This window comes from Hyalella azteca, unplaced genomic scaffold (assembly GCF_000764305.2).
Source record: "Hyalella azteca isolate HAZT.00-mixed unplaced genomic scaffold, Hazt_2.0.2 contig8982, whole genome shotgun sequence".
Lineage (NCBI taxonomy): Eukaryota > Metazoa > Arthropoda > Malacostraca > Amphipoda > Hyalellidae > Hyalella > Hyalella azteca.
Window position 1 is genome coordinate 49,545 of NW_025939063.1, and position 72,089 is coordinate 121,633.

The following is a 72,089-nucleotide window of genomic DNA, read 5'->3' on the forward strand; positions in this document are numbered from 1 at the left end:
ATTTTAAAGCTCTCATATTTCTTGTGTTATTTTATTAGATATGCGTCCTCCTTGTGCAGGTGAATTTTCATGCGTTAAGTAGAAAAAGTATAGATATCCATTTATTCAATTTATTTTGAGCGTGACAAGTGTCTGGAAGATGAAAAAGAAACAAGGTTACAATGAATTTTATAGCCAGTACACAAATAAAGAGTACCGGCAAAACTAAGCCTCATGTAACTGGACTGACTCATTATTTTTACATAAATGAAGCCATCATGAGTGACCTGCAATCTGAGTCTCAAAATTATTCCATCAGTTGCGGTTAACATGCTTAACACTTTTTACTTCGACGACAGTGTGCAACACATTCAATTTCCTACTCAATAAGACCAATGACAGTAAAACAACGTTGATCAAATTATGCTACCGCCAGCTGATTAACTTTCCTTACAAAAATAATTTCCAATTGTTAATAGGTATTAATTATCTGATTTAAACTGAAACAAATTATTACGTTGAGCCGCAGGCTTCCTCGCAATATAAATTTTTCAACTTTATATAATTGGAATTTCGGCCCATTTATTCTTGTGAAAAATGCGAATTTTTTTCACATTTTTAACCGAAATTTCATGAGATAAATTTATCGAAGGAAAGAGAAAATTTCAATCATACGAAAATTTGATGATAATTTCATTAAGTACATTTTAGTTGTCAGACACCCCCGAATTGCTGAAAATTTGTTAAAAAAGATATAAACACTTCTTTGTTCAGAAAAAAGCCCGAAATTTTCGTCATACAAAATATAATTTCGTGAAGAAATTTTTCACCGATGAACAGTTTGAATGAGAGAATTTGATTGAATTCTCTTCCAACCAAAATTTAATGAATGAGATAGATTTAAACAAAAATCAGTAAAGTAAAATGTATTATTGTACAGATTTGATCAGTAATTCAACTTCTGCGAGAAGGTGAAGGTTTCGAATATATTATTTATTCATAAATGATTAAAATTTAGAGCACTAAATTACTGAAAATTATTATCATTTAGAGCAGTAAATTATTACTGCTCTAACACAGCAGTAGCATCGTATCCGTGACCGGCGAATTTTGTTCTTTGTCCTCGGTATTCTTGATACAAGTGATGCGCCAGACGGCGAGTTGTCACAGGTGCGGCGTCCAGAACAGAATGCCATTTCTTATTGGCTGAAAATTATTACAGCTTTATACGACAAACCCTGCTAGTTGGTCGACCATTGATTCAGAGGCTGACTCATCGCTAGAAAAATAGCTGAAAAATCACGAACCAAAAACCTGGGATGTGAGACCCAGAAGATAGGAACATTTATTCTCTAAGGGATACTCGATGTGAAGTTCAGGAGAAAAGCTTTCTTCCGCTACAAAAAAAAAATCGTTCTCGAAATTAAGGTGAAAATAAAATTCGGCAAATTATCTTTAATTGTGAAAATGTTGAAAAGCCAATGTACATGTATGGTGGTCTACGGTTGCAACTATGATTTGTTCGAACAAGCAATTGACGTGATTGATTGCTTATTGTTTAAACTTTTTTTTCGTTGAAATATTGAATAATCACTATTTGGGGGTTACTAAAGGGCGAAAGGAGTTTTCTCAAAATATTCTGGAAAACACCTTTTCATATGAATTATTCCGAAATATCACTTTCGAAAAGAGACATAAATATTTTGTTAGCATATGTACGTACTTAGCCATCTCTACATGTATAGGGAGCAGCGAGCCCACTGCGGGTCATGGGCCCATAGCGGGTTTCTCGCTAAGTATGGCAGATATTGGTCCGTGTTCTCTACCGCCGGTCGACAGTTTCAATGGGATTAAGTGTACGGATTTACGTTTTGCTAAGTGTTTGCGTTATTAAGTTATTTGTGAATAACTGTTTTAGCCCAGATAAAAGTTTTTTTTTCCGCTAAATAAAACTGTTTTCGATTACTGTAGATGAAGCTTTTGAAATTACTGTGAATTATATTTTGAAAGTAATATTTATAGGGATAATTTTGAGATCAAGTTTAGACTATTAGCTTTTAAAATGAAATGTTGACACGATAAAATTTAAATGATACCAAGTGGGGCAACGGACCCACGCGTTTCACGGGGCAATGCGCCCATGGTGAAGTCTTGTGTTATACATAATTAGATTTGTCTCAATGACCTTTTCAAAGCTATGAATAGCTTTTTGAATTAAAAAATACCATTCATATTGCATGATTTTTTTTATTTGCCGCCTCAAGGCAGCAGGTTTAGTTTCTAGTTATACGTATTTATGACCTCTTATCGAGTTATTGACTCTTGCCTTGCCAAAAGTTGATTTCAGTCAACACCAATGAGCCAAAAGTTGATGAGTTTTTATGGTGTTAGCTGAAATTACGATTAGGTACGAATTCTCTGCACATAATATCTGGATTATGGACGAAACTGGAGCGAAGTTTTTCTGATCAACTAAATATATTTTTTTCTAGTCAAGGATACATTTTTTCATGTCAAGGACGAATTTTTTATCGCAAGGATATATTTTTCAAGTCAAGGATATATATTTTTATGTCAATGAAATATTTTTCTTCACGTCAGTGATAGATTTTTTAGGCCAAGAGTATATTTTTTTCAAGTTAAGGATATGATTTTTTGATTTGTTAATGAATGAATGTCATATTTTTTATTAAATTTTTCTTATTTTTAACTGTAAAGTCTTGTTTTATCATTTTTAAACGAAAAATATACAATTGTGGTAAAGGGACCAAGGGTGAGCGCCTTGCCCCAAGCCCATGGGCCCATTGCCCCAGAGGTGGGGAAATGGGCCCATTTTGACACTTTCTACAAAATTGTGTTTCATTCAAAATTTAATAACTCTATAGACGTCTAATTCACATCATAAATTCCTCATTAATTGCTTGTACCTTTAAACAAAACAAAGAACCACCTCGTATCAATTAAAACTTCATCAAAAATTTAGTTAAAAAAAGGGGGGGCTCGATGCCCCATGTTGCCCTATCTTGTATAGTCACTGAGTGAACAATTTCCTGATATTAATTTTTAGTATTAAAAGTATTAATTTAGCATAAATTTTTTATTAAACATTTTAGTATCTCCTTCCATTGTCTTTAATTCGATAAATTTTTTATCTCTGAATATTTTAGGACGAAAATCTGTTAAGTGACGCCTCATGCATGCTTTTCACTAACCTATCTGTTTTAATGCCTGAAAATTTCATGGATAAATTCACCGTTTTTACGAGCTATTGTGTCCTATGCTTTATGCCCCATGTTGCCCTATCTTGTATCGTCACTGAGTGAGCAATTTCATGATATTAATTTTTAGCATTAAAATTATTAATTTAGCATAAATTTTTTATTAAACATTTTAGTATCTCCTTCCATTGTCTTTAATTCGATACATTTTTTATGTCTGAATATTTTTAAGACGAAAATCTGTTTAGTGACGCCTCATGCATGCTTGTCACTAACCTATCTGATTTTAATGCCTGAAATTTTCATGGATAAATTCACCGTTTTTACGAGCTATTGTGTCCTATGCTTTTATCCTGCTTGATATAAATCCACATTATAGATTCCACAATGAAATTTGCTCCTCTTCCTTTTCTCCACTGATAGCGTTGCTGATCTACAAAACATTCATTGAAAGTATGGTGAACTTTAAGATGATTCCGTCTAGGATAAAAGTTGGATAAATTCTGAGTGACTCAATCAGCTTCCATTTCCAATGTTGTCGACGAGGTGAGTTATGGTGTCGCATCTTTACACCGGACGACACCAGTTCGTTTCCTACAGAGATAATACGTTGAATCATATTGTACTCGTGTCTAAGTAATCGCAACTTCCAATATGAAACAGGGTGAATATTTTGAAAGGTGGTATTTACAGAGATCATCAATAGAAGACACCCGATCGGCACAAAAATCGACACAAGACTGCCAACCGACCAGCCAAAAATATTTGTGAATACTTTCAACAAACTCGACGCTCCACTAATTACACAGGGTGGGCGAATAGTCACTGACCCTTTTTATTTTTTAATATCTATTTTATTTCTTATTATTTTTTATTTTTAAATATTTTTTTTCAGATCCTAGAAATTAATTATGGAAGAATTCAGTAACGTCAAACGTACACAAATTTTAAAATTTTGCTTTAAAAATTAAGGCTCAATAATTCAAACCTAGAGAGACTATCGAATGCATTTTAATGAGAGAGACAACAACAACAACAAGCAACCACAATATTGTGCTGACAAGCCGCATTCTTTAAATGAAGCTAAAGGAAAACATCGCTAGAGAATTAAATATGAGTTAATAAGCCCAGAAACTTTTTAAATGGTATGGCGCAGGTAAGAGCTGTAATTTGTGAAGCAGAAAATGGAAGGTATATGCAGATGTTATTTTTCACGTATAAAGTTTCTAAAGCTTACTAAAAGTAAATTTGTGGTAAGAATAAAATTAAATTTGTGATAGAAAATCAATTTCCATTGCCTTGACTTTATAATACTAAAATTTCATGCATATAATTGTTAAAAAAAGTTATTTAAAATTGAAATTATTCATTGACTTATGACCTGCCCTGTACTTACTGATACTGCCACAGGACGACGCAACTTCTATCTACAAGCTGAGATATAAGAAAGTGACAGAGGCTTCCAACAAAATTATCTTGAATCTCATTATACACCTGACCTAAATGCAAAACGAACAATTTTTATCAGACAGCTCGAAAAAGACTTAAGAAGCCACACGACCGATGAAATGAAACGTGAAACAAAAATAAATTTCAGTAATGACAATGCTAAACATGAAAGAAAATAAAGATACCACGAATTAAGGTTGTAAGGGATTTTCTGCTAGTCCATTAGGAACTTTGCTAAGCTATTCCAAGGTGCGAAATCATGGCAGGATAAGAAACGAATATTCCATGAAGTACGGTTTCTAGAAAGAAAATTACAAGAAAAGTATAATAAAAATAAAGAAGGAATGATTCATGATATATACATGAAATGACAATGTATGAACCAAGACAAATCAATAACAATGAAACGGGATAATCAATAGTTTAACTAATCAAGGAAATCTAACTGACCGAATAGCTTGGTTCCTCGGGTACTGCAGGCATCTAGGGTCTATCACTGAATTAATGCTGTGGTGCATTTCGCAGTTATATAACTGCGTCTAGTATATAGGCTAATTCTATTGCTGCAAACTCCAGTTAACATAGAAAATGGGGGCTACAATTTGTCTCAACTATAAGGCAGGGTATGAAGTTCTACTATAATTATGAAAGCTTTACAACATTTGTCTTTCATAACTCACGAGTTAATCTTAAAGTTAACACCTTAATCGAAAATACCACACAATACAAATTACTCCCATTAAACTTTAAATGGAAATTTTACAGAAATGTCTGCTTAGATTCTCCGCAAAAGTGTTTTCATCTTGATCATACACCAATAATATATCTATTTTATGTGTAAATTCTTTCGAATTATATAAGAAACTAGGTTTCGTAAATATTTCTAAACATGTAGATAGGCGATGGCTCCATGTAATAGTGTATCAATTTAATAAGACTTAGTTTGCATAATATTCTGCATGTATAATAACCCGTGAACTTGAATGAGGATAAATTATTCATTCAGATATTTCAGAACTAATTCCATTATTTTCTTGGCGAAATTATTTGTTACCTCCATTCTTATTTTATCTATTGTATTTAATGATATCACGTGAACTTTGTTTTTCAGGATGACCTAATTAAGTTAATAGTGAATGTTACGAATCCATTCAAACATTTATTTGATATTATTAGCGAAATAATTGGCATTTTGCATATTTATTCCTGCGAATGTTTGCACAAGGTGTCGTTTTTAAATCTATTAACTGCGTGCTAAATGATACTAACTAATTTTCTAGAAGTTATTCTTCCAAATAGTTTGCAGCAATTGTTGGTACAGTTTCCATGCAGTACAACGCATGCAGTACAACACAAGTGTGCAGTAGGTACAGTTTCCATGCAATTTGTACAATTGTGTGATTGGTATAATTTTCTTACAATTTGTAAAATTATGTAGTGGGTTTAATTTTCGTATAATATGTACAATTGTGTAGTAGGCACAATTTTCGTACAATTTGCACAATTGTGTAGTAGATACAATTATCGTACAATTTGCACAACTGTGTAGCAGATACAGTTATCGTACAATTTGTACAATTGTGTAGTAGGCACAATTTTCGAGAGAACCTTATGTTGCTGTGAGTCATCGTCGAAACATAAGTGTCGAAGACGTGCGTGATTTGTCTCGCTTGTTCAGTTCAAAAAGACGACTGCCTCATGTTGGCTATGAAAATATTCCAACGTTTTAAAACAAACCCAGCAGAAGAGTTATCTTGCACCGAGACGGCGAAATGTTGTAGGAATCTTCACAAATTGTAAACCAATATTTAGGGGCTGACGATAAGTTAGATTGATCGTGATACGCGAACACATGCCGGTGCTGGTCAGACAATGACTCAGCCAAGAAATCACAGAATGTAGCTTTGACGAATGTTCTCGATTTTTATTCACAAATGCAATTTGTTGTGATGGTAATACGACTCACTCATAATGAAATAACAGAATTTTGAAAAATTCTTAACTCGCACAACCGGATAATATACTTATGCGTATAACGTTCTAAGAACATTCAAGATTCAAATAATTTTTGTCTTGTTTTTCTTACTAAATTATCATAGAATGACGGATTTTTATAACCCGGAGCTTCAGAACTCAATGCTTCATGGTAAATTTTGAAAATTCAGCATAAATAATTCAGAAATACGATATTTCCTAATTTTTCTACGTATATCATTGCGGCCTCTCTGAAGCTGGTTTGTTCAGAAAATATTTAAAATCCGTCGCCCTTGAAGGGGATTCATTAGAATCCCCGTCAAATCCTTTAAGCTGTCCATGCAGAAAAATTATGATAGTACATTATGTATAAATTATTAAAAATTATGATAGTGTATAAAGAATTTTCAAGAAATGGTTATTTACTCCGCCCTCAATTGTAAATGATGCGATGCTTAATTGTGTTTTTTAGAGAGTTTTTAGTAATTTTTCTTTCGATTATTTGTTTGATATCGAGCGGGTGGATTAAGGTGGATTTTATTCTCGATTTTTACCATTATGACTGGTCTAGATGAACTTTTGTTGGAATGATTATATTATATTATCAATTGCAAAATCCGATAACAAAATTAGGAATTTGTTTCAACTTTTTTTAATATATTGTGAATGTTAAATAAAAGTTTAAGTCATTATCATTTTTTATATTCCAAGGTAATTGATATACACTTAAGTTTTTGTTAATACTAAAAATACAGAAAATCATGCGGCCATCAGTTAGCAATAAATTTTTCAGTTTGGCCTCCGAAGAAGTTTCCTCCTCCTTGTACTGCAAAATTATTGAAGTGACGCAATAAAATTTTCGGCACATTTGTGTAGTTCATCCGGCGCAATTAATTATTCAATATAATATAATATAATATAATATAATATAATATAATACAATATAATATTATATTATATTATATTATATGACTGGCATCCAGATCAGAATTGTCGCAACTAGTTGCAGGTTTCGAACCCCAACTTGCTGCTGCAATTTTGATGATCTCAATCACTTAGCCATTCCGGCCCTGCTAAACCTAAATGCTAAATTACCTCATTCTAACCTCATAATCAAACAGATTAAAATTGAAAACGCATGAAAGTCTTTAAATAACATTGATTATTACTCAGCTTCAGATTTTTGTTTATCCCAGATTGTGAGGTTGTAGATGATCTTCGTCTTCACCATTTATAGAGAATCCAAACTAATCGTACAGAACATACAATTGAATCATCAATACTCATCTCGCTCTGCAAGTGATGCAGGCTTGCTCATAGAGCACGAAACCCTAGGCAGAATGTTAATTTTTTCATTTGGTAAATCTCCGCATGAGGAGGCAAATGTTTATTATATAATCAATTAGTTAGCCCATTGTTTACCCATGCATTATTGTTGGGATATTTGAGCTAAAGAACTCAAGTTATTTGACAGCGTGTAACGTCGATGTGAAATAATGGAAAAATTTGGAGTCAGAAGACTGAAGCAACGCGAAATAGGAATGATTCATGAGTTCGATTCCGGATCGAAATGCTTGTAGGTTCTTTTGGTTGACCGGATTTTCCATGCTCGAAATTTTGTAGATCATGGAAGGAATTTGGTCGATCGAAATTTTGTCAAGAAATAAAAAACTTCGTGGCTCTTCAGAAATATTTCCGCAAGAAGAATTGTTAATAATTAACAGGTCAAATCAAGCTATATAGTATCCTAATTTTCTAATTTTAGGAACCTACTCAGTGTATATATATATATAAATCTTGTATATCTCCGGATATAAATCTTGTCATCAAATTATTATGACGTAGAAGTATTAGAGATTTAGAAACTGTATTGTTAATATAATTGTTTTGAATTGATTTTTGCTTAACTATTTATTGAAGTTTGAATCTGAATGTTAGAGCATAATGTTTAACAGAAAAGAATATAACATATGTTTATGATTAATACATCTGATTTTTTATCACTCAAAAAGGGGGAAATAAAGATGACTCACGATCGTGTTGTTCTGATGTTTTCCACGCACGAGTCATAAGCGAGCCAACACTTGTTGAACGGCGACATATTATTTCTGAGGGGCCAATTTCTACTGAATTCACAAGAAATTCTGCCTCGATTGTATTTAAAAAAACACGCATAAGAAACACGGTCTTATAATACAATGATCATCAATTTAAAAAAAAACAAACATCATGGTCTACAGGAAATTTTTGAGTCAGCTAGACCCGATTTGCTAGAAAATTTTTAACAAAAATTCAGACAAGATGCAATAAGCCTGGAGATAAGAATAGATCAACAGAATAAAAAATATAACTCAGTACTCACTGCAGTGAGTGACAGAGAGCGCATTTTCTTGTCGACGAAAACATGAAGTCACGGACGGACAAGTCACGGACGGACATGACGACCGAGTCACGGACGTACCGACATGACGAGCACGAGAGCGCCTTTTTTCCATACATGAGAGAACGCGCTAAAAAGAGAAATAAAGTAGGACAGGTTTTTCCTTGAAAATTTTCTTTATGGCATGCTTTTGAAAACAAAATGAGGAATTTTAAATCGACATGTATAATAATGTATTAGCTTAGCATTAGATGACAGAATTTTCTTGCTGAAACTCATACGAAAAATGTAATGACCAGAGAATGCATTATATTCCAATTTACAGGGAATCAAAACTTTTCAGATGACTTTAACAGATCAAAAGGCAGGTATCAGCAAGGATGTATAATATATTTAACGACGTTTCGAATGTATCAACATTCATTTTCAAGTTAATAGAAACACCGACGAATGAAACTTTATGTGGAAATAACGTCATCTGAAAAGTTTTGAGTCCTTGCAAATTGGAATGTATATTAGCGTGCATTTTAAGCTTGTTGGTATAAGAATAATAAATATAACATTTCATCTGATAACTNGTGTATTTTAAGCTTGTTGGTATAAGAATAATAAATATAACATTTCATCTGATAACTTTAACATTTTATGGTTACCTGAATAATGCAATAAGCAGATGACTTGCTTAGAAATGATTAAAGATAAGAATATGAGAACTATTCTATAAGATCTTTAAGAGAACTTTTATCGAAGCTATTTTTTTTTATTTTATGAAATATTGAGCTTCATTACAGATTCGACTGGGTATTTCCTTTTCTTTAAAAAGAAATTCATTTATAAATTATTGTCAAAGAAGTGCGAACTTTGTGAAGAAAAAATCGTTCAAATGGTGAAATTTTTTGGAGAGATCATCCAAATAAAGCCTTTAATAACTCACAAATATTTCAACGAAACTAACTAGAAGTTACCTGAGTTTAACATGCACGGTAAACATATAAAAAAGGAGCTTTCTCAATTGAATTTTTTGCAAACAAGCATTGATCTTTAAGAGCACGAGCAATAATATTTTATAAAAATCTGACAATTAATCGGTTAAAATCAAATGAACAAATGTGAACTATTTGCATTGCTGTTCCATGTTAATTTGCGCACGTTGCGAATTTGTTGAGATATTCAGCGTACACATAAATTAATTAATATAACGATTAACATTCAATAGTAGTAACTGTTTTAGTACGACACTTTTCAAACAGATTTTTAAAATTATTTTTAAATGTCGTGATGGATCATACAGTTATTATAGTGTTATTATGCAGCAAATATACTTTTGATCGCCGTCTTTTTGAATTATTGATGTGTAAAAGTTCAACAAATATCTGCGAATAAAAGTTAGTTTACTGCTGAAATATTTTATGCTACTAAAATTAAAAGAAATTAATGATGACTTAATAATTGTTAATCCTAATTAAGATGAATTTTTAGATAATCTAAAAATACAACAAAGTTTATCGGCGAATCGTATTCTAGTCGACGACAAATTCTATACAAATTGCAGAGTATAAGAGTGTGCAGATATTGATATGGTCCAGAGAAGTTAAACGGTTCAGCAACAAATCCTTGCATGGGTTTCTATAAGACGGCTTTCATTTTGATAACCAAAAACTGATTTGAGATTTTAGTTAATACTTGGATATTTTCTGTACGGACAAAACTTAAGGAACTTATATATCGTGGTTAGTCAATTCTAAGAGTCAAAATCAATTTCACTTCGGGTCTGTGTATAATATAAATTAAATTTTCTGTCCTTTGAATATGAAAAGTGCACGCAATTTTTACGTGAAAATTGTAACTGTTCGAAATTTCAAGGATATAAAATTGGTAATAATAATAATAATATATAAATAATAATTTAGGTCTCCCGGGTTTGGAAGTGTAGAAAATGACTCGAAATTCTTGTCAATGTCAGGCCTCAGTAAATGAATGTGATGTCTTATAGCATATGATGCGCGATTATAGAGTATAACGATTGGTTGTTTTATGCATCTTGAAGTTCTCAGTCCTATTTTCAGGACTTCGATGATTAAAATATCATTTCTTTAAGTAGAAGATGAGCTTTATTTACATTTAACTTTATTTAAGGTGACAATTCACCTCAGCAAGGCTAAGGTGGATTTCAATAAAGGGAAAACTGTTGTCTGAAGTTAAAATGGAAATAATTATAAAAAATTGCTTCTATATGAATTTTTTCATCATTTAAATTTTTGAGTTCCAGTTTTGAAGCCGTTTTGGTTGGAAAGGTTTGAAATTAAGCGTTCAGTTAAGCCTAGCTATACAGATATCCTTAACAACTCTGTATCCTTGCCACGGTTTTCTTCTTTGTAGTCTCCTCAATACACGTGTTGCTCACGATAGTGATATGTGTTGTGATCAAATACACTGCACTTACAATGTTGGTTAAGAAAATATTCCAGCAATATGAAACAAACCCGGCCAGAAAATTGGACCAGCACTGTGAGGATTTTTCTTCTTTGTAGTCTCCTCAATACACGTGCTGCTCACGATAGTGATATGTGTTGTGATCAAATACACTGCACTTACAATGTTGATTGTGAAGATATTCCAGCGATACGAAACGAACCCGGCCAAAAAATTGGACCAGCACTGTGAGGACAAGTAATCGCAGATCAACAGTCTTGATCATAAATCAGTAGCAGAACAAATGAGATCCAAATGATATATCGATTTCTTTCAACAAAGAATTGACAGGGAAGCAAATAGCGAGGTTCGATGTGAAAAATTCTGTCTTCAAAAACATGTACGATTATGTGGACTTCAATCGTAGTTTTCAGCTTCAAACTCCCAGTCTTTATTGTTAAAGCATTGTTCTATCCATGAGAATTTCTCGCATTAGCTTTACTACGAAAGCTACAATATTCGTTTCATTAGATGGTTATGAAGGCGTAAACGATTCGTTGCGACGTTGAAAACGTTATGAATTGAACAAACAATATAAAGAAACAAAGAATTTCAACTCATGTGCAAAAGAATGTAATTTATGTGAAATATATAATATATGTATATGATTAATGCAAGCGGCAGTGTCATGCAATTGAAAGTAAATTACAAAAATAATAAAAAGGACTAGAATTATTGTTTTTTAACAGAAGGTTATTTTCCAGTTTCCACTACGATTGTTGTTTCAATTCTATTTTCCTTTATTTCTCGTATCCATTATTATCAGTCTCATTCCAATACATCTCCATACATATGTTGGTAAAAATTTTTACACTTTGCAGTTTTTTCCGTTGCATATTCCTAATCATGTCAATCACTTCTTCCTATTTGTTCATTCCATCATAGCCTGTCTGTTCCAAATCCACATCCCATTTCTAACCCAGCGTATAAATGGAGCGCGTGACCAGATCCGCCTTCAGAAGTTGGTTTTATCTTCTACCAGCAAGTCAAGGTGAGCGGCAAAGTCTGAGTGGTATACTTCTAGATCTTTTAGTAGAGATCTTACTTCTAGATCTTTTAGTAAAGATCTTCTAGATCTTTAGTACAGACAGTAACGATGAAATTTTTCTCCAATGTGAGTTTTTTGAAGACCAGAGAGTGTGTTTTATTAACTTTTGTGTGATGTTTTGTTAATTTTTTTTAAATTTAGATATTTAGTTCGATTTAAAAGTTCACAGATAAGGCTTGCAAGGGACATTTTATTAGAATTTGTAATTATTATTATACCACTGTTTGAAGAAACTATGTTCATTGAAATGAAGGTTTTCAGCGCTTAAATTTATAAAATGGAACAAAATGGTCACTGATTCTCCCGTTTCAATTTACAAATCATTAAATCTATCAAGATATCGAAATTATTTTCAGAGAAGATCATGGTTCTAACAAAATATTTTTTTATCTGTTGCAAACTGGTAATTTTAACTGATAATGGCTAATGCTTATTTGAAACAACGAACAAATGAAATAAATTCTAGCCTGGAAACCTAAATTCTGAACGTACAAGTGAAAATAAAAGTCAAGTTTGCAAAATAAAAAAAATGCATAAATAGTAAATGAAACTTGCACTCTGGTCTTCAAATAATATACTTTTAAAAATTACTTTTTAAAGACAACACTTCCAAAGAATCCAGTGTCTCCAATCTTACAGATGTACAATGAATTTCTCATTTAATTTTCGAATATTAAAAAATTTAATTTTTCATTTTTTTTAATATATAAATTTTTTTCAAAATTATTTATTCTATTAATTGATTCATGCATTGCCTCTGACTTCACACAAGTGTGCAAAATTTCAGATCAATTAGACTAGTAAAAGTGTGTCAAATATCAGTTATAAGATTTGTAGCTGACAAAATTACTTTTTCAATTTTTTTAATATTGAAAACAAATTTTTAAAATTTTTAAAATCATTTATTTTGACATTTGATTTATGCATTGTCTCCAACTTTACACAAGTGTGCAAAATTTCAGATCGATAGGAAAAGTAGAAGTGTATTAAATTTCGATTACATGATTGGTAGCAGACAGACAAACAAACAAACAAGAAGTGAAGTTAAAGAGAAGTGTTGTAAATAATATGCGTTTAAAAAATACTTTTTAAAGACCACACTTCTGAACAATACAGTGTCTTGGATGTTACACATGTACAATGAATTTCTAATTTTATTTTCATATATTGAAAAAAAAAAAATTATTTTTCAAAATTTTTTGAGATATCAAAATTTTGTAAATTTTCAAAATTATTTATTCTGTCAATTGATTCATGCATTGTCTCTGACTTTATGCAATTGTGCAAAATTTCAGATCAATTGGACAGGTCAAATTGTCTCATATATGAATTATTAGATTTGTGGAAGACGAAATTATTTGTAAAATTTTTTTTAATAATGAAAAAAAAAATTTTTAATTGATAAAATTATTCATTCTGTCAATTGATTCATGCATTGTCTTTAACTTTACGCAAGTGTGCCAAATTTCAGATCGGTTGAAAAGGTAAAAGTGTGTTAAATGTCGATTATAAGATTTGTAGCAGACAGACAGACAGACAGACAGACAGACAAACATGAAGTGAAGTTAAAGAGAAGTGTTGTAAAAATAGCATTCTAGATAGCTGTGTCACTGAATTAATTATTGGGGAAGAATTTATCAAAAGAAATTATTGGGGAAGCATGGGATAGGTAAATTTGCGACGGCCTTACGAGAACTTTTGATGAGCTGATCGACCCATCAGATTTTTTTACATATCAAATTTATTATTCACCAATTAATAGTCTTCAATCCACTACGCCGATACGTATTCTTCCATGAATATCTTTAATATAAGCGATTAAAGAGTGTTCGCCTATATTCTCTATGTAAAATTTCGAATTAATAATTTTTTGTTCTTTTTTATTTGTATGAACTGTTGATACACGATTATGAGGTGAATTTCAAGCAGATCGATCAGTTAATATTGTTACCTGAAAGCAATGTTTGGAAACTATCACATGGAGTATTATATATCAGCACCTCACAAGCCGTTGGGATCGTAAAAACGCCTCTAGATTTCTAAAAAGTAGCTTTATATTCAATTCGTGAGACTAAATTTGATCTGCTTGTAATGTGTTATCGAAATCGTGAGCCCACAATCTTCAGAAAAAAAGTTTAATTCAGAACATTATTCTCTGAAAATGTTACTTCAATGTGACCGTAAAATTTTACTATAATTAGGCTGTAATTGATTCATGATTTATCAATGTGAAATTTATTTAAAAATGTCAATATTCGGTTACTTTTGTAGCCCTGCAACGTTATACTAATGCTAAGCATTTTGATCAGTTTATTTTCATTTAAGGTCTCTTTAGTTTACTGTGTACTACTTTTAGTTAACGCTGCTCAACAATTTTAACTACTTAGCAAAAGATATCTTAGAAATGCATCCTAGTTCATTTGCCAACATTTTATCCTTAATATCATCAGTTTTGCATTGAATTAATGCTGTAAAGATTGCTGTAGAATTAATTCTGCGTTTAATAATTGATTTGTATGAAAATTTTTAATTTGAATCTGCCTATTTAAATTTGTGAATGCATCGTATACGAGTTTGGTCATCATGGTTAATAGAACTGATAACCTACCATAAAATAAATAAAATCTATTTGTTTCATTTCCAGTTTCTCTGAAGGAGTTCAATATGGCACGAGGAAAGGCGCATCCAGCGCTGCTGGCGCTGTGTTTCTGCTGCGTTGCTACGGCCGTCACCGCTGCCCCGATGGTACAGTACATTTATTGTAACATTTCATTACATAACGAATTTTCCCACTTACATTTCATAACGAATTCTCCCACTTTCATTACATAACGAATTCTCCCACTTTCATTACATAACGAATTTTCCCACTTTCATTACATAACGAATTATCCCACTTTCATTACATAACGAATTTTCTCACACAAACTGAGGTTTTGCATTCCGTGACAACCGATTGTGGTTCGTTGTGATTCGCCCTGTACTCTTCCACTTATGGACTAAGGACCCAATAGTCTTCCTGTCAAAATATATTAATTGGCTAAAGAAGTTACCAAAAGCTACAAGATGGCAGGAGGAAATGCACTACAGAGTTTTATACCTGTTACTGATATGTCTGATTTCACAAGGGCGGGATTCCGCGAGCGGACGGGTCTGTTTTGGTCGGCGACATCCTCTACTCCGCGGCGCAGTGGCAAAGTTTGCTCGCTAGGAACTTGAATTCTAAAGAAAGGCTTTGGCCGAAAAACAACGGTGTCGTCAAAATTCCCTACAAGATATCAAATCGTGAGTTGATACGATTTCATTTCAGTGCAATAGTGAGTAAATGTGGGTGCAAGGGAGGTCTTTTTCACCGTTTTTCACAACAGTACATATAATTCCTAATGATGGTGTCAAAAATTTATATTTTGGATTTGCTTCGAAGGGTTTGAATACGCAAGTTTCTCTTAACTTCGTATTAAAATCGGTTCCTGTAAAGCAAACCAACAAAGTAGAGTAATATAATTGCGTATAAAATTAGGATTGAACATGAGGTAAACTAGTAAAATACTTTAATCCGTGCCTGAACACATATAAGATCCAAAATCACTCGTAAATATTCACAACATGATTCCTAATTAAAACGTGTACCAAATATTCCCTTCAACCAGTTAGGTCGAGAGCCAACATCGAACTAAAAGTAGATTGAAATCTACAAAGTTGCGTAAGAAGTACACGCACCACACGAACGATTTATTTAAAAAAATGTATTTATTAAAAAAAACGTACGCCTATGGATATTAAATTAAAAAAAAATTAGACGTCTATCTGCAAATAGTTTCAGCGCAATTCAATAAAAAGTTAAAACCAACGGTGCTCAATATCAGAACATTACACGAATCAATTAGACCACACAGATCTTTCTAATAATTGTCTCATTATAGACAACTTCAATGGCGTAATTTTTTAAGCAGTATAGCTCCATCACATACGCTGGTTAAAGTTGAGAGATGCGAAAGAAATGAATCTCTCTAGTATCATAAATTACTTTCCCGGGAAGCTTAAGTTGAATTGCTGTTGTTTGTTAATTAATTTGGAGGGATCTCCTTTTGCTAGGTGTTACACTATTAACTAATGTGTTTCAACAATTGAAAAATCGACATGTAAACTCACTAAGACTAATATAAATCTTAAGAAATCGTTGCTTCACACATTAATTAAATAAACGAGTCAACCGTTTTGCTTGAATCCTACAGCTGATCTGAACGTGACTCTGCTGAAGCTGGGGTTCAGCGCCTGGGAGTCTGAGACGTGCGTTCAGTTCCCCAAGGCATCGGGCAAAGACAAAGAGTACTTGGATATCAGTATAGGAGATGGCTGTTACTCCTTAGTTGGTTACATAAAGAACGATGTCACAACTGTCAGTATCTCCGGGGAGGCTTGTGATGTGAGTACCGCTTTGAAATGCGTATTTTAAGCACAATGTTTGGTTGGTGTGGTTGCAAGAGTTAATTGAAAGCTTTATGGTTCGTAGGACCAGGTAACAAATGTGAAGAACTTTTTGTTGCAATGTGAGTAGCGTTTTATTATATGTCTACGCAATTTTCAGATGTATGGGTCTGAATTTGAGAGGAAAAGCATTTAATTTTGAACTTCTTATAATGTAATACAAGCTACCTCATTCAGAAGAATATTATTGAGAAATTTTATACCTGAAATTACCTGGTGCATTGCAAAAAAAACTCTTATCTTTAATCTTTATCGGACAGGGTTAGTACAATTGTACCTGAACTCCGTACGATCAAAACGCTGTAAAATTATGCGGTCTAACAAAGGGTTGAGGTGTTTCTGATACTTATACTTTTTGCCAACGTAAGAAGCAACTCGCATTCTATTTAATTATGCGGTCCATCATGATTTAAATTCTACGTTTTATGATATTAGGACTATTTCACCTATATTTAATGAAGTTTATAGCGTGATAACTAAATAGGAAGTTGCCTGTAAAGAGTCACGTGTTTAATAATATGGTTCATTCCATTTTGAAATCATCGTATTAAAATGCATATTGCCTGTTGAAACCCTTTTGTATCAAGAAACTTCGATAAAAAATGACTCATATATGCAATGAAAAATTCAATAAGTGTATATTTTTCATGAATCACAAAATAAAGTTTATGCAAATACGAACAAAGTTTTTGTTTATTCAAAACAATATATGAAATGTGATTTAACTTATTTCTGCTGTGTATTTTTTTATTTATATGTATTAATCATGTTTAAAGAAGTTCTTAGACCTCACGGCTTTACATGTTAGTTTTGTTCTATCGCGTACACTGGATACCAGCATATGAGACGTGCAGTTAAGTGATTACTGTTGAACAGCATAAACGTCAAAGTATGTTAGGTGATGAGATTGATACTCTTAGCGATACGATGCCAACTCGAGCTTTATTATTTCAATAACATACTGCTAAACGTCGTGTCGGAAAAGACATTCTCAAACATCCGCAGAAAGATTTTTTTCCGACGTATTCTTTATCACTAATTGTGGAATAATTTTGACAATTTTACAGGTAAATGGCGTCACCCACGAGTTCGGCCATTCAATGGGGCTTGAGCACGAACAGTCCCGCAGCGACAGGTGCGTGAGAACGACGATAAAGGCCAGAACTACGATAAAGAAAAGTAAATGATTGTAGGAGGAAAAGATGGGCGCATATAAATAGTTAGAGTAGTTGCGGGTGTATGATGTTCTGTGGGTTGGAAACATGGGGAGTGTGGCTTCCTATTTTTCTTCACGATTGTCATAAAAAATTGTTGAGCTCAGAAATATGACGAGTGTCATGCAGGATGTCAAATTATTTGTAAAACACTAGAGACAAATTCATGGGCCTCCGTGTTTCAATGAAAGCGTCATCAGTCACACTTTTTTTATGTAGCGTTGAAAAGTTTGGGGTAGATTAGTTGCAATGGGTAAAACTTTTTCAGTGAATTTTTTAGCTGAATATTTAAGTCAGGGATCTCGAGCGAGCATGAGATAAGGTTTATTGTTGGGTAGAGATAAATGCGAAGGTGCGTGATGCTAACGATGGTACGTGTGCACAAGGAATTTAAAAGCAAAGAAAATGCCAAGACAATTCACCATATCGATATTGAAAACGTTTCGGAGTCCAGAACTGGGCTCCGAAACGTTTTCAATATCGATATGGTGAATTTGCTTGGTGTTTTCTTTGCTTTTAAATTCCTTGTGAACTTACGATATAAGCAGACTGATAATATAAGTACTTATGGTACGTGTGGTCATGTAGACTGTGGAAGTGGGCGCTAACCACTCTTATAGCGAAGTGGTAGCGGCATAAAGATGAGTGTGCCGAGTGCTCCCAATCGCTACTTAAATATGTAGCGGGCGCTACCGCTACCGCTACAATTGCTTAAATGTAGCGCCGCTACCGCTACATGTAGCGCGCTACTGCCCACCTCTGGAAATATCATCAGGAAGCAATCATCCTGATGATATCATCCGAGCGCGCTGTTGGTAACCTTCCAAGACCTGGTCGTTCAATGAAACTAACGGACGGTAATGCGAGGTGGATTAACAGAAAGGTACAGAAGAACCCGTTTGTTGCCCGTGGTGAAATTAAAAACGACCTGGAGGAATCTTGGATTGATGTAGAAAATGACACAAATCAGCAGAGCTTTAAATCGTACTGGTCCTATATCAAGATCCTCACAAAGATTCCTCTGTTGAAGTACCGACACGTGAAAACCACAAGATTTGGGAGGGAAATCGGACCAAATCCTGGTCGGACGAAACAAAAATTGAACTTTCCAAAGGAATTTGATCGAACCTTGACATAGGACCAGTACGATTTAGAGCTCTGCTGATTGTGTCCTTTTCTACATCAATCTAAGATTCCTCCTGGTCACTTTTAATTTCACCACGAGCAACAAACGGGTACTTCTGTACCTTCTGTTGATCCACTTTGCATTACCGTCCGTTAGTTTCCTTGGACGACCAGGTCTTAATTGGAAGGTTAGCAACAGCATGCTCGGATGATATCATCGGGATGATTGCTTTCTGATGATATTTCCAACTGTACTCAATGATAGATCAGGCTCCATGGATATTATTCGATACCTCTTCCGTTTCTTGAGACAATCTATGATCTTTTGACGCAAATCTGTCGCCAACTCTCGAGTTTTAGCCATTTAAAATTAGATTTTAAACAACAAGCTGAATATTATCTTCACCGGAACACAAAATCTCGTAAGCAAGAGCAAACTGCTCTGATTGGCCAATTATAAATAGATAACGTTATGAGGTCAGTGGAACGTCTGAAGTGAAAAGCGAAACTTGTGTACTTCAAAAAAGTTAATTTTGTTTATTTTTGAACATGTACCCAATACTTTTGCGTGGGTTAATTTTTCTATTTATTGAATAAAATCTAAACAATGCATGTTTTTCAATATTTCTTCTATATAATGTTTCTAGTACCATTAGCAATATACTGACCAAATATTATAAAAAATCTCGCACTTTAACTTGAGATATGAAGAAAATTGCAATGCATCCAATACTTTTGCGAGCCACTGTATACTTAATGAAGTGTATAGCGTGATAACTAAATAGGAAGTTGCCTGCAAAGGGTCACGTGTTTAATAATATGGTTCATTCCATTTTGAAATCATCGTATTTAAATGCATATTGCCGTTGAATCCTTTTCTTATAAAAAACTTCGATAAAAATGACTCATATATGCAATGAAAAATTCAATAAGTGTATATTTTTCATGAATCACAAAATAAAGTTTATGCAAATACGAACAAAGTTTTTGTTTATTCAAAACAATATATGAAATGTGATTTAACTTATTTCTGCTGTGTATTTTTTTATTTATATGTATTAATCATGTTTAAAGAAGTTCTTAGACCTCACGGCTTTACATGTTAGTTTTGTTCTATCGCGTACACTGGATACCAGCATATGAGACGTGCAGTTAAGTGATTACTGTTGAACAGCATAAACGTCAAAGTATGTCAGGTGATGAGATTGATACTCTTAGCGATACGATGCCAACTCGAGCTTTATTATTTCAATAACATACTGCTAAACGTCGTGTCGGAAAAGACATTCTCAAACATCCGCAGAAAGATTTTTTTCCGACGTATTCTTTATCACTAATTGGGGAATCATTTTGACCATTTTACAGCTTAAAGGCGTCACCCACGAGTTAGGCCATTCAATGGGGCTTGAGCACGAACAGTCCCGCAGCGACAGGTGCGTGAGAACGACGATAAAGGCCAGAACTACGATAAAGAAAAGTAAATGATTGTAGGAGGAAAAGATGGGCGCATATAAATAGTTAGAGTAGTTGCGGGTGTATGATGTTCTGTGGGTTGGAAACATGGGGAGTGTGGCTTCCTATTTTTCTTCACGATTGTCATAAAAAATTGTTGAGCTCAGAAATATGACGAGTGTCATGCAGGATGTCAAATTATTTGTAAAACACTAGAGACAAATTCATGGGCCTCCGTGTTTCAATGAAAGCGTCATCAGTCACACTTTTTTTATGTAGCGTTGAAAAGTTTGGGGTAGATTAGTTGCAATGGGTAAAACTTTTTCAGTGAATTTTTTAGCTGAATATTTAAGTCAGGGATCTCGAGCGAGCATGAGATAAGGTTTATTGTTGGGTAGAGATAAATGCGAAGGTGCGTGATGCTAACGATGGTACGTGTGCACAAGGAATTTAAAAGCAAAGAAAATGCCAAGACAATTCACCATATCGATATTGAAAACGTTTCGGAGTCCAGAACTGGGCTCCGAAACGTTTTCAATATCGATATGGTGAATTTGCTTGGTGTTTTCTTTGCTTTTAAATTCCTTGTGAACTTACGATATAAGCAGACTGATAATATAAGTACTTATGGTACGTGTGGTCATGTAGACTGTGGAAGTGGGCGCTAACCACTCTTATAGCGAAGTGGTAGCGGCATAAAGATGAGTGTGCCGAGTGCTCCCAATTGATCATGTTTGAATTTGTAGGGATGATCACATCACCGTCATCTGGGACAACATAATGCCAGGCGATGAAATTCAGTTTGTAAAAGAAAATACCATTAACTTCGGCGTGCCGTACGACTACTCTTCCCTCATGCAATATCAGGCTGGGGTGAGAATTATGTGGACATCGAATCTTATCGTAAAATTAAACTTGATTAATTCACGCTCATGATTGAATCGGGCACTTGATTGCAGTTCACCGACATTCTGCTTAACACATAATGGCCTTCAAAATAATAACCCATTGAAATCGAATCACTTACTCTTCCAATTTCCTGGGTCAAATTAATGATAATGAATGCATCACAATTTATTAAAAATGTTGAAACGCAACTTCTCTGAAATTTTAATAATTTCTATATTCAAATGATGAGCTTCGTGCAAATTGCATGAACGTGATCTTCATAAATTGAATAACCTAAGTTAATTTAAGCTAAAAGAAGTCGCATTTAGGTAAAAATGCAGCAATTACCCAGGTTATCTTGATAATGGATCGAATTGAAGAAAATTCACCTTATTATGATCCTTTCTTTCGCTCCTTGTTTCAAGCCTTGTACACCTGTCTTTTGGATTGAATGTCGTTTATTATTGATGCTCATAACTTTCATGTATTTAAATGTGTATGTAGATCAACTTTCATGTATTTAAAAATGTGGATTATTTCAAAGTGATTAGTAGATTATAAATTAGATGAAGATCTTCTCTTATCGTACTAATAGACTAGTTTTATAAGTTAAACGATTCTGTATTTAATTTGAAAGTTTTTGGGTATATTTTAGTCTAATAGAGTAATGAAATTCTTTAACATTTGTGGTTTGAATACTGTTAATTTTGGACTTGTGCAGGCGGGAGCAAAAGACGGCATGCGCGCGATGCTCACTAAAGACGCACGTTTTCAGGAAATTATTGGAAACACAGAAGGGATTTCCCACATGAACTTGTTGCTTGTGAACACCATGTACAATTGCATAGGTAAGGACCGTTCAATGTTCAATTTAGACATAGGTAAGGACCGTTCAATGCTGGGCAATGTCAATTCCTACATGAGCCATGCAGAGGCAAATATAATATGTGTGCTGGGCAGGCTTTTGTTCCAATCCACGGTCCAAGTGAATTCTCTTCAATCATATTTCTTCAATCTTAGGGTTTTCGTTAGTATAATGTGAATACTTAAAAACTGATGAGACCATATAATGAAATTCGTTTTCTGGACGTATCTGTAAATAGAAAGTACCAAATTAAGAGAAATAGGCATGACTGGATTGGAGCCATTTGGCAAAAATAGCATGTCTGCTTAACTGGCTGCTTTCTCCTCTGGAAAATTTTGTGAGTAGAGCTCTTCATGAAATCGGGAAACATGCATTACTCACTATTTACGGATTTTAATTGAAAATGATTTAATGAGTAGCGTGATGAACAATATGAACAGTGAAACAAAATATGTATTAGACACTAATTAGTGGCTACTCTCAATTAAATAAGTGGATTCGTAGCTTTTGTTATTATTATTATTACCACTTTTTTTCTTTAACTTCACTTCTTGTTGTTTGTCTGTCCACTACAAATCTTATAATCGATATTTAACACACTTCTATACCTATCCGATCGATTTGAAATTTTGCAAACTCGCGTCAAGTCGGAGACAATGCATGAATCAATTGACAGAAAAAAATTAAATTTTTTATTCAATATTTAAAAACAAAATAAGAAATCCATTATACATGTGTAACATCAGAGACACCAGCCTCTTTAGAAGTGCAGTCTTTAAAAAGTAATTTTTAAATGCATAATAATTTTTTTATTACACTATACAGTTTTTTATTAAATTATCTGATTTTATATTAAATTATTTAATATTGTTACTATTTCAATTCGAAATATTTCTATTAAACTAGATGGCCCTGCGAAACAATAAATACCATGTATAGAGTTAAATAGCCATCCTGATATGGGGAAACAGGGTGAAGTGTTATATAATCATACAAATAGGAGTATTTTTTATTTATACCACTATTTTATTTGAGGATGTCAAAGATAGAATAAGAAAAATTTATCCACATTGGGTTATGCTACATAAAGTTATTCACTTTCCAATTGACAAATGATAAGTGAGCATGCCACAGCGCAGTCAATTCATTAGGCGATCATTTTCAGCCATAAAAATCGTGAAAATCAGGAGGGCATATTAAATTAATTGATTTGTTCACTCATTGTGTAAGGCGACTGGCTAGCGGCGTGCAGCAAGAAGTCTGAACCATGCAAGAACTTCGGCTACACCAAGAAGGACTGCAGTTGCGCTTGCCCTTTGGGCACGTCGGGCAAAAACTGCGAGAACCTGGACATGAGCTACAACGGTGAGACTCGCAGGCAGCAAATTTTAGCTTATTATTTAAAGATCGAGTCTGCTGATACGCGGAGGGAAAATCCCGCATACTAGCTGCTCAAATGGAGACGTTGTGCAATGTTTGAGGGGAAAGAGACGTCGTAAATTACTCCAACTGTCAGTTCACAACGGGTGGCATGGTAAAGGCGAAGTCAATGAGGGGCGAAGAATAATACGTGGCCAGTGGTCGGCCTATCCAATTAGTTATAGTCGACCGTTGGCCATTCCTCGGCCACCTGAAAGCGACCAGTTCCCGCGAAGAAAGGTCTGGCTAGGATATCATATTACAAAGAGTACAAGCTCGAGGGTAGCGACTGGCCGAGCTTTGGGCAGATCAAGGATTTTACACGATGGTCGCGAAAACCTCGCTCTCAGACTTCGCTGCCAGATATTGTGACTCAGACTTCGCTGCACCACATTTAGTGTCACAATATCTGGTGTTCATTTGGCGCGATACGCTGGCTTGTGTGCATGAACTTTCTACTGAAGCACCAGTAATGTTTTCCGTAGGAAAACGTAACCCTCAGTACGCTTTCAGCTGTCTAAATAATGGGAATTTAACACACTTTCAAAATATGCTACTAACTCGTTAATACCTTGAATTTTTAGTTCCTAAAGAAAGTAATTTTTTGGATCTGTCAATTCGTAACTTAACTAAACTCATAGTTAAGTCAGTTAAGTGAAATCATCTCCGCCCTCGAAAAACGCTGGCTGTGTCATGCAAGATAGATACATCTCACTGTCACTGGCCATTGCTAAGAGGTATCTCTAAATATTTCCCCTGTTTACATGGATGTCACAAATGAAAATTATCAACTTACATTAGAAATGAATGTGTCATTATGTTAAATAGACTTAATAAACTCTTATGAGATGAAATTTTGCGATTGAGGTTTAATTAGGACCTGATCAAAAACATATTTCAGTTCACGAACAAATAAATTTCATTTTTTATACCATAAGACTTTGAATGTTTCGTTGTTTAGCGTTCACATTTCCCCTCAGATGCCCTAGTAAAGAAGATCGCTCCGATATATAGTATATAGTATATAGTATATAGTATATAGTATATAGTATATAGTATATAGTATATAGTATATAGTATATAGTATATAGTATGTAGGCTGGTCATATAAATTCATACTTTGCTTGTATAATTAATTATCTATTATTGTGTGCGTTTCCGAACGTATTTCCTATTGTATGAAGCTGGAGAATATTTTGTGATGGAAAAATTATTATTTTATTTACAAATTTCATAATGAAGTCCCTACTATCTCAAACTATATCAATAGGAATATATTCGCGTTTTTTGCATTGTTTATTTCAGCGGAACCTCCAGTATCTAATCTATGATTTAGAAAATAAAACTGAATCAAAGATCTGAAAATATTGACTAAAGAAATAATTTGAAGGCAGGGACTGGTTTTAATCTAAGTTTGTTTGTTTGGTTTTAATTTATTGCATTCGAGATTTTTTATATATAATAATAATTCCGAGTTTAAATGAGATTTAAATTTTGTTTTAAAAATTGCGTTGCTACAGAGGAACAACCATATGCTTGATCATATATAGGGATGACTAGCAGTTATTGCATTCGATTCATGCAACGTACGTAGTCATACAATAAGGCTCTCTATTGCAGCGATTAACTGGTCTGATGACGTAATGGTTACAACGGTTGAGATTTTTTAATGGTTATACACACTCTCTATTGTTTAAATGCTAGTTTTGTGGTATCAGCATACTGAAAATATGTTCCCGCCTTCTTAGTGAGTCGTAATTGGATGAAAATGAACATTTCGGCTAGGAACTCAAAAAACCTAGCTGCCGTTGATGCCTAGCCGCGCATAGAAACGATCGTAGTGCCTGGGCCAGCTCGTGGAACTTATTTTACGGACACGCCTCGTATTTATAAATGTCTTATTAGGTGAATTGAGGAAACAATACGAAAATTATTAACAATAAATAATCTCTGGACTTCAACGAATCCTATTTTTGAAAATTTATGTACAGGTATATTCAAATATTTTAATTTAATTTTTTTCAGGAATACGGTACACCCAGGTCATGCGCGCTCCCAAGTGCCAGAGAGCCGTGGTCAAGTTCAAGTACTTCAACATCGAACCACGTGACCAAGAAAATCTTTGCGCCTCCGGCTCGCTAGAGATTCGCACTGACGCCTCCGTGCCGGCCGGGGAAATGTACGGCTGTCACTGTCTAGAATGATATAACTAAACGGCAGTTTTCTCACGCAATTAAAGGAAAAAAGGACAAAGCCTGTACATGCCCACTTTATTATCATCGAGTCTAAATTCCAGGGTGAAAGGAGGAAATTTAAATAGACGTGAATTAATTTACGGTTTAAGCAATTTATTGAATTATTTTTAATGTATAATGTATGTGTTAATACGATTAGACATTTTTTAGATATTTTTTAGTTGTCAGTATTCGATTTTTGTTAGAAATTGCATACAATTATTTCTTTTTAAATTCCCAACAGATTCTGCGCTGATGAAATTAAGGAAGGAACTGAGTTCAAAAGTGAAAACTCTGAGCTCATCTTCCACTATAAGAAACGACCTAGTCAGGAGAATGAAGAACGAGGCTACAAGGCTATCTTCACCACCGAGCCCATCCCCAAATGCGGGTACGCGTTAAAAAATATAACTCAGTACTCGCTGCAGTGAGTGAAGAGAGCGCATTTTCTCGTCGACGAAAACGTGAAGTCACGGACGGACAGACAGACAGACGGACGGACAGACAGACGGACATGGCAAGCACAATAGTGCATTTTTTCCATAAAGGAGAAAATACGCTAAAAACGATGCTTGAGTTGTGTTTAATGATGATTGCTTATTATGGATTAGTAATAGCGCTGTTGATTTTTTTATGTAGTACGATACAAGGATTTTTCGGCACTTCGTAGGAGTATATTCTCCTACGAGAAATGGAGTTCATGCACAACTAAAGACCTCACATTATTTATGAATAATTTTTAAGCGAACATTAAAACCCCGTGGTGATGTGTCTGTCAGCCCGAAAATATAATTTTTATAATTGTTAAACGTTTTTCTTCAGCAGGTGATGCAGATGTGGGCAAGAAACGACAAACCACCTGGAGGCAGTTTTGAATAGTTTTTCTTTTGTGTGAAAATGTAATCACGTTTGCACTTTTTCCATGCTACAAAATCAATAAAAACATGTGTGCTTGCAGTAAGCAATTCTATATCCCATTTTTAATTTAAAAAAATGGTACTTGCGTTTGAAACCGGTTAATTTGGACGGAGAATAAAGTCTGTTTAGCTTTCATTATTTTTAACTGTATATTCAAGCTATGAAATACCAAGATATACAAGACAGAAAATACTTTCAAAAATTTTTTTAGAACATTATCAAACGGCAATAAAAGCAATATTATACGCAGAGGAAAACGATATATAAAATTTGCTTGCTCTGAAATATTACCCCGGAAAACAAGGGCACAATGCAATGGACAAAAACGGCACTAAACAAATCGTTTCCTTTTGAGACATTGATCCCTTTGCCCATAATAATAAACTAACGACCAATCTAACGTTATTAAACAATCGATCCACATAATAATAAAAGGTCTCAAATCCTTATTCTATCTGTTTAAATTTACCGGATGAATTTTATCCGGAGATTGATTCTTTAAGCTATCGCGAATCATTTGGCCATTATAAGAATTTCCAGTGCTGCAATGAGGAGGGATAGATGGCCGTTCGCCTTGCCTGAACACATCTACGATCAGTTGTTCTCGAGCCTTTGACATGATACATTCTATTGAATGTATCATATTGATGTATCATATCATATGATGTATATTGGATGTATCATATCATATATTGACATGATACATCCAGACATGATACATTCTATTGAAAGTTTCTTTTGTGCTGTGTAGTCATGTTAGTGTATTGCACGAGGTTAATCGAAATAGAGGAGCGGAGATTTGAGACGTCGAGACAACAGCTCCAGAAAATGGTCACAAAGATCTGATAACAAATGCAACTTCACGTAGGGAGGTTGGCTTTAGATTATTAAAATGTCGGTTCAAAATGACAATCCCGAGAAAATACTTTATTAAAATTGCCTGCAGTTATAAAATAGTATTGAAATGAAATCAAGAAATCGTTCATTTTCATGAAAATAATAGCTTCAATCTTTACCCAACTCTTATCTCGAGGGTCGACCAACTTCTCATAGCAATATTTTCCTGTAGAGCCCAAAAATATAAGCTCTATTTTTCTCACTAGATCCTAAATACTGAAGCGGTTTAATAGCCAGTGATTGTAGTAGCCTCGTTAATAATTGATAGCGTGTTTTTCGGGACATGGTAATAAGAGAAATTAAAAGAGATTGATAATATATGTGTGAGCGTAACTCTGGACTTCAACAAATATTTATCACGGAGATGTGATGGTATATTTATTCTGGCAACAGGTTAGAGGGAAGGTTTTTCCTTCAATGTTATTATGTAGGCGCTCCAAAAAAAATCTTTTCTTGTACATCACAACTCGTTTGGATACAATTAGGGAAGGCTTTATGACATTACACAGATTAAACACCTTCTAATATTTGTCTAACGAGTTCTTAAACCAAGCTCGTTCAGAGAATTTAATGAAGCTTCTAGAAAAAAAATGGATCTTAGAGACCTTAGAATATTTATTTTTCTGCTTGCGCGCATCAGGAATCTATAATGATAAGCACTTAATAAACATCCATACCGATAAAAATCCGGATTTTTACTCTTTCTAGTCGGGAATTTTTTCTTCAACAAGAAGCCCTTCGCGCAGTGGGAATAGAAAAGCAAGTGGTACCGATGGACTCATTATGTTAAAAAGAATAGGTTAATCGTCTATTCAATATAGGGTAGAATGTAAATCACCATCGATTCTCGCTCCCTTCACACGTGTAAGCTCTCGTTGATACCCAAGGGTTTCACTTGGGAATACCGAGATTAACGTGCATGCTTTACCATCAGTTGAATTAGATCAGCAACGTACCACTGTGGGAGCGGAGTAAATCAAAGCTCAAAAATAATATTCTCATTGTGAGCATCGGTGAATAATTGAACGTTCTGGTTGGCGCCTTCTGCCAGACAAAAGGATTTATGCGATATTATGTAAAAATGTAACTTTACAAATTGATCACATCTTTAGCCTTTATTTGTTATACAGAACAGAGTTGATCACATGCTAAATTCATCAATATTTAATAAAACAAATGATTGAGATATATGTTGTACATTTATTTCTTTATTGATAAAATTGGACTTGAACGCATACAGGATAAATGTTTACTCGGTAGTGATTAAAATATAAGCGAGTTTCTTCAAACATACACATCACACACAAACGCAAACACACCGAGCTAAAGTTGGCTCTGCTGCACTCAAGCTCAACTAAAGCTCGTCCCTGGCGCGGCGCTCGTCAAGGGCTTTGACAAGGCGAGCGCCCTCAAGCAGAAGCGGGTGCCGGCGCAGCGTCCGAGGAGCAGATTTCAGTTCTGATAAAGTCAACCGCTGGTCTCCGTCGCTGTCAGCAGCTAGCAGGCCGGCTACAGTTGCTTCGACCTCCGTCCTGTTGAGGTCTGACACTGTGTACATTGCTGATTATGGGGGATTTAGACAGTCAAGACTGTGGATACCTGACTATACTCTGGCATGTTGGGAGGCGAAATTTTCATGAATACCGATACTATCAGTTGTCAACTGTCCACTAAAGCTTTGTCCAGTGAATTAATCAGGACGGAGGAATAGTCAATACTAGTCAGTACTATAACCACTCACGAATAGTCGTGACGCAGCCACGCCATCAGCTCCTCCTTCGTCATCAGGCCATCGTCGTTATCATCCTCGTCTTCAAACTCAGCCGGCCGGGCGTCCTCGTCAACGTCTGTGTGAATGGTGAGGTTAAGGGGGAAGAGATCAGTTCCAATTCAATGCGGGTTAGAGGAAGTGTTAGCATCAGTGGGCGAAGCGGCAGAGTAAGCATGCATAATTGGGAAAATATTCTGGTGGGAAAAATTCAAGTATTACCATTTAGAGAGCACAGATGCACCTAAGTAAGGCAGTGCATCACTTCTTCAGTATGCACGCCGGTTCTAAATGACTTAGTCTTCCTCTCCCCATTGAGGTCGACTCGATAAGCATTGTAACCTAGCGCCGAAATAACTCTTCTCGGATTTTCATCAAACAAAAACTTCTCAAAGTCTTGTAAAGGTCACCGCTCGCCCAAATTTGCTTCCTCACCAACGTTAGTGACGAATTCTTGCTTGTTGAGGCTCCCGTCACCGTCGGTGTCTTTACGTTCCATAGTTTGCCGGTACAAAACTTCCAGCGTGTGATCAAACCGGTCGGGCTCCCTGCCCAGCACAAACACCTCATTAATCAGTATATGGTTCCTGTGGCAGCAGTCAGTAATACGCCTCATAAAACAGCATGTTTTCTCTCTGAAGGCAGTTAGCACTAATATTTCCTAAAACAGGTAATGGTTCCTCAGGCGATAGTCAGAACAAATGTCACATTAAATGCCATATCGCACCTCCAGCAGCATTGAAGACTGGGATGAGAAATTTGGGAAAAGCCTGAAAAGAATTCACATTAAGTTCATTCGCATCGGCCAGCTGCCATACAACCCATGACCATATTCATTGTTAACGAAGTGAGTTTAGTATACGTGTATACCTCACATGAACATATACAATATATCATACAAGTGTGTTTATCGCTATCGTGAGCGCACAAGATTAATTTTATTATAAGCAAGGGAACGAGATATGTGGTTGAGGTAAAAAAGGAACACGAGTATGACATTGTGAGGAGATAAGATGTCGGCAAGGATTGAGCCAGTTGTTGATACAAGTAAATTCTGGAAAAAATGCCTTGCTTGTAATCTCTACAAGTTTGCCGTCTCTTGAATCTCTTTGTACTTGGGCATATATCGTAACTTCTGGTACCGTTTAAGATTTTTGTTCCAGTGGTAACCAGGAGAGAGTACCAGGATTGAAGCAGTCAACTATGGGTTCGATTTCAGCTCCCGGTGACAATTTTAGTCGAATCCGCGCGGAGGCCGGGCGGTTAAGCAACGCAAAATTGGAACAGCGAGTTACATGTTCGAGACCGCAACAAGCTGTTAATATTCAACGATGTTCAGCCACAGGTCTATTGGCCTAATGAACGCTGAAACCGCTATTATTCTTATTATGACTCCACTCCCCCGATCCGGCACCGACCTGAACGCCTGGTGCTCGGTCTCATTCAGAAAGTTGTCGTCGTCAGCGTCGGCAGCGTCGAACAGCTCCCGAGCTTCCTGCAGTTTCTGCAGAAGAAGTGAGTTTCTTTTCATGGTGAAACATTCAAACTATTCAGAATGGAGTACGATAGTAGTCGATAGCATATCTTAGTTATTATTAAAAGCGTCATTAATTCATAAATTTATAACAGTTATAACCAAAGATGAAATGCAACTCCCTTATGTGCAAAATTCATGGTTTATTGACCAAAAATCACATAGATAGACCAACAATTATTGACTCTATATACCCAATCCGCTATTTCAGGACCGTCGTTTCAATGACGCTCGGAAACATAATTTTGGTGAAATTGAATAAATAATCAAATTGACAAGTAAATAAAAAATTTATTCTACTTTCTAAGGAGAAAACTTGAACTAAATCTAAAACCGTACATATCTTCACCTAAAATGTGTATGTTGGTAATACAGAAATACAATGCTAATTAGTACCCGTTGTTTGAGTTCCAGGAGCCTGGCAGAGACTACGACGTCATTGGAGTCGTCATCATCATCAGTGTCGTCGTCAGTGCCATCGTCAGCGGCGTCATGCTGGTACTGCTCGAGCTCTTCCCATGAAACTTTGTTGTCTTGGTCCACGTCCATCTCTTTGAAAATGGCTGCTGTGTCTGTCTCACGAATGCGTCTGAAGAATAGATAGAAATGCTAGCTTAAAAATTCAGTCAGGTGCGTAATTGAATGTAGGGGGAAATCTACGGAAATGATTGCAGGGATTTTGACGTAGCACCCTGCAAGAAGAAAAATTGGGCTAAAATTAGGTAGTGTGGGTTCTGAAAGCGGAGTCTAGATTCTAGGGACTTTCACTATACAAATTAATTCTATGATAATACATGATATTCAAGCTATTTATGCCACGCAAATGCAAGTTCTCGAATTCTTCTAAATTTAATGTCGACTTACGTTGCCAGATTTTCTGTTTCATTCGCTGGCAATGATGGATTGTTAACCAGCAATCAAATATGTTATGGAAGTCATAGCTCCATCAAGTTTTGCCAAAATGTTCGATTATCCTTCAACCCAGAATATGAATGAAATTTGAAGTACATCTTATTCAGCTGCATGGTCGCTTGGCACGCACCGCCAGCGGTAGCATGCACCCACTCACGTCGCGGCGCTAAGGAGCCTGTACACGGGGACAGTACTGGCGGCTAGTAGGTCTGGCAAATGCCAAATGTCTGCCGCTTGTCGTTTCTGCCGCAAGTAAGCTTAGACACGAGACAAGTTTAAGGTGCCGCCGTACCGGTAACGACTAGATACCGACACGACGGCCCCTTAAATTTGCCTCGTGTCTGAGCTTACTTGCGGGATAGACACTTAGCGGCAGACATTTGGCATTTGTCAGATCTACTTGCCGCCAGTACTGTCCCCGTGTACAAGCACCTTAAGGCAGCCACTCACGTCGCGGCGCTAAGGCAGCCACTCACGTCGCGGCGCTAAGCAGCCACTCACGTCGCGGCGCTAAGGAGCCACTCACGTCGCGGCGCTAAGGAGCCACACGCATCTCCGTCGCCGTTAAGAAGCCGTCGCCGTCCGCGTCCACGAGGTCCGCCGCCAGCACCGCCGCCTGCAGCAGCGAACGCCGCGGCAGGTCCTCCACCTCCAGCAAGTCACCTCGCGCTGAGGGCAAGACGAGAGGAAAAACAATTTAAACAACATTTTATGTATGTTCGACAAGATTTTAACATCAACATTTCTTCATATTCAGCAACATTTTAAACGACAGCATCAACATTTCTTCATATTCGGCAACATTTTAAACGACAGCATCAACATTTCTGCATATTCGGCAACATTTTGAACGACAACATCAACATTTCACAATATTCGGCAACATTTTAAACGACATCATCAACATTTCTTCATATTAGACAACAATTTAAACCTCAACGATATTTTCAGTCATGCTCGACAAGATTTTGGTCCGACAACAACTTTCGTTGTTACACATTTGCTTTATTTGGCCCGGAATACTGTTCAAATTGTTCATATGTTATTAATTTAATTAGTTGTTCACTTCATTCTTTTTATGCAAGCATTCGTGCATCTCAGAAAAATGTGAGCTTTTGTACAAAAGTTACGCATTTTTTGCCATAGTGTGGGTCATCCTAACCCAGTTAGGGTCAGGGGACACGATACGTCATATACCGGAAAAAGAAAAGATATTGACGTGCATAAATTGACAAGACTTCTGCACACGAAAGCTGACTTTTTATACTATCAGAATCGAAATTTTACCTAACGACAGGCGTTTTACCAAGAACCATTTCCGTGGATCACAAAGAGCGCGACTATACTTGTTTCGATGAAAAGGAATTGAAATAAGCTTCAAAAAGGTATCGACTTGAAATAAAACGAACGGCCGTCCTCGTCCGGCGATCGCAAAATAATATGCATTATATTAAACCTATAGGCTTCATGGTGGTCACAATTTTGAAAATGATAATTCAATAAAATAATATGCGCGCTGGACTAACTCTGAAGCCGTGATTGTGGTTTGAACCATCTCATCATTAAGTGTGCTTGAACATAAATTTTACAAAGAAGTTCAGAGCATCCGGTAATTAAGGAATAACTATAGTTTAGTTGTTTAGTTCTTAAAATACGACGCTCACCTTGCGCTAACACTCTTGCCAGGTCACCATGCTCGTAATCATCATCCTCCTGCTTAATGATTAGTAGGTCCTCGGCATCATCATTATCAGTTGTTGCTCTGACGAGCAAAGCAGTGGTGAATAAAAAGATCAAGATGGCAGCCTTTCCCAAATTCATCTTGTTCGTCATACTGAATTTTCTGCAATAAATTCCGACATGGATCACTCATTCTTTATTTCCTCTCATGTAGAAGCGAAATCATTTGTAGTCATATAAATTCACACGAAACTAAGTAAATTATTTTGAGTATAAGTGGGGAACAGCATAAGTATATCATTTGTCATTTAATTGTAGGGAACAGCACAAGTATCCACATGTCGTCAAGTTACGCAAGCCATATTTGTCAAACAATAGTAATTATCACGAATTGTCGTTGTCATACTCAAAATCTGCCGACATATTAGTTCCAATACCGTACTTTAGTTGGGCGGCTCTAGGACATATGAATAACTTGCTCACAGAAGCGGAAAACTCTAGCAATTGAGAAGAATGGATTTAGATTAAGCGTTGTGGTGAATACTGTTTATTGTATATATGACGCGAACGCTTCCCAAGGCAGATTCGTGTATGCACGACGCCTGCCCTATAGTGTGCTCAGTTGTGGTTTGATTGATCAAGATCAGAGGAGAAATCAGTTCATATTTGATCAGAATTTGACGGCGAGAGGAAGGTACAGGCAGTATGGTGACTCACGTCGAGTTCTTATTAGTTTAGTTCTTCACCAGCTTTACACACTGAACACTTGTCTGAACATGAGTCACTAGCATGAGAAACAGAGTAGAGAGCACTGCTTACCTCGCTTCACAACCTCCTATACGCGACTGACGCTTCAGACTTGGTAGCGTGAATGGAGAAGTATTTTTATGCAATTGCTGGGAACGATTGCAATATTTTTACAATGTTGCCCACGAGTTTATTATGCTGAGATGTAGTTACCATAGGTGCCCAATCGATTGAATCTGGCAAAAGTTTCCAGAATATAGCACGAGTATAGCGAAAATTATGAATTACTCAATTATGTAAATGCAACTATTACGAGGTATCATTCACTGCCACTGTTTTTAAGGAATTTTTTGGGCAGTAGAATATTTCATTTAATCCAATGACTAATTAAAACGAGTAATGCTCCTTAATTTGTGTTACAATTTTTTTATATAAATTTATTGATATTTTTTAAATCAATCAAAATTCTGAAGAAAATTGGACCTTAATTTGACTTGCTTGTTGCAAAGGCCAATTAGGGAAATTCAATGATTTTAGTTAGTTTTCGAAATCCAAACAAAAATTTCAGGAGCAATCCTTCAATCAGGAGTAATTATTACTGCTTTCGGGCCACGTCGTACTAATTTTAGGTTAGCATTTAAAAAGATTCCTAGCTAAGAAAATACCACAGTTTCACATCAACTAGATATGAAGGCATGAATGGAAAATTTATGTAGAGGGAAAAACGAGCTTTCAAATAAAAGAACCAAAAAACAACTTAGATAGAAAGCATTTATAGGCAATATATTTATTGAATGAGCACGTTTCAACGTTTTAGCATAGGCCCAAGCATACCAGTAAACTATTTTTCTATATCTATGTCCGATTCAGCTGCGCCGGATTATCGCGGAATAATTATTAACTTTACAAGTTTTGAAAAGGGAAGTATTATAGTTCACCTAAAAGGTAACTCGATATTCTGCCCCTGATAGGTCCTGTTTTTCGATTTTTTCCGACAATATCGTCCGCACGACGATAATTTCATTTGAATAGTCTAATTGCATTTTATGACTTTTCAGTAACTCTGCTGTGAACTCGTAGGCTGCAACGTTAGTTGTACAATGATCAGTTCAATAAAAATAATCATCTTCTATCATCTTCTATCTTCTATTCGAGAACAGACTATAGATAAAACTATAGAAAAAATATATGTTCAGACTTGAAATGCCTATAGCACCATATCGAACCCGGTGGAAGCCTAGTAGCTATTTCAAACTATCGTCAGACCAGAAAAGATCCGGTCAAATGACACGATTTTAGATCTTCTGTGAACAAGGCACGAAAAGTAAGAATCGGCGACAGTTACATCAGGCCTACTCTCCAGCGCCGACATCACTATGTTATGTTATGTTAAATTGAACGCCACTTAAATCCACGTTCTATATTTTCATCGAAACGTCTCCGAGACAAGCTCTGTAATCAGTTCAACAGTTTAAAGATAGGTTTCAAGATTCAAATCTCGACACCCAACATTCTTTATGGCTGCAACAAGTAAAAAATTACACCTTCAATAATCCGCCTTCTTAAGTAAATTTCACAATCATTAATTCGTGCTGCAAAAAGATTTGAGCGCCGTAGATTGTTGGATGATTTATTTCTCAACGAATTTCGCCAATACCAAACGTCAAACCTATTACAGGGTGCGGCGCGGGAACTTACTTATTTGAATTGCGCGCCACGTGGCGGCCATTAGTCCTAGGAAGGTGGCGCCATGCGCAATATGGTGCGCGGGCTATGAAGTTTTTCGTCCACTCAGTTCAGTTAACAAACTGGACACTCAAAACTTGCAATGCACTCAGTAATCTACCCAGAGTATAATTTACCCTGAATTTCGTAAACATTTTTTTAGTTTATCAAATATATTCTTGGTCCAATAAAATTACCCAACTCTTTAAACATCATCCTCAGTGAACAGGTAAAATCGCCATAGCAGACCCCAAGAATCGCAAAATCAGTTAAACTTGAATTTTGACTCCTACCTTAAAGGGGAAGGTCGATTTACTTCGGTTAAACTAACAGAAAATGCAGGTATCGCCACTCTTCGAGAAATCTGTACGAATTTAATGGATTTCTTCCGAACCTTTCCTTGAGTCGACCTCTAACTCATCAGAGAGCTGCACCAACAGTGAACTCGACAAACCGTCTACTGGCAACACTGACTGTCTAAACTCTAAAACAGTTCTGCAGCCAAGCGACACCGTTCAGTGCGCGTATTCTTGAAGATCGAGAAAATTCGTGATACTAGGATCAACGTGCCATTCAAAATTAATTTTATGTACAAACGGCCGCAGCAATAAATTACTAAACTAATACATCCACACCCATGCAAACAAGAAGCAGACATAGCTCTTCTGGAGAAAAAAAAACTGAAAATGAAACCCAAGTAGTTCGGCAGCACACAATTCCAAACTATTAGATTCACATCAAATTTCATGCCAAACCAGTTCACTTAGATATTCGTAAATTTCTTAAATGCATTTCCGATTGGTGAACATATTTCCCATTAAGGAAATAATCAATAGAAACGTTTAATAAAATTACCATTCATCACAACTGCACAATCTTGACCCTAGTTCCAACTTCTTCCTTGCAAAAATCTAACAGAGTTCAACGCAGTCTTAATCAGAAATACATTGTTCATGAAACATAGCCCGATATAATTATTTAAATAAGCATAAATCAGAGTATAAGTACAGATTTATCTAAAATAGACCTCATCTGCATTAATTCATTGTTACCCAAATTGAATAAAACGGTGAAGTTTTCACTTCTCCTATGGTAATTCCATGTAAAAACTATTGGCCATGATTAGAATGCTCACGTATGGGTCTAAGTGACGTAAATTTAAATCACAGGACCAGTTACAGAACATCGATTTGACTGACTATTTCCACGATCACAAGGTGGACCAAAATGAGACGTCTCCGGCCGTAATTTGTCAGAGACGTTAAATTGAGCAACGATAATTCAATATATTTCCCTTACATGCAGTATTAAAAACGTTCATGAACGTAAATGCCACACAACCAGAGTTCGCCTTTATTGCGTATCCATGCAAGCGAGACCCCGTCACCTACCTCAGCCTATACTCTATCAATGACTGATTCAGACTGAAGGTAAAGCGTGCGCATGGTGCCTGATAACTTCTTTTCCGTTATTGGGTATTACTGAGACATTTTTCGGTTAATTTTTAATTCGAATTTTATTAGAAAATTCGGTTAATTTTTAATCTAATAACTAATGCCATTGTAACAGAGAACCAAAGGAAGCGCATTGCATTAAATTAACTCGAAATTAATGTAGTTCATTTCACAAACGAATGAATTTTATTTTATCTATACTCAAGTAACTGAATATAAGATTACAATAATTCGAATAATCGTCTATTTATCGACAGAATTAACTTCAAAGCAGCGAGTAAAGTTAAAAGGTATATAAATATTTTCTTCGGGATATATCGAACAATCATTCGCTGGCCTGAAGCAAACCAATCCGGTTACATTGTTTTAGTATAGGATAGTATAGTATCTTCGGCATTAAAGAGTAGGCCTGGATAGGCCTGTCGCCGATTCTTGTGCTTTTCTTGACTAGACTGGCCTTTTGATCAGATCAGAAGCTTCATAATCTTCAATCTTTCTTCATAAGACTTGCCCTTTAATCCTGGAATTGTCCTTGTTGCACGTCTTTGAACACTCTCAACTAAATTTCTGTTCTTTTCAAGTCTCGGTGACCACACAACGTTTCCAAACTCTAGGTTCGGGCGCACGACAGAGGTGAACAACAGCTTCATCAATTCTATATCTAGGAACTCGTAGGAGCGTCTGATCAGCCCAAGCAGTTTATTGGATGTATTAACTTGCGTTTCAATATGCCTATAAAATTTCAGCTCCTTGTCGACACAAACTCCAAGATCTTTTTCCACGCAAGATTTATCAATCATAACCCTCTCGTTAAGCAACCGTGTTTTCTCATGCTGTAAGCTTGCTGTTCATTGTTCTTGCCGAGGTGAAGTACTTTGCACTTGTCAGCATTGAAACGCAGCTGCCACGTATCAGCCCAATTAACTAAACTATCAAGATCATTTTGCAGTTGCATTTTATTTGACGCATCCTTAACTGTATTATAAACTTTTGAGAAATGTCCTTTAACCAACCGATAAATGAAAAAATCTTTCGCTTTCATTAATGCTGTCTTCGTTTAAACGATTTTAGGACTGAAATGCAACATTGCTTCATATTGAAAATCAGCAACCTTCAGTTTACAACCTCACTATAAAATTATTTTTTATCCCGAAATTATAGTTTAAAGATGTAAATGGTATTGGTAGATTAATTCAGATATAATGGGGTATTTTGGTGAATGACTTTTCTTCAGAATTTTGATGGTTGTCACCAAGAAATTTAATCAACGCATTGATAATTTATGCAATTGTGCAGCATTTAATTGTCCATTGTGATAATAAAGAAGACGAAGTATGGGCCCGTGTATTATTTCTCAACTATATTGGTACAATTTTGTTATTTATCTAACGGTGTAGCTAGAAATAAGGTAGAAAACCCTCATTTGAAATATCATTTATTCCTTAGAAGACACCAACCAACAATACAAAAGAAACGTTCAAATTTCAGCACTTATTATTCTGAATGTTTAACTATACTTGCGAGGAATTATAATCCAGCTCAGGCATCTTAGAAAAGTTTCCTGTTCGCATCATGTCTTAACTTTCGAGATCTGCCTTGAGGTTTACGTCTTCATCGGCTCCAAAAAAATGAATATCGGGGCCTATACTTTCAAAAAAAGTTAAGAGATCGTAAGTTCATCAGCCAATCATTGACGGCCTTTCAAGCAAAATCCACGAATCATAGACAAGAAAATAGATCATAAATACTTACGTTCACTTAGCGAGTTTTGAAAGTATGGCCCCAGAAAAAGTTCGGACTCGCACCCTAACCCTTCTGTGGAGGCGATTGATTTAACTTGATATTTTAAGCAGCTGGACCTTCCAATTGCATTAAATGAATATTTTTTCTAATGTACAACAGAAGTTATTTCGCATGATTATGTGGCATCAGTTGGTGCATGCATGATTGTCTTCCCAATATATTATTTATTGATGGTTGCGTGAAGGAGCACTACGCCATTCTGCAGCGGAGGAAAATTACCAAGAGCCCATGCATTGCAGCGTACGAAGGCGTTCAGCTATTGCTTGTTGTTATGGTCACTGGACACTCAGCGTGAAGCTCGAAACTGGGAGTAAATAGAAATAGATTAACGTCAATTCAAACTAACTAACGAAATAAATAACAAATGAAGTAATCTTAAATTATTGGCACTCTGCTTAAACCTAAACTCCACATTGTTCGTTGTGAATGCCAGCACACACTCTTAGAATGCTAAGGAGATGGTAGCACCCATGCATGGGTAGCGTACTACAAACACTTAAAATGCTAACATTACTATACCCATTTCAGAACCCAAGTGTACTGACTACACCCATACGTACCATACTGCACCTACAACCGTACCCGGACGTCACTTACTTCACCTACACCAGCACCCATATATGCACTCTGAAAAATTTATATATGTCATTGTCAAAATAATGCCATAATTTCTTACCCACAGCGTGAACAGAGAGCGCACGTAACACTGCATGATGCACCGTTTTGAGGAGGCAAGCTGTGTCAGGATGACCCACTTAGGGGCAAAAAGTACATCACTCACCCTCGGGTCCTGAGCAACATGAACGAGCGCGCTTCTTCTCCACGGTCGAGCGTACGCAGTGCGTCCATGGCCGACGCTGGCAACTGCCAGCCAAACACCTGCACAATTATTTGTATTGCTTAATTATTATTCTGATACACCATAAAATATTGAATGAATGAAAAAATGAAGTTAATTTTCTTCTAAAAAATTTATTTCTTATAATTCTATGTATTATCTAACTCTAAAATATCACATTGTTCTTGCTACTAAAAGCATTCATCTCACCTGGGCGTTCTCAGTAATCCTCGCAGGGGTAACAGACTTGGGTATGACAACGATGCCCTGCTGCACAAAGTACCTCAGCAACACCTGAGCTGGGGTCTTGTTCGTCAGCTCCGAGATCACGCGCACCACAGGATGGTCCAGCAGTGATGGGATTACGATCCCCACACTATGACACGGGGATTAGAAATAATTCATATTGTAATAATTCATATTTTATTGAATAATTCATATTGTAATTCAGATTCTTTCATTGTGCACCTTATATTGCTAGCCAAATTACAATGCAATGCACAGTAGACTTTCGATCGCAGTCAGTACATGTTAGCGGTTCCCCGCTACAATATCGCATTAGAAAAGTAATAAATAATCCAAAGTAAAAGTAAAATAATTCATATCGCATTAGAAAACTAGTAGAAGCTTGTAAATTATTAATATGAGGTATACAAATTTATAGATATTAGGCTTCTTTGTATGTCAAACTTACTTGAAATTCTGGTAGAGGTCTTGTTCGTCAGCTCCGAGATCACGCGCACCACGGGATGGTCTAGCAGTGATGGGATTACGATCCCTACACTGGGTCACGAAGTTTAAAAATAATTCAAATCGCATTAGAAAACTGGTTGAATATTATGTAAATGATTAAGATGAAATTTGAAAATTTAAATATAATAATCTTTTTTTGTATCTCATACTTACTTGAAATTCCGGTAGAAGAACAATTTTAATGATAGCTCACAAGATGTTTATAAAATTCAGGTATTGATGGCTCATAACTTTTGAACTGTCGTTTACTTTTCTACGATTTAGACTAGATGTACATATATATTTGAAGGAATTTATTATGGAAGAAAAATTTATATGATAATGCAATCGTTTTCGGTAAACTAATTTAAGTAATGATTTAATTCACTCCATGACAAAGAAAAGGTGTTCGATAAAAAGAACCTACATGTCCGTTCTTCGTCCATTACGATTTTTCCCGAAAAAAAACACATTCTATAAAATAATCACCATAAATATTAACTAGTTTAATAAAAAAACAGAGGTGACAACGAACCGTCAACGAATAAACATCAAATGAGTCAATTGTTTCAGGAAACACACAGAGTTTGAAGTGGGATATTTTACACATCACAATAATATGATAAAAGTTTTGGTAGGAATTTTCGTACCCAAAGGGCGTGCCCTTCCTGCCAGGAGAGCCGAGGGTGGCGTAGCTGGTGAGCACAAGTCCGGTCTGGCGGCTGTACTCCACCATGTCCGGCTGCTGGAACTCGGCGTGCATCTCCAGCTGCGCGAGGGAGTGGATATTCAGGAGATGTTTACAGACAATGACCTGTTCTCTCGTCAGTGTAGCTGCTGTTAAAGACGCAGGTCTGTTCTCTTGTGTGAGCAGTTATTGTTTACAGACGAATGACTGCTTTATAAAAACTGATACCCAGTTGCTGTTCACAGACTTAGTTCTGTTTTCTTAAGTGAGCATTAAATTGGATGTTAACAGTCGGAAGTCTGTTGCGCCTGTAAACAAATGGTTGTTAAAATGAACGTATATTTGATGCATTTCGTTTCTAAGTACCAAGATCCTCTGGATAAGAACATACCTGGTTGACAGCTGGCGGTATTTTTGCGATTGCAAAAAGTCGTCGAAGTTGCGCGGTCCCGAAATTAGAAACGCCGATACTCTTGGCGAGTCCCAGGTCCCGCACGGCCTCCATTTCCTTCAGACGTACACATGCGAGCGCCAATTAATGAGCGATATCATTATACACATGAGTTATGAGATATTTAATAACAATTATTAAGATAATAACGTTCAACAAACAAGTTCAAATTGCGATACAAATTAAATATCTCATGAGCTCGTCAATGGAACCTGTATTTCCAAAATTTTTCACTTGAGATGGAGATTCTTGCATCAACTGCACGACAGAAGTAATTGGTGCAAAAATCTCCACTTAAAATCCTATACTTGAAATTAGTGTTCATATCAGTGCATGAAACGCGACTATCGTAATCAGTGCGTCCCAGTGATTATATGTAATGATTTATTCTAAAAATGCTCACAAAAATGATCACAGTGAAAAAAGAATCATTTTCCTTAAACTTCAAATGATTTGAATGCCCATGATTATTTGGACATGTGTGCAAGTTTCGCGTTAATTAGAAGTATTGTAAAGTACCACGTTCAAATTATTTCTATATGCGCTACATGAAATAGTTAGTGCAGAATGATGTTCCTTCACAAATTTAATTCAAGAAGTATAAACTTAGAGAAGTAAATTAGTCATATATTGTCGGAATAGTGACACACTTTCTTCCCATAACACAAGCAGAGCGCGGATGTAGCACTGATGGCCTTTGCGCCGGTATAAACTGGGTCAGTGAATAAGGGCCAAAAGTTCATCACCGTTTAGACAAAGTCTCACTCATTTCTCTTAGCGTATTTTGCCCACCTTCCATAGCGCCACGTGGTCCGTGGCGTAGTCCACCACCAAGTTGCCGTCTGCGTCAAGGGGATGCAGCGTATCGTCGTCTCTGTACTATACCACAAAGTTAAATCAGAAACAAGCATTTCAGAAAATGCGAGTCTAATCGTTATTTGTCGCGAAATGCCATCATGATGATTGTTGAATTTGATTGAAGGCCTTCAGTCCCCGTAGTAAGCCTAAGAGGTACGTGTAAAATGCATAGTACGTATTCATGTTTGACGCTAAAAGTGATGCACATAGCACAATTATGTCAAGCGTTCGACTCACCAGGAGTCCAAAGGGACAGTGCAGCAGGAAGAGGTCCACATATTCCAGCTCGAGTTTCTTCAGAGATTTCCGTAAAAACTTTTCAACCCTTCCACCTCCCATGGCAATGAGCGGCAGCTGGTGGATAAAAATCTTTATTCGTACGCAAACGATAGAATTTGATAGTGAAGAAATTGTATATAAGTGGGAAATGTCACACCTCTTTTAAATCAGAGATGTGATATGGAAGATATGAAATACTGCAAACTGAACAGTAAAAATAAACACAAGCAAAATGCATTTATCATTTGATAGACAAATGATACTACGGCTTTCTTTCAAGTTCCTTTTTCTCTCAAAATAACAGTTCTTCATCAAAAATAAACAGTAGACAAATTATCACTGTAAATTCTGCGCTTCCCATCGTTGAGAGACAACGTCGTATTGTTTGAATTAACCATATGTACTTTTATGCAAATGTAATTGTTAGGGTAAAAACAATGGAATAAATTAATTATCGAACGTTTTACAACTAAATTTACATGGTGTAACCTTAGTAGTGACGAAGACTTCTCGCCTGTCTCCCCCCCAGCGACGGATGCCTTCTCCAACGGCCTCCTCATTAAGGTACGAGTACGCCGTGTCAATGTGTCGGTAGCCTGTCTCCAGCGCCCGCCGCACCGCCTCTGTCACTGACTCGTGAGCTGCCTGCGGGAGGGGGTGTAATTATTATTTACAGTTAATTAATGATTATTACTGCTGCAGGTGGAGGGTAATGATTATCTTTTGTAATTAACGATTATAGAAGAGGTCCACATATTCCAGCTCGAGTTTCTTCAGAGATTTCCGTAAAAACTTTTCAACCCGTCCACCTCCCATGGCAATGAGCGGCAGCTGATGGATAAAAATTCTTATATTTGTACGTATACGATAGAGTTTGATAGTGAAGAAATTGTATATTAGTTGGAAATATAACACCTCTCTTAAATTAGAGATGTGTGATATGGAACATATGAAATACGACAAACTGAACAGTAAAAATAAACACAAGCAAAATGCGGTTATCATTTGATAGACAAATGATACTACGGCTGTCAAGTTCCCTTTACTCTGAAAATAACAGTTTTAACAAAAAATATCATTAGACAAGTTATCAGTGTAAATGCAATGCTTATGAACAACTAACATGTCTCAGGGCTTAATTGGTACGCTAATTTTTGTTTTATATTTTCCTGACACAAGTGATGGTGACTACCTTCATGAATAGAAGTTTGGTGCAATTCAGCACCACCCACCGTTGAGTGACCACGCCGTACTGTGTTAATACCCCATACGTATATTTTTCTACAAATGTAATTGCTAGAAAAAATAAGTTAATTATCGAATGCTACACAAATAAATTTGCATGGTGTAACCTTAGTAGTGACGAAGACTTCTTGCCTGTCTCCCCCCCAGCGACGGATGCCTTCACCCACGGCCTCCTCATTCATGTATGAGTACGCCGTGTCAATGTGGCGGTAGCCCGCCTCCAGCGCCCGCCTTACCGCCTCTGTCACTGACTCATGCGCTGCCTGCAGTAGGTACGTGGTGTGGTAATTATTATTTACAGTTAATTAATGATGATGATCGAGTCAAAAAGTTGAGCTCTCGATCTGCAACTCGATCTGCGTACACGGGCATGTACACCCATAGCCCTAACAAAAATTAGGGCATGATAGAGAGTCTGCGAGAGGCTCGCTATAGTTGGGGTTGGCGCAATCACATCCTTCGTGTACTCGACCATCCGTGTAACATACTAGACTGTCGGTTACACTCTTGACGCCAGTTGTGCTAATACGTCCATATTGTAATCAAGGGTCCGTGCACCAACACAAATGAAAATTCGCGCACGGTCCTTCAGTTCCATCAAAAAAGTACTAGCGCAATGTTAGGCAAGCCTCCTGTTACGTTCACATCATTAGATTCCTCGCCCTTAAATATTATTGACTTCGCTGCGAGCGCGATTTGTGACGGTTCATTGCTTTGAAGGAAACTATATAGAATTTTTCGTAACCGGTAATGGATCTATAATTAATAGATTGTTGTCTCTATGGTACGGGTGAATCAGTGGATTACAGGTCAGAGTTTAATAAAGAATCGTAATCTCTGTAATGAGATGATTATATGAAAAAATTTCTGGCGCAGTCTGTCCGTAGCGATTTTTTGACAATCGATCACTGACTTTAAGAAGTTAGTCACATGTAAAATCACGGACAAGTAAGATTCAAGTATCATAAGTAACAAGTATCACAAGTAAAATTCAAGTATCATAAGTAACAAGTATCACAAGTAAGATTCAAGTATCTAATTAGTTGTTATTGTTCAATTTATTTCAAATACCTGCCATGTACCGAGGCCCAACAGTGGCATGAGGTTGCCATCGTTGAGCTTCACGTGGGTTCCGTTCACCACTTCAGCCGCCATCTTGCCTCCTCAAAATTTCGAATTGTGTTTTCCGCTGGAAAAATTTTAAATGTCAGATGTTTCCTTCAACTAATAAATATTAAATCCTTGATAAATAAATTGACGCTGCACGTACATCACATATTCTAATTCACTTGAAATGTCATAAATGCTTGGCTACAAAGTTTTGGCAAATGATAACAACTACGCGACTTCTAATATTGAAGAGTGTAAAAATCGGAGGCATTTAAGTTCCGAAGCACTGTTCTTAATCTCAACATCAACTTGCTGAATGTGCAGGTATAGAATAAATATCCTTTTATTGAACTTATATATGAATTGCAGCAGAATAATACTCATGAAAATAATCATGAAAATTTATATGAATTCATGAGATGTAGTATCGTGATGATTAGGGTACGATATATGTTTATTATCATCAATATTTTATGGAATAAAGTAGGCTTACAATCAGTATTATATTATGGAACGAAGAAAGCTGATAATCATTAAGTCATGAAAACTGAAATCATGAAGGAAAGGATTTACCCACTGTAGGCTAATGAGGATGGTACTAGACGCACCGTGATGTAGGAGGGATAACGGGGGTAAAACTATAGGCTCACCGTGATACAGGAGGGTTAATGAAGCTGTGGTGCACGCACTGTGATGCAGGAGTGTTAATTAATGAGCCTGAGGTGTACACACCGTGCTGCTAGGAGTATTAATGAAGCTGTGGTGTTCACTCCGCTATGAGTGTTAATGAGCTAGATACGCATTAGGTAGAAGGTATGGCCTTGATTTGAAGCATCTATCGAACACTGCAGGACTGATAAGCTTATCTCCAGAGTAATTTAGTGAGTGCACTAATGTAACCATCATCTGTCTCATTATTCATTAATGATAGGCGCGTGTTCTAACCCCATTATTGGAATTTAATAATCCAGCATCCGTAAAGTTAAATTATTAAACAATATCAATTTTACATTCTTGTTGATGAACTCTGAATCACCTGCCACAAAACAATACAAATTTTATAACACTTGATATTTTTATAAAAGCAGAAACAATTGCTATTAACAAATCTTTAACATATTGTTTATGTCCTGATAGAGGAATTCTCATCACGTGTACGAGTTTTAGGTCCAAAAGATGGACAAATAACAGTTTTCTATTTTTTTCGTATATTAAAGCGGCAAGATTCAAGATCGATCTCGCTGACGTGATTTTAACTATACCGAATAAGTCTCATAAGAACTTAGTCTCTTAAGCTTTTAGCGGATATTGAATCCATCTTTCAAATCTATTAGCATAAGTATATTCTCTTATCTTCTAATATGAATATGCTGAGACGCCTGACAGAATTTTCCATTGACAACTGTATCTTGATGAGTCTTATCTTTCTCAGTAGTCTTGTTCAAGACATCAGCATTTTCACTTTCTCTTAGTGTTAGATTGAGTTATACTCCAAAAATCTCACTGTTAAAATTTCAACGAATTATCATATTAAATTGACCATCAACGAATCCAAATATGAAATCAACATTATGTTTGTTGGCAAATTGTGTTCAAATGAATTTTATAATTTAATAACAAATTTATAATTCAATTTCAACTAGATATTTCAAAAAAATTACTTAACCCAGTCGAATCTGTAATGAAGCTCAATATTTCATGAAATATATAAAATAGCTTAGATATAAATTCTTTTAAAGATCTAACAGAATAGTTCTCATATTCTGATCCTTAATCATTTCTAAGCAGGTCATCTGCTTATTGCATTATTCAGGTAACCATAATGTTAAATTTATTAGGCAAAATGTTAAATTTATTATTCTTCTTATACCAACAAGCTGAGCGCTCGCTAATACAGTCTCTTACATCTCGATTTACAATTCCTCATTTTGTTTTCAAAAGCGTGCCATAGAGTTAATTTTCAAGGAAAATATGTCCTCATTTAGTTCTCTTTTTTACATGAAATTAAGGCATGCCTAAATGAAGATGCGCCCCACGTTTTTTGTTTTAGATGTTGTAAAATATTTTAACTGAAATACAAAAGACCAGGAGAATGAAAGCAAACAGAGATCAGTATAGCTGCCGTAAAATTATTTTCTACTTTTGAGTCCACATGAAAAACGTGGTCTTTAAAATTTTTTTATACATTTTATTTTCATTTACTTAAGAAGATTATGTGATGTAACTGTTAACAGTTGCTGTGTCACACTAACCGCCGCGTCGTTCGTGTAAAATATTTATTGCTGTTTTTACTGTTCGAAAAACTACCGTAAAAACGATCTCACTGGCGTTGCAGTAACCGGTTCCTCCCTGATAAATTAAACGCTAGTACGTTTTTCGGGAGAAAACGGAGTGCCTGTTCTTGTAAATGTAGCCTATTCTTTGTCAATTACGAAGTAATTGTGTATTTATGATCCAGAGCTCTCAGGCCTGGCCAGAAAATAATGACATTCCCTGAAAATTTTCAGCTCATTCAGCTGATAAATTATTTTGTTTAGCTTTATATTTTGGGCTCTATTTATAATATTCCATCTGTCCCTTTTGGTTTTCGTAGAACTTGACATTGGTTTTCATACAAAATTGTTGATCTTTTTAATCAATTTTAATTGATTTAAAATGTGTCTGCAGAGTTATAGCGCAAATAGCAAAAACTTTGAGGAATTCATGGGCTTAAGCGGGCCACTAAACATTCATTTCATTTATTTTATTCTCACAAAACAAATATTTTCCGCTTTCTTTTACGCTTAAAATTCATAAAGGATGGTTTTGAGCACTAAAACTGGCATGAGGATTTGAGGATTTCGTCATTGTACAGGTGCGCGTGAACATCTAACTTCAACTCTATCATATAGTATAGCGCTTAAGTGACGTGTAACCCGAACAACGCTAGGTGCTAACGCGGTTGTTTTTTATAGGTTTTTCAGTGTCACGATCATTGTTCTTCATCTGGAAAAGTTAGGTGTCCGTGTTGAAGTGAAGTGACAAGATCAACGCCCAGTTGAGGTTGAAACCACAGCCTATTTGAGCAGCTTAATGTTAAAGTAGGCGATAGAAACAATGTTTGAATGCAACACATATACTGGGGTGGTGCATCAAATCTTAGACCGAAAGCAATAACTTAGAAAACTTACAGGAGATTGGAATATTAGTACAGTAATGACTCGAATAAATGACAAGGTGGCGGACAAAGCATGAGTATACGTAAGTAATGCCCCGCCTGATCCCCCATTATTACCGCAAAGATGACTCAATTATGATGGAGTGTTTAGCCCCACAACTGGGCACTGCAGGGTCGAGAATTCAGATAGCGATCGAAGCTATAATAGAAGCTTGTTAGATAAATTTCGTAATTTCAATGTGGGCATTCAATTTCTTCAGTATCACGCACACACACAGATTAAACTCGAGACGTCTAACCAATCCTTTAACAAGATCCGATTTTGAGCATCGGCTGGGTTTGGAGTGCAGTAAATTTTAAAATAATTGATATTATTGAAGAACACATCATTTAAATCTGGTCAATTTAGGAAGCACCGGTTTTATATCCTCGGCTAAAATAAAATTCTAATTATGGGAACTTCATTCTTCATTGTGACAACGACAGATTTGATTGCGGGTGGCTCTTCGCCTGAACAGTTATTTTATCGAGCAAAATAGTGGATTCTGAGCTGCTAAAAATCGAAAGAATTTCTTGATACAGCTGTAGAAACAGCATTGGTGCTGGGCTTTACCACTTCACACAGCTGAAGTAACAGCCCTCGTGCATGGCATCAACACATCACACAGCTAAAGTAACAGAACTGGTGCTTGGCATCACTACTTCACACAGCTGAAGTAACAGCACTCCTGCTTGGCATCAACACATCACACAGCTAAAGTAACAGAACTGGTGCTTGGCATCACTACTTCACACAGCTGAAGTAACAGCACTCCTGCTTGGCATCACTACTTCACACCGCTAAGGAAACAGCATATTTATATACAACACGACAAACGTAAAACCAATAAAAATCCTTTAGTCATTTCAAACTTGATTACACGCATTCAACACATGGATGGTCACACAAACCACAACCAAAATCCTGATTTCCCGCACTCTACCAAAGATCAATGCGCAGTGAGAGTTTACTAGGAGTGCCGGAAATATTAAGACCAATTTGGCCATAGGGATGACAGGATCCAAAAAGCATTGCAAATATATTTCATTTGAGAGCCATGAAACCTGCACAAGAATTGGCCTATTGTTAGCAACGCTACGCATTCCAGTTCATAATAACAAAGCATGCCTTAAGGAACCAGTGAGAGAAGCGAGCAAGAAGCAAGAACCAGTGGCGAGAAGCAAGCAACAGCATCGTGCATCAGGTGGCCCAAATGAGGGCGGATGAACGATAATCAGGGGCGGCGATCCATCGTGGCCAGGGACTGCTATGTGCCAAACAAATACTAAGGATACTAAGGAAAGAACCCACACGAACGTGCATAGAATTGCGGGGTGAGATGCCTTCAAGGTGCTAAGCACGAGTATTAGTCGTTCTTGCTACACCACATGCGGCATTTATACGTTATAAACGCAATTCAAAGAATGTCTGTAGAAGGCAACAGCCTAAAGACCAGACATTGCCTACAGACCAGAGCTACGAACAGCTAACCGCAAACGCAGTCCGCTAATCCACTAACCGCCTATTTGCGAAGCTGACGTTTTCCTTGGCCGGTATGCCACCCTGACGGCTGACTACGTCAACATATTATGTACATCAACCAATCACGTCTTGTGTAACCTCTCACATCTTTTGTTACACAAGACGTTATTGATTTAAGTATATATGTTGACGTAGCCGGCCATCAGTGTGGCACACTGGCTAAGGACAACGTCAGCTCCGCTAATTAGCGGATAGCGGACTGTGCCCACCACTGCTTACAACCTATATAAGTGAAAACAAAACTTGCTCTGAACCGAAAATGGCATGCCGAAATTTAGCAAATGCCGCATTGTGTCAAAATTGGAAGGAAAACCTAATAACAAAACTTTGCCCGGGAATATTGTCAATCATTACCAGAGATAGCAGAAAACTCCGATTCCACATACTAATCACTACTGAAGATCAAAATGTAGTCAGTAGGAAATTCTAATTCTCAAACACATGCTTCGATACCTCCCATAAATGCCGCATTGTGTCAAAATTGGAAGGAAAACCTAATAACAAAACTTTGCCCGGGAATATTGTCAATCATTACCAGAGACAGCAGAAAACTCCGATTCTACATACTAATCACTACTGAAGATCAAAATGTAGTCAGTAGGAAATTCTAATTCTCAAACACATGCTTCGATACCTCCCATAGAAGTCCGCTTTCCCAGCGGCTAGCCACTAGGCTGCTAGTCTCATCAAGTTGCCATATAAACGGAGAACCCCGCTTTGAACGTCTTCGCCGCCGCAGTGCCTCGGAGAAAGAAAGTAACACACTGGAAGCTCCCAACCTGAAAATTAAAACCATATTAGGAAATAATTTTAACAGAGTGATCATATATGTTCCAGTGAATTATTCTCTAGACCAATAATATGAGGAATTTTCATTTATTTAGTTCTCATATATAATGAATAACATTCGATTTGGAGCGGTAATGCAAGACGAGTGCCCTTGCTGAGGAGTAAGCAGGTGACAACGAACAAGTTATTAGACGAAAAAATGTATAAACTAATGCAGCCCTGCAATCGAGTGCATGTGGCAGGGACCTAAGGAAATTAACTTTCATATGCGAAGATTGAATAGATAACCTATTCAAATTGTTAACAATTATGATAGAAATTAGAGTGATTGTTCAGTTGGGCCTATCGTTGAGTAATTACACAGAAAGGTCGTGACTCAATGCGATGGCAAATAACTTGTACATAAATTTTCATTGATTTGTGAGTAATAGAATGTTCAACTAACTGAACCGTTGTAATACGAGGAGAGAGTACAGCGCTTTCAATCACGTACCCATTCATTAGTGCACAAATTAACGTTTTCTGAAGTGCCGGAGGAACTTCTTTCAAGGCCCAGCGTGTAGCCGTCGCAGGACCCGTCAGCTCCAAAATAAGAATAAACAGCCATGTTCAGTGGATAAAATGACGTGAACGTGACGCTGCAGTTGTAGGTCGGACCATCCGGGAAAGCCTTGCATCCAAACCCGGGGTGTGAGAACACCGAAAAGAATACTTCGCTATTAAGAGGTGGGAGTTGAATGGTGTTGCCGCATTCGTTTACTGTAAATTGAAGTTAATACGATAATCTCGCTGCAACTGAAAAGTTATCAACGAAATAAGAGGTCGGCAACACAAGATAAGGGATATAAATAGTTTATCATTGATGATTAGGCAGTAATATTTGTTAAGAATTCCATTATTATTCAACATTTCGTTAAGTCATATTCTGGTTTAGAGTTCAACGAAAATAAATTGCGGAAGGCCAAGGTTAAATAATTATTGTGCCGTGAAAATCCTGAGCGGAGCAGTGAAGCATACGATGACGAAGCCATGAATTAATGTGTTGACGTTCATGAGTGTTTATTCTGTAGAACAATTTACTGCACTTCAATTATTAATTCGTTAATTTAAAGACGGAAGTGCAATAAATGGCTTTCATTATGATTTATCAGTAATCCTGTAACGAATAAGGTCATGTAGGTAAGTTAGAGAGTTCCTCAGGGCTCCAGGAAGATTCAAGTTTATTCCCATATCCTAATATAATCGAAGATACACAATTAAAAAACGTTAACCGCTTATCACCGCAACACGTACATTGCAGACATGCTCGATTGGGTAATAATAACAATAGGGGAAATTCAGTCACATCCTTTTTAAACACGTCGCAACTCTCCGCCATGCTCGACTCTAAAAATAGATGAAGAGGCTGAATTAACGTAATGGAATTCATGATATGGCTTAAATCTTTCATGACCCTTGCATGACTTATTATGTTGACTAGGACATTTTTTTGTTTATTATATTAAGTAGTCACCCAGATTCCATTATTAATTTTCGTGACATTTGTTTCAGTTTCGTGGTACATAATCAAGTATTGGTGACATTTGCTGACAACACAGGTCTGAAAAAAAACACTTACAATTTGTTTTGATTTTGTTGGATGATATTGATGTAGTTTTCTGGGCTGATCTCAGAAATGATATTGCTTTTTTTCTATCACGTAAGACTAAATATTTTCGAAATATAATGATTTAGAAGTAGTTTTCATTGTTTTATCATTGAAGAAAAGCAAAACACAACCATATTTAGCTAAAATATGAATTGTAGTGACACATATGTGTTGCAAATTTAGTTTAAGTCTTTATAGAAAGGCTTTCTTTTTTCATCAGAGCTTTGTTGTGTTCTGGCTGTGTTCATTTGAATTTTCAATGTTTAACATACAACAGTATTCTGCCATTATGACATTCCATCAAGTTCGATATCTGCGCATCATTTCTCTAATATTTGAATGGAAACATTCTGGCTATTTCTCGCTTACAGCTCCAAGATTTTCTGGAAAGTAGTCCACATGTGAGTGAAGGAAATGGGCTCAGGACTTGTTGTAGCCCAACATTTTGTAGTTTTGTGGTAATTCAGAAACCAGGAAGTGTAATTTTTTCCACAACAAAGCCTGTTACAATCAGTTTAAATGAATTCCAAGCTTTATTTTCTTCCATTCCCATTTTACGACGAAGGTTTCATTTTTTGTAAGTTTTCTTATGTATGGCCCAACCTTATGTATCCCTCTTTCAGACTAGCATTGCCAAAATCGGATGGACCAGGAAACTTTTAACGAAGATACTCGAAAGACTTTCATTACTGCCTAGAGCTTTCGCAAACTGTTTCACAAGCCCCAATTTTATATGAAGTGGAAGCGGTAAGATCTTTTCGGGATTTACCAAACTTTTTCTTTGAACATTTTAAGCTCTGGGAATAAGAGCCTTTCTGATTGGCCACGTCTGCCTGACATAGTTTTGTCTTCTGTCACGGCTACTCAATTCACAGAGTTTATATTGTTAATACCACCAGTTTAACATGCGACATTTATTTCAGCGCAAGCCGTTGCAATTAATGCTTTTCTTTGATAAATATATTTTTATGATCTTGTGATGGCGATGAACTTTTTTAATATCTTTGATATCTTGTACCAGCTTTTCCTAAAAGCGAAGTCATTGAAGTTTAGTTGAACTCCACGGTATTCTTGAATGATACATCATTTTAATTTTCGCTGCAGGAATAACATATTAGCCAGCATATCGGTTATTGGTACTCTTCGTTATGTAAACAAATCATATGCTCTGGTGCTCACATATGTAATAAGTCGGATGAGTTGTGTTGACGAGTACGGGCATCCCACATGTGGTGTCGGTGACGCAATAAGCCACGTCGAAATAGACGTGAACAATAGCGTTGTGACCGCCATCTTCTCGAGGGAAGACGTAATAGAACTGGTAATCATCGATTACTGGAAAGAAAAAAATCTATTATTAGTTATCTAATTAGAATAGTTTTTGAAGTTTGAATTAGCTTGCGTTTTGAAATCTTATGAGGAAAGCTAGTTATAAATTTTTAAAATAATTTCGAAAATTTCGTGCGGCAAGATAATCAGTGCTTCTCATAAGGCAGCATCAGAAAACATTCATCGAAAAAATGTAGATGGAGAAATTAAATTAAATTCCATCGCGTGGGCCATCTTGAGGCTGGTAGCTCCCATTAATGAATCATTTACATTAAGCCTATGTTAAGTTAGTATTTGTAACGTGATTATGGGAATGACGTGCCTGACAGTAAAGTATAATTGGTCACATTTCAAGCAAATTCAGCGGACGATGTAAACAGGACAAGGAGACATTCCTACTCGAAGGTCTCGGACAAATTTACGGCCGGACTTGCGGCCGGTCTCACTGCCAATCTCCAAATTCAAAGATCAAGGAACATCTCCCAAACTAAAAAACGCAACTCGATGAAACTTGATGCACTTATTCATCAGGACCTACCGGTGACGTTTTGCTCATGAAAATTTTTCCCATTTCACCTTCATTCGTGAATTATGCGGCCCTTCCGGCCGAAAGTTGCAGTAATCAAGAAATTTCTTTTGATCTACCGAAGAAATTTGAATAGAACTTTGTATATGTAAACCTAACTTCCCAACGGTGATCTTTAGCTCGTGACAATTTTTCGATTTTGCCTTCTTTCGCGGGTTATACGGATATACGGAAAAGTGACCGGCATTTCTGAAGCAGATTTTTAAATTTGCATTGACAAATAGCCATATACGTATTATAGCCGTATAACTCGCAAACGAAGGCAAAATTGAAAAAATTATCACGAGCTAAACATCACCGCTGAAAAGTTAGGAATGTAATAAAGTTTCGTTCAAATCTGTTCAGTAGTTTAGAAGAAATTCCTTGGTCACTGCAAATTTCTGTCCGAATTGCTCTATAACTCTGGAATGAAGGTGAAATAGAAAAAATTTCACGAGCTAAACATCACCGTTAGGTCCTGATGAATACGTGTACCAAGTTTCATCGAGCTTAGTTCATTAGTTTGGGTGATATTCTTGGTCACTGAATTTGTAGATTGGCCGTGAGACCTGCCGCGAGTCCGGCCGTAAATTTGTCCTATACCCATACACAATGAATTGTCGTTTAAATTTAGGGGTATGGAGAGAAGATAACTGGTTTATTCTACTTTGAAGCGAGTAATAAATATTTTAGACATTTCGGACAACTTACCATTTCTCTCAAATGATTCCACAACTTCAGAAAAGACATCCGAGAAGAAATTCACGAGCTGGTACTGCTTGAATTCGATATTTTCGACAATAGTGTTGATATAAGGAGCGGTGCCTGTTAAGATATACATCGGTAAACAACGATTTACTGTAATGGGTAAAAGACATGTCAAATAGAAGTGTCTGCTTTAATAAAGGTGAATAACAATTAACTAGCAGAAGTAAGTGGCTATTAGGTCTGAGGTTGGCATGATGAATGCGCGTCAATAAGTTTTACGAATTGGCATCAAAACCATCACTAGGTAACTTGACCGCTTATGTCATCTGCTTGCTGCTAACTAGAAAGACCTTTAAGCTATGTATTTAGCGAGCAGTGGTAGTAACTTGAGGGATTCTTATCGCTTTTTGTAATATGTGGTATGCAAAGTTTGAGCATGATTGTTTTTCAGTACTATTTATACAAGTGATTGTTATTTTCATATGCTTTGGTCCTATACCGTTGTACACTACTAGATTTGCTTTGTAACCCCAACGTTCTTGGGATTACTATAATATCGTCAGTCATGAAAAGATCCGGTCAAATGACACGAGTTTAGATCTATGAACAAGGCACGAAAAAGAAAAGAATCGGCGACAGGCCACATCAGGCCTACACTTCAGCGCCGACATCACTATGTTATGTTATGCACAACTTGCCTGAGGAAGAACATCCGACTAGAACGGATGTTTCTTTGATCCCTTATTAGGCCTCTCACCCTCACTCTACGCTGATCTACATGGTTGATCATCTCCTCAGCAGGTTCAATTGCCTGCTTCATCAAGCGCTTCCTTATTCTCGTCACTACCGTTACGTTCCATATTCCACCATGTACAGACCTCGCACGACGACTTCCAAGGACGAACTGGCACTTGCGGATGCGAAAATAGTTTATCAAATATTTTCCTCGTGTAAAAGCTTTCAGCCGACAAAACTGGGAGTGTGAAAACTTGCAGCGTATTCGCGCAGCATACAAAAGCCGCGTGTATAAGTGCCTTTAGTCTCAACATTTGTGCAAGTCACAGCCTTGCATAACCTAACCTAATCACACTTCTGTCCTCTGACGCTAGGAGTTACGTATACCGGTATATCCACAAGTTACGCGAGAGTCTTTTGAATACAGATGAGTGTAGGCAGATGATGCTGAGTGTATAGTATTTGGATGTGGAATCAGAAATGATTCACTTATGCAACTAAAACCTTGACATATTTATTTATTTCATGGTTACCTCAATCACAGAAATTTCGAATTTTAAGCAAATTCTCTGCTTCACTAGTCAAATCCTAGTTCTACGTTCATCTATCCAATGAAACTGATAATGTTAACATGTTTTCATTTGATACTAGTAAAGTGAACTACGAATTTCGTTACTTATTTATTGGCGAAGAAAGTAAGACTCATACACATTTAATGTTACAGCTCATTCACACAAGTACATGTATCTCAGGGACTCACTCAAAGGTACAGATACAGGTGGTCCGTCGGAAATGCTGGAATTCGCCACGTAAATGACTTTCTCGCCACCATGACAGGAACAAGGCTTCCTGTTGAATTGGTAAGCCGTGCAGGTTCCATTGAACGCGAAGGCAGTCATATCTGAGAAAATTAAATTCGTTTTCTTGTAGGCTTTTGTGTGAAATGTAGTCAGAAATGTAATCAACATTTTTATGATCAATATATTTAAAGCAAATCTTTTTTCACTAGAGCTATAAAATGAAAAAAATTTACAGGCTTTGCTCCTAATTGCTGAGTGTGCTCGTGAACTTATGCTCGTTGATTTGGATGGTCCTCAGAAAAAAAAAAATTTAATTTGTTGCTACCTCAAAAACCGGTTCGTCTAGATGCCTGAATGATATCCCCGGAATGTTTTTCAATTCAGTTAATATTTAGAGGTCGCTCAATGGTGTCAAAGTTACACCCTGTGGCTCAAGGTCATTGGGTCCGTAGAGCGAAAAAAGAAACGGATCTTAACATGTTTGAACAGGGATTCTTTGTCCAGCCGCACCTTGAACGACCTAATTTCATTCCCGAGTGCTTTGTGCAGTGTACGCTTCTGACAGTCAGTCGTGTTCAGCTACGGATTGTTGATGGTTGAGATAGGCAACGGCGACTGCCACACTTGCGAAGAAGGAATATTTAGTGTCTCCTTCTCCTGCGTTGACGGGAGTAAAGCTTCCTTCGTGCAAGGAAGTGCTGGCCGTTGTCCTCTTCCATCATGGCAACGGCGCTACTTACGAAGACGCCTTCAAGGAGGTCATCTCATCAGTCCTCCAGTTCTGGGAGCGCGCAATAATTCCAACGATGAGTCCCGATAACATCTTAACGAAACTGCAAAAGATTGAGCAAGAATACCAGCTATCGTCAAGAAGAATCTTCACCGGGAATCCAAAGCCCAGACCAGAAGGAGTTCGTTTTCACGGAGGAACTGGAGAGGGTCTTCGAAGTAGCCCACAAGGGTGCGCTTTCGATCATGAAGACTGAGGAAGACATGGTCTTCCTCCTTGTCGCACAGCGGCAGCCTGGCCCCTTTGGCTCCCTAGTGAATTTCTAGCGCCCCCTACAGACATACGCATCTTTCTTGAAATTTGGTACTCCGTAATTTTAAAAGATAAAGGTTAAACACAAATATGTATTTCACAAATAGAACCTCATTTAGTGAACCAATACTTTTTTCAGCTGTTTTAACTGTTTCAGCACTAGAAACCTAGGACGTTTCGGAAGAATTTACGGCCGGACTCGTGGCCGCGGTCTCACGACCAATCTCCAAATTCAATTATCAAGTAATATCTCCCAAGCTAATGAACGCAGCTCAATGAAACTTGGAACATGTATTCATCAGAACCTAACGGTGATGTTTAGCTCGTAAATTTTGTTTTTTGTTTCACATTTATTCGTGAGTTACGCGTATATTGCGAAACAGGTCGAAATTCGCAGTGATCAAAGAATTTCTTAAAAACTATTGAACAGATTTGAACGGAATTTTAAACATACATTCCTAACTACCAAGCGGTGATTTTTTAGCTAAGAATATTTTTTTTTTCAATTTACTTTGGTTTGCGAGTTTTTTTTCATTTCACCGTCATTCTTGATTTCACACTTCCTTATATCCGGCCCGTATCGCCGGGTAATTTGTCACTTAAATCCGCGGCGATCAAAAAATTTGTCACTACAGAACAGATTTCAACGAAACTTTGAATATAAATACATAACCTCTCAACGGTGATGTTTAGCTCGTGACAATTGTTCTATTTTGCTTTCGTTCGCGAGTTATACAGATATAGGAGGAACGACCGGCTTTTCTACCGGCCGGTTTAACCAAGAGCCTTATACGTATAGCCGTATAACTCGTAAACAAAGGCAAAACGTAAAAATTGTAAACATCATCGTTGCTGAGGTTAGGTATTTAAATACTAAGTTTTGTTCAAATCTGTTCAGTAGTTTAGAAAAAAATTCTTGATTACTGCGAATTTAAGCACTTATTACTGTTTAAATCACGAATGCAGGTGAAATAAAAAAAAAAAATAACTCGCGAACGAAGGCACAATCGAAAAAATTTTCATGAGCTAAACATTACCGTTCGGTAGTTAGGACTGTAAATTCAAAATTTCGTTCGAATCTGTTCAGTAGTTTGGAAGAAATTACTTTATCACTGTGAATTTCGGCCCGTATTGCCAGATATAACTATGGCAAAAACAAACGATGGCTAAATTTAAACCATTTCCACGAGCAAAACATTATTGTTAGGTCCTAATGAATACGTATACCAAGCTTCATCGAATTAAGTTCATTAGTTTGAGAGATATTCCTTGATCATTGAATTTGGAAATTGGCCGTGAGGCCGGCCGTTAATTTGTCCGAGACGTAAACCCAGGGGAGATTAAAAAACAGATCTGGGCGAAAAAACCATCGCTGGGAGTCATGTGCTGCACGTGTTGTGTACAAATCGTCAAACAAACGTTCGAACTTCTGACATTGACTTTTGACTGCCGCCCCCCCCTACCGCCCTTTTCTTCCTTACCGCCCCCCAAAATCTTTCCACCGCCCCCAGGGGGGCCATATCGCCCACTTTGGGAGCCACTGATCTAGACGAACCAATTTTTGAGGCAGAAACTCGTTAAAAAAAAACTTTTGAGGACCACCCTACTCGTTGATGGATTGCCTTGTGAGCTGAACTTTCAATGTTGAAAATATTTAGCTAGCCAGAGAGGATAACAGAAATCTGCTGCTAATTTTATTTTGCCTCATTTTAAGCCAACCAGCACGCAACAAAGGTTTCGTATTGTTTAGAAGTATGGCATAAAGTTCCCCAAATGAAGGTAACTATTGCTCAATCACTTGAAAACGCATCATAATAAATTTGCAATGCAATTGAGATGTCTGACCTCAGTTCTTATATATGGATAACAGTTTGTTTACACATTAAGAGAGATTGACAAATAATATAGTAAATGTTTTAAGATATGGAGCTGATAAATTTATGACAAGGTCATAAATTTGGGTCAATCAGACCCTAGCTAATCGTATCTTTCATAAATAACATTTAGTTCAATCATGGTCGACTGCTAATTACGAACGTGCACAAAAAGTTTCATAATTAGTCTGCATGGATGCACACCATACTGCCGGGCTCTCGCCAGTCACAATTCAGTCCAATATTCTTTAATGCAAAATAATGCATTTCTATAGAAACATTCACGACAGCCGTGCAGAGCACCTGCCATGCTACACACGGCCCAGCCACGATCAAGGCAAAACATGTTTTGACCGGGACGGGACTGGCATGGTACGAAAAGAACTGAAAAGACGAAAATGATAGGAAAGGGACTGAAGTGAGGACGATCCGTGACCGGATCGTCCGTGACCGCAAATGCACCTGGCTGGGAACGGAACGTGACTGGCATATGACTGGCATGTGTCAGACAGAAAGATGTAAATAAGCCCGGAAGTCGCGGCCCGAAACCGCGTCGTTGTAGCGGTGATATCGTTGGCGGCCGCCCTCGGTCTGATCGGGCTTGCCCATTTCCTAGGTAAGTTCATACTGAAGGCTGCTTCCAATATTCCACCCAAAGATCAAAATATTTTACCATTCGGTATCGTTTGAGATAACCTTTTATTATCATCCAAGTAGTAAAATCGCAATAGCAAAGCAAACGCTAGTAAGAATTATGTGTTTGTCGGATGTAGCGCGTCATTATCCCATTAAATGAAAAATTTTTCCTAGGGATCGAATGATAAGTAGGATTCTCACCTGCCAAGGCAGACATTCTCGCACACTGCGCCACATTCGACGCTGTGATTTTCTTGGACGTAGTCGTTGCGAAGTCCAAATCGCTCGCCGTAATCGAAAGACGCCGGTATGTCTGAGAGAAGGACACAAGTTAGCGTCTTTACGTCCGAAGGAAGAACACACGTTATCGCCGGTACGTCTGGAGGTAGGACACACGTTAGCGTCGGTACGTCTGAAGGACATACGTTCTCGACGGTAAGTCTGAGGGAAGAAAACGTGCACGTTATCGTCGGCACGGCTAACGGAAGAACATTCGTTCTCGGCGGTAATTCTGAAGGAAGGACAAGCGTTAGCGGCAGTACGTCTGAAGGAAAGACACACGTTAGCGTCAGTAAGTCCGATGTATGGACACGATTTCGTCGATATGTAGAGGAAGGACTCACTTTGCCCGACCTTTTCATCATTTATCGAGCCTCATTAAAGATGCAAATCAGCGAATAATTAATGCACTAGCTTAATATACGAGTATTAACTCTACTCAAATAAATAAAATTCATTAAGCAGGCAAGAAAAAAGTGACAACAGATATACGACTCGAAAAATGGTTTAACATATCAAGGAGCAATAGGCGAAAATTCGTAGAACAAAATCGGCAAGGTATAAAAAACTTCGTCGTCAAACTTGTTTTCAGCGTGATATTGGGAAAATATATATAACCTGAAAGTGGTAAATACTTCCCGCCGGAGTGCTGCAGGAGTTTTTTGTGTATGAATGGCTCACCACCATCGATTTCGGGCCCGGCATCGTCAGGGTCCAGAAGCGTATGGAAGTATTAGTCGCCCTACGGCCCAGCAGACTTGATGAGCGTGGAGCCACGTCAACCTGCAAGTGAACAGGGATGGGTTACTTCAAAGAGTCAATATTTACAGATAAAGCTCGTATCTACAATTGATTAAATGTTGAGCTCGTTTTTTAAAGGTTTTATTTAAAGATCTGCATGGGCTGTGTGCGAAAGTACGAGTATCACAGAGAATTAAACGAGGCTCTGGTGAAATAGTGATGCACTTCAGTGTGTGTTTGCTTCAGTGTAGGTTACCCTTACACAATTTGTCCCGGCCAAAGAACACATACGTGTTGTGCTTCTGACGTGCTATTAATCGATTTGATGTTGCTGAATGCAAAGGATTAAAGTAGTTTTTTAAACCCGATCGTAAATCATTTCCAATCAAATGATCGGATAGGTCATGAGATCTTTGATCAATATATTGATGTGAAAATTCAGGACGAACCTTCCAGTTCCATTTTTAATTTACCAAAACCTAAAATAAACTTACGTCTCAATTAGAACGAACAAAAACGTTCTGGAAAACTTGACAATTGTTCAAGCCTTGCCGATAATTTGCATCATAAACTATATACTAGAATATGAATTTAAATAAACAAATACCTATGAGGTAAGTGCTTTAATCTGTGCTCTAACATTAGGGGAACATACATTGTTAACAAACACAGTGGCCAGTATTTCGGGCATGAATGAACTTGAAGCCTAGCTGTTTTTTTTTTGCCCGAAAGTTTAATTGATAAAAAATAACCGTTTAAGTGAACAAAACGGATTTCAGACAAATGATCATCTAAAAATTAAATAAAATATCGTTTCAGCTCGCGGTACTTACGCTGTCGGGATACGATGCCATAGAGAGTCCAAAGCACAGCACCTGCAACACAGAACAAGTTAAAGTGAAACTATAGAACAGCATCAGGAAAAAAATATCCATGTAAATTAAAGGCGCAACACTTACTGTACATGAGTCCTTGGGATAAAAAAACAACAATAAATATCTTCGGATATACGCAGAATTGGGTTGCTACCGTGGAATTTGATCTAATCATGAAACCCACATGGAGATACGTAGCGCTTCGATGGAAAAGGAAGCAGTAACCCAGCAACCGTAACATTAAAGTGAGGACATTATGTGAGACTGGTAAATAGTAAATATCTATCTGAATCAATTTTCTTTACTCATAAAATAACTAAAAATGTATAAATAAATAAATAAAATAACTAACTAACACAATAACATTACTCAATATTAATGAAGGGAACTTGTATAGGAATTTATTCGTCCAAAAATCATGCACGATCAACTTAGCTTCTCAATAAATATTTTAGCCGTTGGCAACTGGGTGACTGCATGGTTTCGGGAATGTCAATTCATTGCAATTCATTTGAAATTTGATTATAATTGAGGACCTCGCCGTGGATAATATTAGACATTTATTTTTAATTACTATTTCAAAAATGGTGTTATGATGTTCGTCTATGCAAAATTGTCATAGAGTGCATTTTAGTTGTCTTTCATAAAATAAACTATTTGCGAATTTACACACTTAAAACCGGTCAGTGTAAAACAAATTTCCTCATGGAAATAAACTATCCTTGACGATCTATTTGAAATTTGTAAAACACATTTGATACCTGGTATTTGATACCGACTTGTTTTCATTTTGAGCCACCTATTTTGTGAGCATTTCAACTCGGCCAAACAATATGTTATATCCGCTATTGCATTAAAGACAAATAAACGAAAATAAAGCATGCACCGAGAATCCAATAAGTGTTTGCAAGTCATTCAATTTCCACACAGCTAAATAGCTAAGTTAACCACTCCGTATATTTTGAGGATATGCATGCCTCATGAACAAACATAAGTTGACGTCAGTCTCACCGAAGTGAATAGGCCAGTGAGGATGTTCTTTATGCGTAGCTCCTTCATCATTTTGACTTTAAGGTTTCTTCTCACCTTCTATAACTTCCAAAATATGATATTTATCACTGTGAAGAAATTTATCAGGTTATGTATTATAGGTTATTTTACAACAGTTTGCCGACAGTATTTTACCACAGTTTGCCACAGTACTGCCGTTATACTAGTAAAGTACGACAAACACTATAGAAGATTAATATCATGGTATCCTCAACGTACTATTAGTTCAGGGTAAATTTAAGGCATCAAAGATCTGAACTGGGTTTGAATATTTGATGTAATAAGATATGGTGTCTTTATAATTATAGGGTACTTCTGGGATTAAAAAACAATAAAAAATATTGACGAAGCTCATAGAGAAAAGAAAATCAGAGTAGTTGAAAATAGGGAATATGAAGGAAATACTTGTTTGGCTGGTGATATGCGGTTCCAACGTAAGCGGAGAGCTTCGAGGTTTTTACGGCCAATCCGTATCGATGCGAGTGATCCCAGCGAGTAAATAAATAGTTTATTAGGACTCTATCAGTGATCTGGCCAGTCTCTGTCGTATCGTAATTATGCATACAAGTTTTAATGTCACCATTTTGATGGGTAAATATCATGAGGAATTTGAGAAGTAAATGAATCGAATCTTCCTGTAGTTATTGTTGTAATTGCCCATCCTGGTAGTGGTGACTAGGGAGGGGGGTGATAGGTGTTTTTCCGGGCACTCGGTGCCACTGGTAGTTCTACGACCATCACTGGCTCGCTGACCCGCCAGAACCATTTGATTGCATTACACAACATCCTGGACAAGCCAGGTACTCATTTATCAACCAGAGTTGGATGAATGGCTGAGTTGACCATGAGCTGAGCTTCCCGGATGAACTTGTCCTCAGTGACACTCGAACCCGGGCGCTGTGCGAGAGACAGAGCCTCTCACCACTGCACCACCACAGCTCAATCGAATCTTCCTCGAGCGGCACTGCCGCTTCCAACACCTCAGTTAACATACAGAACGAACACGCGGCCGAATGATCCTAGAATATAAATAGGCTCTAAGCCTCATCACTGTTTTTTCAGAAACTCCTACATTTTTTATTTCGAATAGGCGAGTCTCAGAACTAGCATTATCAATGTATACAGGCAGGAAAATTTGCTAAGCAGGCATTACCAATAAAAGANATACAGGCAGGAAAATTTGCTAAGCAGGCATTACCAATAAAAGAAAGCGAACAAAATCTTTTAAATCTCCCATGGCTGGCAATCGGATTGCGAAATGTGATTTTTGACCACATTTTAAAGCGGAGCAATATCGCGATAAGGAAAAAAAATATCAGTTGTGATTTTTGAATAGGGGCAGAACTATTCATCCCTCTTAGATGATGGAGCAATTCATGTGTAAAAACTTTGTAAGAAGACGTATCAGAGTACCGAGCAGCCCTCTAAAACTTTGTGGTGCCGACAAGGCCAGCAGCCAGAGTGGTTAGGCGAGGCCACATTGCCGCGCCTTAAGGCTCTCATTGAGAACCGCGAGCCCTCAGGCAGGCTTGGCTGGATCCCTATGAGATTCTATCACTACCGATAGTCATTATATCTCCGCTCGTATATGAAATATCTATCTGAATTGCAGAGCCGGGCAGCGCTACTTTAAAATGTAGCGGCCGCTACCGCTACATGCTCTAAATGTAGCGGGCGCTACCGCTACACCCACTGGATTGTAGCAAGCGCTAATAACAACTAACATGTTGACACTAGTAACAGGCTGAGGTTGACAACATTACACCGAAATCTTTCGTACAGTTTTATTCTGTAATTTATATTATGTATGTATCATGCTGGTTTTTAAATAATATTTAATACTATTAAGTAAAATCTAAAGGCTCTATCTATCAATGTAGCGGTAGCGTTGTAGCGGCAAAATCTCGTATCGTTGCTTAAATAGGTAGCGGGCGCTACCGCTACCGCTACATTGCCTTAAATGTAGCGCCGCTTCCGCTACCGCTACATGTAGCGCGCTACTGCCCACCTCTGTCTTTACTCAAGGGTCGCTGAGCATAGAGGGAGGAGTTATCTGACTGGGCAGTTACTATCGCTCCCTCTTCATTCGGCTGTGCACACTCACGCCGAACAGTGCTACGTTCCAGTGTCAGACACTGACTTTTAAGGTTTTAGCTTCTACTTCTAAGGCATCCGATCAGCGTAATCCTTGTATATTTTTAAGAATAGCTGGATAGGACTAGTTTAAATGCAGCCTTTAGTTCTTATCCACTAGATATTATGAATAGATAGGTATTTACTTTATTAATCTCCCTTTTGCCTGTAAATTCAGGTTATTACCTGCTGTATATTTTTTTTAATCCGAACTTCATTACCTTCTGATTGTATATGTACTCTAGATTTATCGAACAGACGGAGGAGCTGGACTCCGAAACGCTTTCAATAGAGATATGCTGAATTTTTGCGGAGTTTTCTTCGGTTTTATTAAATTTTTGAACACAAATTTGTTTCGGTATGCAAATGATGTTAGTGGGCAACGTATTTTATACGATCAATATTGAGAAAAGCCATTATACTCAGAAGTCCATGGAAACTGCAACTGGCTCCAATTTTCAAGTACAAAATCATTTTGGCCATATCTCTCACACCTCTGTCCAGAAGCTTGACATAAGGCATCGCCAAGACTAAGGGGCAGGTGCGCAGCGAAAGGATTGTAGAAGAGATGGCAAGAGGGGTAACCTGCGCCGCACGGACGTCATCGAAATAAAGATAAATAGAGTACGGAGAGTACTTTTTAATACAAAGCAAATCTCATTACACCAGAGCACCAATGTAAAGGTAATACCAAAGAGGCACTGAAACAAAGAGAATTAAACACCGTCATTAAGATGTCGGTGATTAAGTATGTCTTCAATCTTTCACTGGGGGGACAGTAACCTGAGAGAGCTCTTTGTCAATTGCGAACGGCAAAAACCCCGAGACCTCCAAACGAAGGCTTTCATTTTCTAGTATAACTTCTTTTACCTGGAATCTCAAGTCAAAAGTTTTGTCATTTCTTAGCAAATTATTTTTTAACATAAGATTTGTCTCATGTGATACATGAATTAATATCTTTTTAATGAATAGTTAGTTAGTTAGTTTAGTGGCCAAATGTTTACTAGCGCTTCAGCTATTAAGCTATCTCGCACCGAAAGTCAAGATGAACATCACCATTGAGGTGGAAGGTNATTTAATTACAACTGTTATCACTCTGTCTCTTATACACACCCTTCACCCCCTTCCTCTCCCTGCCTCCTCAAAGCTTGAACCGTTACCGCCGCCCGCCGGCATATTTGACGTAGGCCGCGGTAGAGGTGCGGCCAGTTGCCTGCCGCAGCTTTTGCCTGCCGCAGAAGATTGTATACTCATGCACGCGTTGAAGAACTAATGATAGAGCTAAAAACCAGAACGTTTTGTGTGCACTGAAGTTTGATTCGTGAAACTTTGTTGTTCAACAACAATATTGATCATTTTGAGGCTGAATTAATGCTCTGTTGAGTTTGCTGATGATTGCGTCGATATTGGCAAGCTCTTCTCGCCGCAAGTTTGTTCTAATATAAAAGCTACCGGTACATTGCTTCCAGCAAATTACGATGAAACAACGTTAATTAAGATAATTTTTTGTTGGTAAAAAGTTAAGTAATAGTTATTTCAATGTTAGGTGCCTGGTGGAGTTGTTTTTTTGGCGTGGTCTATTAGGCCAAAACCGACCTAAAAGAGGAATTTTACGGCTAGCTGAAGCTTTGCCCGCAACTCACTGATTCAGATTAGGTAAGCTTTACCACTCTTCCGGCCCGCGGAATCGAGATTTCCTGTGGAGCAAATCATGACTTTGACTTACTATATATCAAGCTTATATCTTCAAATTTTTAAGTATTTCATTTCATCCAACATACGCGATTTTTTACTCCGTGGTTTAAAGGAATGCAATAAATGGTGGCATCGTCATTTGCATTTTTGCAGTTGAGAGTGTTTCAAACACTCAAGAAGAGAGTTTTCGGGTCGAGAAATTTCGTTTACTCAGCAAGCAATATTTCTGAAACTTCATACACACAAGTCAAATACTAATACGAGGAAATTTTGCCTGTATGCATTTTTGATAAAACGAGAAAAAACGTGAACTGTGAAACAAGAAAAATTGTGAGTTTTGAACATTTTTCAAATTCATATAGTTTCATAGCTGAAGTTTTGAAAAAGTAGTATTATGTGCGTAAAGAAAATGCCAATCGACTCCCGAGATTTTATTTAAATTTTGTATTTATTTTTTCTGCCTTCCCCACAAAATCCCAACGTTATAATTTTACTTATAAAAGACAAACGTAAAATAGTTTCCGGAATCAAATAATATTTGTATAAATGATACCCTCATTAAGTATTGCAAAAATAAATGAACATATATAAATAATATTTAGGAATATTGAATAAATATATAGAAATAAATATTGCAAAAATGCATAAAATAACCCGTACCTAAAAATGCATAAAATAACCAGTAAGCCTTCTTTTTGCACGCTATTTCGAAATGCAGTAACACAAACGACGGTATTTCTGACCTGAAAGTAGACCAACGAAAGATATCCTCTGCTGAGGGCAAGGCTAGCGTTCTTAATATATGGCATGGCAGTATGTTCAAAGATGAGGACTTGAACTGCATTACAACTATTGAGGAGAACAGAGTCGGCTGGAAGAAAACAAATAATGAAATACACGAAGAAGAGGTTCTTAAGCGCCTGGTCGCTCTAAATCTCAACAATCCAACTCATCTGGACCAGACGGCTTTCACGCTAGATTGCTCAAAGAATAAGCAACCGAGCAACGAAGGAACTTTGCCGTCCGATTGGAAAGAAGCTTAAGTATAAGTAGCACCATTGTTCAAAAAAGGTGACAAAAGTAGCCCCGGTAACTATCGCCCTGTCAGTCTGACAAGTGTTGTTTGTAAGGTAATGGAATTTGATGTGAGGGATAGGATTAATTATCGATCACATCAGCGTTGCCAGATGGTATATTTCTATACCAGATTTCTATACCAGATTGTCTGGTATGAATATTTTAGATCTGGTATATATGCCTAAATCTGGTATTTTTCTGGTATTTTCTGACTTATGCAAATTTACTGCTTAAGTTCCACCTCTGAAGTTTGAACTTCCTCCAGCGTAGGCGTGGATTACATAGATTACCTACAGAGCGACGCGACTAGAGGTTTCCCGCCATTTTTGGAACCGCAAGCTTACCGCTTGATGAAATAACCCCAATCTAATAGTTAACATTTAACGAAAGTGCTTAGGGCAATATAAGAACTAGAGTGATGATCCTTGATTGATTATTGATCGGTGATGATATGGCCTAGGTCCTAGGATGAGTGAGGTTGTCGAACCGATTTCTGCGACGCAAGCTCCACCATTTTTGTTTGGTGGTTATAATTCTAAAGTGCCATTTATTGGAGTATCACTTGAATTATGGGGTGCCATTCATTATTTCACTGATCTTGAAAATCATCATGCATTCGTGGAGCGAGTGTTTTCACAAGTCATCTATGTGGTAAACATGCAACGAAATAAAATTTCAACTAAGGTACTGGAGTCCACTATTCGGACCAAAAGATATCTGCTCAGCCGCAACAAGTAATCACATCCGAAATGATAGGTAAATGCAATTCAAGCATGTACGAAAATAAGCAAAAGGAAGATGAAAGATGATCTGTTTCAGTGGCTTGCTCATGTTGAACGATGGGAAGAAGTGCCACACTATAATGAAAAAAAGGAAAAAGTGTCAATGTACTCAAACACAGGAAAAGAAAAGTGTCAAAATGTTCCAAACAGAGGGAAAAATGATAACGTGTTCACTTTGGCTACTTATCGTCAAGCCAGCTAAATGCACAGTACATAAGATATATTTTTTTTTCTAACCAACGTTCCTGACAAATAGTTTCATTAAAGTTGAAGGTATTAGCCTGTTTTTGATCAATAGAATTTATGGTATTTTGAGCAAGGCAATCTGGTATTCTCGACCAAGAAAAAAATCTGGCAACACCGGATCACATGACTGTTCACAATCTCCTATCAGACTGTTAACATGGCTTCATTGCCGGTAGATCCTGCTCCATTAACATACTGTCTACATGGAACGATTGGACTCGCCTGCTGGAAGAAAGGGAGCCAGTGAATGCAGTGCATCTCGATTTTGTCAGAGCATTTGACAGTGTTCCTCGTGAGTCATGAGCGGCTGTTACGTAAAGTGAAGTCTTTGGGAATTGAGGGAAACGTACTCCAATGGATGGGAGATTTTCTGGTAGGTAGACGACAACGTGTCAGTATTAACGGAATCGTGTCAGACTGGGCATTAGTGTGCACTGGCGTGCCACAAGGAAGCGTCTTTGGGCCTGTTTTGTTCGCTGCTTTTATAAACGATCTGCCAGAAGTAATGTCAAGCGCGTGCTCCATGACGTCACAAAAGTTTATAATACAGTGAAGGATGCGTCAAATGAAGTGCAATTGCAAGATGATCTTGACAGTTTAGATAACTGGGCTGATACGTGGCAGCTACGTTTCAACGCTGAATAGTATAAAGTCCTTACAGTATTAGAAGACATGGTTGCAACGAGAGAGTAATGATCGAAACGTCTAGTGAGGAAAAAGATTTGGGAGTTTATGTCGACAAGGAACTGAAAATTTTTAAGCATATTGAAACGCAAGTTAATTAATCCAACAAAATATTGGACTAATCAGACGCTCATACGAGTTCCTAGATGCAGGAGCGTTGAAGCTGTTTGTTGCCGCGTGCAACCGAACCTAGAGTTTGGAAACGCCGTGTGGTCACCGAAACTTTAAAAGGACAAGAATTTAGTAGAGCGTGTTCAAAGTCCAGCTACAAGGATAATTCATTTTTCGATAATTTAAAGGTCAATGATAGTTTTAAGCGCAAGTCCTATGAAGAAAGATTAAGGGTTAATAAGCTTCCAAGCCTCTGTTATCGACATCTGCGTGGGGACCTCATTGATGTATACAAGTATTCACGTCGTTTATACAAGGTCCCAAAAGGATTACTAGAATTTGAAACAAGAACCAACACCAGGGGCCATGGCTATAAACTGAAAAAAACTGCGTTGAAACTCATCCACGCGACAACATTTTTTCTTGCTTCGAGTCACTGATATGTGGAACAGCCTCCTCGATTACATCGTTGACGATCCGGGCATAAACGCGTTCAAAAACAGACTATATAAAGCTATGGAAATATATATGTTCAGACTTGAAGTGCCTTTCACCATATCGAACCCGGTGGAAGTCTAGTAGCTATTTCAAACTATCGTCTGTCTTGAGAAGTTCCGGTCGAAGGACCTGTTTTTAGATCTCCTACGGACAATTCACGCAAAGTACACGAATCGGCGATAGGCTACATTAGGCCTATTCCTTATCGCCGACCTCACTATGCTATGCTATGCGATGATATGTATATTTATGTTCGTTGCTGTTGTAGATTCCGAATGGAAGGAGTTTATAACTTTATAGGCTGAAATTTTTAATTTACTGGGGAGCCACACAATAACAAACGACTCAAAAATAAGATTAAGTTTAAAAAATTACTCATCATTGCTTCCCCTGCTTTTTCAGTGCTTATTACTCGTATTGAGGGTAACATTGACTTATGTTGCCCATTTTTGCATTACCAATAATCTACAACATATAATTTATCGGCATACTTGTACCTATTGTTAGAAAAAGTGCCTTTTTACATGTTTGAAACTGCCTTGCGTACAAGCTGAGGCACTCGCAAGAAAAAAGTTAGCTGCATTGGGAAGGCATGCTCCACAATTAAAAATTGAGCTCAGAAAACCAAAAAAGTAATATTCTTAGCTCACACTCTTTCCCTGAAGCTGAATCAAACTTAAAAAATCTGTTCATTTATGGTAGTGCGATTTTATAGAAGTAGTCTATAACTATAACCAGGCTGATTTCCCATTTAAAACCAAAAGTTTTTATTGACAGCTTCCTTACTGGTCGAAAAAGTTCGATATGTACGGCCCAAATAAAAATTTAATTTACGCATCGATGAATATCGGTGGCTATAGGTGGAAATTATAGGTGGAGCACCGATGGCGTGTCCGGTCTATGATCCACCTAAAACTTGCCGATGGCCACCATACCCTAAAAACTCTTCTTCCACAAATAACTACCCATTAGCGGCGGTTTCGAATCGATGAGCCATCGATGGCCACTTCTCGGAATACATTTTTTAAAATGCGCCCGGTAGCACCTAGCCTTGATTATAGTTATCGGTTGCCATATTAATGTCACATTTCTCCCGAGCATGAATATTTATATTAACGTATACATATGAAGGGAATATTATGTTCATATCGTTGATGATAGGAACTAATCAAGGCTTCATATTCAAATGGCCGAGATTTAGATGCATCA

General features: G+C 37.0%; 4 protein-coding genes across 4 annotated transcripts; 1 reads left to right on the plus strand and 3 right to left on the minus strand.

Moving 5' to 3' along the window:
* Positions 1 to 12,407: 12,407 nt before the first annotated feature.
* LOC108683134 (hatching enzyme 1.2) lies at positions 12,408 to 24,992 on the plus strand. Its single transcript, XM_018172421.1, has 9 exons — positions 12,408 to 12,463; positions 15,165 to 15,265; positions 15,649 to 15,805; positions 16,756 to 16,946; positions 20,713 to 20,780; positions 21,546 to 21,672; positions 22,409 to 22,535; positions 23,783 to 23,917; positions 24,952 to 24,992. Exons 2-9 carry the CDS (start codon positions 15,185 to 15,187, stop codon positions 24,990 to 24,992), a joined length of 927 nt encoding a protein of 308 aa, XP_018027910.1. The 5' UTR covers positions 12,408 to 12,463; positions 15,165 to 15,184.
* Positions 24,993 to 29,200: 4,208 nt separating this feature from the next.
* LOC108683141 (reticulocalbin-1) lies at positions 29,201 to 32,730 on the minus strand. The gene is made up of 6 exons (XM_047881843.1): positions 32,711 to 32,730; positions 31,719 to 31,911; positions 31,207 to 31,292; positions 30,224 to 30,336; positions 29,762 to 29,867; positions 29,201 to 29,552 (listed from the first exon to the last, which is right to left on the minus strand). The coding sequence occupies exons 2-6, from the start codon at positions 31,869 to 31,871 to the stop codon at positions 29,375 to 29,377; spliced, it is 636 nt and encodes a 211-aa protein (XP_047737799.1). The 5' UTR covers positions 31,872 to 31,911; positions 32,711 to 32,730; the 3' UTR covers positions 29,201 to 29,374.
* Positions 32,731 to 32,766: 36 nt separating this feature from the next.
* On the minus strand, positions 32,767 to 34,083 carry LOC108683142. Its single transcript, XM_018172425.2, has 2 exons — positions 33,899 to 34,083; positions 32,767 to 32,903 (listed from the first exon to the last, which is right to left on the minus strand). The coding sequence occupies exons 1-2, from the start codon at positions 34,065 to 34,067 to the stop codon at positions 32,770 to 32,772; spliced, it is 303 nt and encodes a 100-aa protein (XP_018027914.1). The 5' UTR covers positions 34,068 to 34,083; the 3' UTR covers positions 32,767 to 32,769.
* A 5,492-nt stretch (positions 34,084 to 39,575) lies between these two features.
* Positions 39,576 to 46,614, minus strand: LOC108683135 (aldo-keto reductase family 1 member C15). Its single transcript, XM_018172422.2, has 13 exons — positions 46,495 to 46,614; positions 45,806 to 45,923; positions 44,842 to 44,997; positions 44,228 to 44,320; positions 43,979 to 44,134; positions 43,448 to 43,564; positions 43,145 to 43,231; positions 42,293 to 42,409; positions 41,864 to 41,982; positions 41,172 to 41,264; positions 40,692 to 40,857; positions 40,425 to 40,522; positions 39,576 to 39,947 (listed from the first exon to the last, which is right to left on the minus strand). The coding sequence occupies exons 2-13, from the start codon at positions 45,887 to 45,889 to the stop codon at positions 39,896 to 39,898; spliced, it is 1,338 nt and encodes a 445-aa protein (XP_018027911.1). The 5' UTR covers positions 45,890 to 45,923; positions 46,495 to 46,614; the 3' UTR covers positions 39,576 to 39,895.
* Between the last annotated feature and the right edge of the window lie 25,475 nt (positions 46,615 to 72,089).

Coding starts and splice junctions, on each gene's coding strand:
- LOC108683134 (XM_018172421.1), top strand. CDS start 15,185: ATGGCACGAGGAAAGGCGCATCCAGCGCTGCTGGCGCTGTGTTTCTGC. Junction 15,806..16,755: donor TCCCTACAAGATATCAAATC/GTGAGTTGATAC, acceptor TGAATCCTACAG/CTGATCTGAACGTGACTCTG. Junction 23,918..24,951: donor CCTGGACATGAGCTACAACG/GTGAGACTCGCA, acceptor ATTTCCCCTCAG/ATGCCCTAGTAAAGAAGATC.
- LOC108683135 (XM_018172422.2), bottom strand. CDS start 45,889: ATGGCGGCTGAAGTGGTGAACGGAACCCACGTGAAGCTCAACGATGGC. Junction 41,265..41,863: donor AGGAAGGGCACGCCCTTTGG/GTACGAAAATTC, acceptor TTCGTGACCCAG/TGTAGGGATCGTAATCCCAT. Junction 40,858..41,171: donor TCTACCAGAATTTCAAGTAA/GTTTGACATACA, acceptor CCCGTGTCATAG/TGTGGGGATCGTAATCCCAT.
- LOC108683142 (XM_018172425.2), bottom strand. CDS start 34,067: ATGACGAACAAGATGAATTTGGGAAAGGCTGCCATCTTGATCTTTTTA. Junction 32,904..33,898: donor GGCAAGAGTGTTAGCGCAAG/GTGAGCGTCGTA, acceptor TCTTGCCCTCAG/CGCGAGGTGACTTGCTGGAG.
- LOC108683141 (XM_047881843.1), bottom strand. CDS start 31,871: ATGGACGTGGACCAAGACAACAAAGTTTCATGGGAAGAGCTCGAGCAG. Junction 30,337..31,206: donor ACCGAGCACCAGGCGTTCAG/GTCGGTGCCGGA, acceptor TGTGCTGGGCAG/GGAGCCCGACCGGTTTGATC. Junction 29,868..30,223: donor AGAATTCGTCACTAACGTTG/GTGAGGAAGCAA, acceptor CCATTCACACAG/ACGTTGACGAGGACGCCCGG.